We start from the raw sequence: 60948 nt of genomic DNA, 5'->3' as shown, positions 1-60948 counted from the left end.
GCGAGGCCTGCCCAGAGAGGAGTACATGAGTTCATGTCCACGGGCCATGAGCATTCCGACCTCCGTCCCAGCGAGGCCTGCCCAGAGAGGAGTACATGAGTTCTAAAGCAGCTGAGTTTAGGAGAGCAAAGATGGACTAGAGACATGGTGACATGGCCCGGGAGTAGATTAGTAGAAACCTCATTTTCAATGGAAAGGAGGAATGGAAATCCTGGCTGGAGCTGGTACAGAGAAATTCAAAATTGGCATTTGTAAAGAGCTAGCTCGATAAGTGTGGCAGAAGAGAGAAGGGAGAGGCAGATAGGGTTGGGAGAGATACAGCTGATAACAAAACAAACAGGATTGCACTTATGTTTGGAAAGAAAAAGAACTGGAGGAAGGGATAAGGAGACCCAAGAGGGAGTGTCTGAGAAGTAAGGACACAAGTGGATAATAAAATCCAGGTGGCATGTGGCTTCGGTGGGCATCCTGAACATTTAGCAGCACCACAGAAAGAATAAAATAAAATTAAAAAGTCAAGACTACACGGTATTAAAGCCTAGACTTCCTTTTCTCCATGATGTCCTGCTTGGCACACTCTGGCTGGTTGTGGCTTGAAAACATTGCTGCAGCCCTAAGTAACACTCACCTTTGCCCCATGTAAAAAAGCAAAACCAAAAATCAAACTCAGAAATTAAAGGATGATTTTTTTATTGCTACCAGAAGGCTTTCATCGGTACAATGGCTCTGAACACCAAACCTTCCTCAGAGCTGCTGAGAGAGCTAATGATCCAGGACAAATCATTGGGAGAAACAGAGGTAGTACACTTAAGAGACAAGCTTTTAAAGACTTTTTTTTTTTTTTAAACTTTAGGTTAAAAGTTACATCAACACAAAACTTGGGGAATTTGGTGGTATATAATTACACAAGTTCCAAAATTCAGAATCACAGAACTGTCCTAGCACCTAACTGAGCAGCAATGATATCATGTGAAAATTACAAACATAAGAATCAAAATCAATTGCAAATATACAGTTTGCATTTGACGCACACATTAATTAAATCTTTGTGAGCATCTACAAGAGATCCAACTGACTGCAAAATCCTTGTCTGGATGTGGAAAAAAAATAAGTAATTATATTGGCCTGGGCAGTCGACTGATTACTTTCACTTTTTCAAATTAAAAATCACAATGACTAATTATTAGTCTAAGACATTAAATACAGGCTCCATCCTACTACTTTAATGCATTTCTACAGCATGTTCGCCCTTTGCTGAATTTTTCAATGGGGGAGATGGACAGTTTGCAAAATGCAGGATTTTTTCCTCTAATCTTTTATTTAAAGCCAGTTTGAAATAGTCTCACATTAGAACACCAAAGTGTCTAATGAGATGAAGAAAGATTTTTGGTAATAAAGAAAAAAGTATCTGTGGCAAAGATCAGAGTGAAGGTGAAGAAAAAGAAAAAAAAAAAAATCAGACACAAGACATGTTAAAGGAAAGAGAGCGAGAGAGGGAGGATACATCAGAACAGAAAGATGTAGGATGGCTGGAAAACCTGGATTATTATACACTGTGCGCTCCTAGACATGAACGACAGATCACAATACACAGTAGCAGGAAAACAGTGGAACTAGTGACAGTAGAAAGAAAAAAAATTGCTACTTTTTTGTTTGTTTTTTTGGGGTCTTTATATATTTTTTATGCTTTTTGTGTTTAAGTGCTTAAATAATAGTTGAACTCTAAATCAGCCACACCAGGGAGGAAAAAAATCTTGCAAAAAAAGGTTCTTGGCTCTCTTCAGATCAGCCTGATCCAATACAACTTCTTACCCAGCCCTTCCCTCATACATCACAGCCTGACTTGGCGTGGTTTAAAAAGCAGCTCTCTTCCCGACGGCTCGTGCAGGCGGCAGCTACATTACAGAGACCGGCTGTAAAGGCGGGCAAGGGGAACTGTTGCCCTCTTGCCTCGACGCATCAGTGCCACAAGCAGACCCGCCGTTTTCTAGTGCCACCACTTCCAGAGCACTGTCTTCGTTGTAGAGTCGCTTGATTCCATCATAAAAGTCGTCCACTTCCATCTCTTCCACTTTGCGCTTGGCGGAGGCTGGCTTGCACCTGCGAGGCTGGCAGAACCCGGCTGCACCTTTGATTGGCACTTCTGGTCGGCTGTTATCCTGGGAGAATTCTGGGCCTGGGACAGAGGAGGGGTTGGATGGGAACGCTCCTCTGTTACAGGTCACCAGGGTGTGCTTGAGGGGACTGTAGACATATACAGAATTGGGCGGCAGAGCAGACTGCAGAGTGGAAAGGTGACGGGCCACCAGCTCCCGACAGTGGATCAGCTGGGCGCTGTCCATCTAGATTGAGGATACAGACAGGTGAGTCACAGCTGAAGATTGACAGGGTTACGAATCGCTGTAATTCTGGTCCCCTGCAAGTCACTTGGCCACATGCCCAGCCCAAGCTGCTGCTTGTTTATGTGTGGGATTCAGGGAGGAGGAATAAGGAGGAGGAGGAGGAGGAGGAATTATTCTAAGGTCAAGGTTTTTCAAAGCTGCCCAAGAGAAGTGGACACTTGGTTCCCATTATGATTGGCAAGAATTGGCTCTGCAGCTAACCTACATGGCTTTGCAAATGCCACGCCCTACCACTCACATGTCCTGTCTCTATGCACCAGAAAACACCCCAAACCCTTCCACAAAGCCCTCCTAGGTCAGGCACTCCATGTGTTTAAGTGTGCTGTACCCAGGGTCCTCTCCAGTGTGTCAAGGGAGTATTCAACCTTCCCCTGTTACACTGACGGGGGGAGGAAGAGCGTTCCAAAGCAACAACAATTGCAGCCCTTTGGGTGCTTGACCCAGGGATGGGCAACCCCAAAGAGCAGGTGGACCACATGAGTGGCCCTCCATCACCTCAAGGGCGGCAGCAGCTCATGGCCCGCTGGGGTTCCTCCCGTGGCCCTGCAGCTCTTGTCTGCCCCCCAACCCCATACTCCTCTAATGCACTGGGGCCCCACACTTACCTGCTCCTCCCCACCCACCCCACTTGTGCACTGCCTAGTTTGCACTCCGTCCTCCCGCTCCCTCCCAGAGCTGAAACGCACAAATAGCCAACTGGCAGCGTCCCAGCTCTGGTCAGGAGGGGGAGAAATGGGGACAGAGTGCGGGGCTCTCGTGCCCCACTGTGCAAGACGCGGGGGAGGCAGCCAGAGGTCCGTGGGCCACAACTGGTGCCCCATGCAGCCCACAAGCCACAGGCTACCCACTCCTGGCTTAACCCCTTGGGGCCCAGCCAGCTGGGAGTTCCCTGCTGTAGACAGTTTTGATTTGTACATGAGCTTGTGGATCACGCTCCCTGTATCCAGGGGAGCTCACTTTAAATCGCCCAACCACGCGAAGCATGCGCAGAGGTGGCTCAAAGGCTTGACCCTTCAGGCTGCAGGACAAGCAGCTGTGCCAAATGAAAGCACCTCCTTCTCTTCTCCCCCGCATCCCCTACCACAGCCCGAGAAAGAGAGAACTCCGAGGTTGAAATCAGAGCTTGGCCACACCTCTGGGCTCACAGGGAAAAAGCTGGTTTCTGTCCTCTTTCAGATTCAGGATCAGAGGGTAGCTTCAGTGATGCTGGAAGGTTTCCTACCAGCTGAAGACCTGTCCCATGCAGCCAGCTCAGCAGAAGTCTAGGCTTACTTCCACTTTCTAATCTGTGGGATCACTTCTATGATACCACCTGATACTAGTGAAATCCCCTGGATTTCAGTGGGGGGATCTCCCTTTAGTTTTACATGCATGAGCAAGGGAAGAATCAGTCCCACTCTTTGCCAGGCAGATATACTGTTAAAGGTACATGTTAAAGGTAACCTGACTCAGCTTTTATTTGGAGGAGTGCGTCACACTGACTGCAGCAACGACAACTTCCAGGGGCCTACGGACGCAAATTAACACGAACGAACGAGAAGTAGGTTTGCGTTTATCTTCAGTAAGATGGGGAGAGTTCGTGTGTGAGGGGCAAGGCAGGGGAGGAAAAACCACCTGTCCTGCTGCATTTCAAACTCTTCAGCTCTCTCCCCAATAGCTAGCCCACGGGTCAGCAACCTTTCCGAGGCGGAGTGCCGAAATGTGACCCTTTGACTTCTATGGACGGTGCGAGTGCCGGTGATACTTTTAAAAGTCACTAACAGTCTTTCTTACAACAGCTTCATTCACAAATCAATGAAGCTGGAGAGCTTTGCCGTTTAGGTGGTGGTTGGTAGCATTAGCTGGTCTTTTGTTAATCCACAGGCGGCCTGGCTTTGAGCAAGCTCCCAGCCACGCAGGGGAGAAGAGGGGTTGAGCTCCTGCCTTGTGCGCCAATAAAAATTGGCTCACGTGCCGCTCTTGGCGCCTGTGCTGGGGGTTGCTGATCCCTGAGCTAGACAATTCACTTCCTGGCCTATGGCTAACCCAAGTGGTTCTCTCTCGGTCATCTGCTGCCACTGTCATAGGTGCCAACCCTGGGGGTGCTGGAGCACCCAAAGAAAAAGTTAGATGGCGTATAGCGCTCACTGGCAGCCAGATCCCCATCTCCCTCCCAGTGCGTCCTGCTGTCGACTGTTGCCCAGCATCCAGGAGGCTCTGGAAGGCGGAGGGGGTGGTGGTGTGGGAGCGGAGACAGGACAGGGCACGTGTGGGGGCAGAGTACTGAGTGCTCCATGGAGGATGCTGGCACCTATGGCCAGAGTGACAGTCACAAGGGGAGAGAGGCTTCACAACCTCAGCTGGTTGTTTAGTGCAGACCATCAGCTTCTCCTTCTCCTCCTCCTCCTCCTCCTCTCAGGGTCTGCCCCAGACATCCGGGACCCTTCTCCCCCCCCACTGCATGCCAGTCAGATGGGATGTCCCGAAGCCTGGGCACTGCCCTCACCTGTGCTTTCTGGAGCAGTTCAATGACGAGTGCCAGCCAATCAGGAATCAGCTTCTCCAGCTCCAGACTGATGATGGCCAGGGCCAGCATGGAGCCCTTGAACTGCAGCAGCTGGTAGCAGGCCATACAGTGCAGTAACTGCTTGGTGAGAACAGCCACGTGCTGAGATGGGTTCATCCTGGGCAGGGCGGTCAGTAACTGAGGCCTGGTTGACACCGCAACGGCATGGAACTGAGGGGGAAATTAAGCAAAGCAGATGCTAGGAGACAGGTGGCATTTCACACACGGCTTCACGAGCACATGCAACAGCACGAGCTCCCAGAGCTCAACTCCACCAGGCCCAACCACCGACCCCTGTCGGGATGGCCCTGCCCTCTTCCTGAGCCGCAGGCCCCATGGTTCCAATGGCCAGGCACAAACAGGGCCTCCTGCCTCCTCCCATTGGGAGGAGGCCACAGATGAAAGAAATTCTGTGAAAGGGAAACTCAGTTTTCCTTGCCTTTTTCCCCCCGCCGTACGTTTCATGACATGAAACGGTTCCCTAGCCCTGGCTTTTAATAGGTAAGCCAAAGCCCGCATCAGTGAAGGACCAACTAAAGCACAGTTCATGTCCACCGGTTAGGTCTCACCCACCCCACCCCCTCACCTCCTTCCTAACTCCTTTGTGCTCCATTGTCTTGCTTTGATCCCGAGACAAAAACAGGCCAGCAAGTAACACGTAGGGCTGAGATTTTTAAGAAGGACTCATGATTTTGGGTGCTTTACATTTCAGGTGCTCTATGCAAGACACCTTCCACTGGGGGATAGAACTGGAAGGGACTCCCCCACCCCGACAAGTCTAGCCTTGTGATGCCACAGGCAAACCCATCCAACAACCCTGTTTTTACACTTATCAAGCTCCATCTTAAAACTAGGTGCAAGATATTGCCCCAACCCGTCACTCCTATTGGAAGGCTGTTCTCAGGACACACACTAATGCTTAGAAACCTTCTACTTTCCAGCCTGAGTTTACACATGGCCAGGTTATATCATAAGGGGGCCTAATTATCAAGGGGCAGGGAGCTCAGTGCAGTCTAAAAATCAGGGTCATGTAAAGTGTCTCAGTGGTCCCTGCAAAAAAAATGCAGGGGTGTCAATTCATGAGCACTGCCACCTGCAATTAATGCAGGGCAGAATTAATGGGTTAAAAAACAAACAGGCATTAATGCTTGTTAACTGACAGCCCTAATTTACACTTCCAGGGCACAAGGCTGTTGTAATCCAAAGCAGAGAAGGTGCTACATGACTGCTTGCTTTGTTTTGTACTGCAGCAGAGATTTTGCTTTGGATTCTCTTAGACCATAAAAAATGTTAATTTTACAGGCCCTGACTTGCAGCAGGTTTGCTAAACCTAGCTGTGCCCATAACAAAACGTTTGTGAGTTAATTGGAAAGTAGTTTAATAGGAGCTGGGGGGGAAGGGGGAGCAGAAGGGGAAAATGGTGGAGGTGCTAGACTTAACTCTTGGAAAACAGGTGGCTTGCAGAATGGTACCCATGTGAATACTTGGGTGAAGGTGCAATATATTGTCTAAGGAGCTAGAGAGCTCTCAAACTTAAAGGTCGCAATTAAATTTTTCTAAAGGCATGGGGCACACCAATATCCTTTGTATTGAAAGTTAATGGAATGTTGTGCTTCAGGTCACAGGCCGACAGCTCCCAGGTTTTAAGTAGGAATTACCTTTACTCCTGACCCCACAGGGACCAGGTTCATGCTGGCTGCTTTAATTTCCTGTGTCACAAACTGGCCACTACCAGAGGCACAATACCAAATAGAATCCTGGTCCTGCCATGAGAAAGGCACCCACAAGAGTCATTTTCCCATTCTAGGGCTCTGCATAGGTCTAAGTTAGCAGATCTCATTGTAGAATTAGTACTTATAGGAAACCCCGTCCACACTGGGCAAAATTGCATGCAGTACCTCCTACCTTACTGCTAACCCCAAGCATTCAAAAACTGGGAAATTTGATTTGCAGATCAGGAGATCTGTAGAAACATAAAACCTGGGTTCTATTTGCTTTCTGGGTTCTGGCCCCTTAGGGCTCCCATGTTCAAGTTTCTCTCTACAACCATAAAAGGCTTAAACTTTTTTTAGAAAAAGAAATTGTTTAACAGAGTGACTAACTGATTAATTTTCTTAATCACTCAATGCATGATGATTAATTTTTTAATTGCTTGACAGCCCTAAAAACATCTTTGATGAGATTTTTGTTTAGGTCAGGCCTCAGAACATATGGCCAAATGCTACAGTCCTTACCTATCCCAGCAGTAGAGATTTCTGCCTCATTAAAATCTGAGCAAGTCCCATAAGATTTGGTGCACACTCACACCAATACCGACAAAAGGACCATACAGACAGAGCCTTGGAATTAAGATAATTAGCAATATATTTACAATATGAAGGAAATCCAGTGGCGTAGCCATGTGAAGATCCCAGTGCAGTTTATCCAGAATAATCTTCTCCATTCTGCGAATTTCAGATGGGGAACAGCCACAAAAGCTGTCGCGGGCCAATACCTTCAGTACTGGAATCCTCTTCAGAAACAGATGTTTAAAAAAAAAAAAATAAATATCAATCAGCCATAAAAGCCAGGCTTTTACTGCCCTGGAAAGTGGTGACCCTCCCACTATTAAGCTGCTAGAGAATATGGGGAACATATAATTTAAAGCAGTTGCAGGGTTTTCAGAGAAAAATATTACCTCATCTTCCTCGATGGTCTTGGCAGCAAGGAAGAAGCAGCTGATTGCAATACAATTCAAGTACTTTGGACGGGCCTAGGAAACATTAAAAAGCCACAGGGTAAGTGCAACGCATGAACTGGATTTGAGATCGTTTGGCTCTCACTCCGGTACCCCATGATCTCAGGATGCCAAGAGAAAGAAGTCAGTGGCCTGACCCCCAGCCAAGCTACCACTGTTGTGAAGCACAGACGGTGAAAAATCCATACTCCATTATAGGAAGCAGGACAGAAGTCAGTCAGCCCCAGCATCCTTAACTGGCATCCAGTGATGTGCACCACTGGAGAGGAACAGGAGCTGGTTTTCGGTGGGAGCAGCAGCAGCACTTGGTAGGAGAAAAACAGAAGGTTGGATCGTCCACTGGCACAGCTGGGGTCAGGCCTGGAGAATAACATGAGGTAGGTGTGAAGCAAGGAAGACAGACCTGAGGGGACGACTTTGCATCTAGTCAGAAAATCAACACGAAGGGAGAACTAGGTTTTACAGCAGCAAATCTCAAACGACGACCGGGCAAAGGGCAGCGCAGCCCTTTCAGGTGAAAGGTTTTAAGGTATCAAGTGGTGGAGTGCTGAGGCACAGAGAGAAGCGATGACAGTAAGAGAAAACCTGGGATGACCAAATGGCAAGTGTGGAAAGAAATCAACTGGGGTGGAGAATGTGTGTGTCAACAGGTGCCTCTATAAGACAAAGCCTCTAATACTGGGACAGTCCCCAATAATACTGGGAGATCAAATCACCCAAAGAGAACCTCTAGCGAGAGCCAGGAGCCCTGGTTCTGAGCTCCGATTTGACAGAAGCACTTACGCATGTGATTAAGTCAGCTGAAACCCACAGGACTCAGGGCTATGACAGACATTACACATTTTGCTGAATTAGCATCTTAGTGGTTACACGTGTGGTTCGGGACTTTGTTTCCCCTACCAGCGAAGTGGGAGGGAGAGGGAGGAAGATGCACCCCTTTATTCTGTATGCACAGAGCGCAGCAGGGGTTCTCCAGACTCATTGCACCAGGAATACCTTCTGACTACAGAAATTACTACACAATGCCAAGGCGGTTGTTGGCAGGGGGGAAAGACACCTGAGCCAACCCAAGCCCCAGTACCATAGGTGGGAAGGCCAAAGCCCAAGCCCAAGCGTCCCAGGCAGGGAGTCCATAACTGAACCCTAAAGGCCACAGCCTCAGGTAGGAGGCCTGTATCTGAGCCCCCCCCCCCCCCCCCCCCCCCCCCCCCCCCCCCCCCCAGGGCTGAAGCCTGAAAGCAACAAATTTAGCTGTGGGAAGAGGGGGAAAATCAGGCTTCAGCTTTGGCCTTGGTTAAGTCTAACCCAGCCCTGGCAAGCCCTAAGGTCATGGCCCACTGTGGGGTCCCCTCCCACAATCTGAGAACAGCTGGAGTACAGTTCTCAGGCTGGTGACAAGCAGGAACCACATCTAACACCTAGGACAGCACTCTGTGCACAAACCGAGCAGCACCATTGTATCTCTATATCCCAGCCACCTCCACAGAGCAGACACTCTCTCGCACACTGGCTGTACTGAAAAGAGCAGAAAAAGGCCCTGGTGGGACGCGGAGCTGAAAGAAGCTGCAGGGCAAAAGAGAGAGAAGTACAAGCCCAGCAGAGAATGCAAAATCCATTTCTAATCTAGAGCGCGTGCATGATTAATTCCAGCAGACAGACTGGAGCTACAGAGCTGTTCCAAGGCCTGATCCTGCAATCCAAAGCCCCGCAGCTGGAAACAGTCAACACCTCTGCTCCGGTTCCACCAAAGGAATCTGTGACTCCTGGCACTTTGGCTCCTGACAGCGAGCTACCCCCAGGCTCGCGCTGAATGTCTGCGTAGCGCCTGCTCTTGTTTCAACACATCCCGGTACGGCCGACAGCAAGGAGAGTCATTTCCAGCGGGCGAATCCGCTGTTTGTTCCACACACCCACACAAGGAAATAAAGGCAGGGCAGGGCAGGGCAGTAGCCACACCACCGGTGACAGTGCAGCTTCCCTGGGCCCACAAGCAGGGAGAGTCTCAGCTTAGCCCCTCTCCCACCCAGCACAGCTGAGCCCACCCACAGGGGGAGGTAACCTGTACTAGGGAAAGGGCCAACACCAATTCTCTTCCATTTGTGGGGGTGGGGGGGAAGGTGGGCAACAGACCAAGACCCCCAGTGTTTGCTGGTCTGCTCTAGGGGAACTGGGGAACTTCCCCCTTTCAGTTAGCCAGGGCCCTGGGTAACTCCCTCCTCGTACCTCAAGGGGTCTCAATGAATAACCCCTAAATTCATACAATGTTTCCACACACTGTCACACCTACTGCCGCCTGACACGACTGGCGTCAGAGTAGTAAACACGGTGATAATCTATTCATCTCTACTACAGATCCAGGTGCCTGTCACAGTAGGTAGGCAAATTCTTTCCAGCTTATATCAGCTTACTACACGGAGAGTGGAATACAATGCCTTTGTCCACCATCAGCCAGTCAGTTCTGCATGAGACCAGCAACTAATCTGGAAGACCTGGTTAACAACTGACATCTTCAACAGAAAGCTGGGTTCTGCTCTTATCTTGCTTAGAGATTCACTGCAAGACTTTGGCCAAATCACTCAGGGCACTGAACTCGAAGGGCTTTGGATTGGGTTTACAGTTAACTTATGCCTCAATGCCTTCATCAGTATTTCATTGTGTTCTGGGATGCAGAGAGGCTTAGCTGAAGTTTTGAAGTGCTCTGACCGTGGATGGAAGAGGCTGGAGAAGGACATGGTGGAACAAGAGGAAAAGATTCTGGGATTTATGGGAAAAAAATCCAGTATGTTTTATTTATTAAATAAGCTTTCCCAAAAATTAAGAAGCTGCTGGAGTAGTACAGAGTATCACAGGACAGGACTAAAGAAAGATCACTGCACGTAAAGCATGGACAAAGAGCCTTTCCAAACAAACAAACAGTTTGTATGAGGCTTTAACTGTGTATTTAAAAATTCCTGCATTATTTTAACAGAAATTGTTGTGTCCCCCTCAGATATCACCTGGGCTCTAAACTAAAACAGATCAGAGTCTGTCACACTGCTCTGGCTTTCACACCAACCCCTCTGTGCTTCCTATTCATTGGCAACTGCCACACAGCTAAACTGAGACTGTAATTATGTTGAGGATTAATTATTTAGCACAGTGATCGACGGCAACAAGATCATGAGACCGAACAAGATCATGGCTGGGCAAGAGCAGGGCGGCACAGAACAGCTGGAACTATTTCAAGGCACATTCACATTTGAGAGAGGCTATTCCGCCTTAGAATAAAAATTCCAGTGTGGTCAAGGTTCTTCTCTCGGGCTGGTATAAGTCAGGAGCAACCCCCAAGTCAGTGAAGTTACTCTGTTGTAAATCTGGCTTATGTGCAAGGAGAGCAAAGGCCTGGTTTATTGGCCACAGGGAGGAGAAAAGCAGGTTAAAAATCAACATCGTATTAAATCGGGGGGCGGGGGGGGAATACGTGCACTGAAACGCATTCCCACACTGCTTTCTGTGTTTTCTATTTTCACCACTCCTTGAAGGACAGAATGGAGTTCTTTAGTCCTAGTCTGTTCCCCTTCATTTCACATTAGCTGCCTCGACAGAACAGCCAGAGCCTTTGAGTTACAGAAATACTGAAATCACAACCATTTCCAAGGGGCATTGGCTATTTAGAGGTTTCAGTAAAATATTTACCTATCCATTCAAGGTTTGGCCCAATCACTGAGGTGCCATAATGGGAAGGTTTTTTGTTTTGTTTTTTTTTAAAAACCACACCCCACCACAACACTTTTTCAATGTCTGGCAGTTTAAGCACTATCAATATTTCATCCTATCAAAGGCTTACTGAGATCTCATTTTGCTCTAGTGAGGCAAGCTAGGTTAATGATGTAACCAACAGGGTAAAAACGTACTCTCCATTCCATATACTGCATTACTATTTAAGCAATGTTTGTAACAGGATTAAACTGTCAAAAAGTGCAGCCGGCCCAAGAGAACCCAGCTTAAGGGAGCAAACAAAATTAAGTATTCTATTAGCCAAAGGCAAGACAGCCAGACCCTAGAACTCAAGGCCAGGCAGACATTCTCCACTGCCCTGCAACTCCTGCAGTCACCAGCTTCATCAGTATTGCCCACAAAAGCTTATGCTTCAAAATATCTATAAGTCTATAAGGTGCCACAGGACTTCTTGTTGTTTTTGAAGATACAGACTAACTCTGCTGCCTCTCTAGTACTTGTCACCATACAAGGTTAACAGAGACAGCACAAATGTTAACATGAAGCGATTCTCCTTTCTTTAGTCAAACTAATGACCTGCAGCAAGTCAATGAAATATGACAGAACAGGGAAGAGAGCAAATACTCCTGACGTTGATTGGCACTGGGACAGATCCTCAGCCAAGGATGTAGACCTGTCTCCACTGGAGTCAGTGGTTTTACTTAATAAACGTACAATGATAAAAGTTTAAGGATTTCTATAGGGTGAAAATCTGGCTCATGAAATAAAAAATGAAACTGGTCCAGAAAAGCCATCTTTGTATTGTAGCTCCTAAGCATCGCAGCCACAAACCAGACACATTCTCCAATGACAGTAGTGTGCTTCCATAGAGCCCGACGCAGCGTTCAGGCGTGATTAGGAAGGGACATAGTGAAGAAGTGAACCTCGGTTAGCATCTGAAATCTAAGGCACCATGCAGTGTGTAAACTGAAGTACACTCCTATGCTGAGCCTGCTTGGATTTGGCAAAGCAGCAAGGAGAATTACTTCCAAAGCCATGAGCTAGTGGCACATATCCACTGGAGAATACACAGCCATCCATTATTTACCTTTACTGCAGCTAAAAACCGGTCCAAGAGACTGACGGCCAAGGCAAGCGTTTCTGGATAAAGGTGGAACTGGTACTTGAGTTTGGCCAGCCACTGAATTACTTCATCCCGCTGTGCTGGAGAAACGGCTACATCCTGCCAGGGGGGCGGGGGTGGGGAGGAGGGGAGAGAAAACAAAAACAAACTTCACTTACATCTGGAACCTGATGTCTGAGTGAGGTGAGAGAAGGCAGAATATTAACATATACAAAAACAAGCCCAAGTTTGTTGTTCATGGAAAGGGGACTGAGGGATGCTTTTAACCACCACCACCACCAGCCATTCTCCATGTTTGCACCTGAATCCCTTATTGGTCGTATTGGCTTCTCACAACCTGATTTGTGGATTCACCCATTGACTTTGAAGTCAAGCAGGCTTAAGCCGCAGCAGGCTGTCAAAAATGCAGGATAGACTTCTAGGGTGCACCCCTAGAATGCTGTTATCTAAACGTGTATGAAACTTGAAGAGCTCCAACCAGACAGTGTTATGCCTGAAAAGGCTGGGTCAGGGATACCAGTCTCATGTTTAACAAAAATTATTACATACAAAATGCACCATCCAGGTAAAAACGATAAGTCCCGTGGGCACCTTACAGAACAACAGGTTTTTTTTTTGGAGCGTAAGTTTTCATGGGCAAAGACCCACTTTGTCAGACACATGTAGGGGAAATTCCCATGCATCTGACAAAATGTGTCTTTGCCCACGAAAGCTTATGTTCCAAAAAAAAATCTGTCCATAAAGGTGCCACAGGAAGTCTCGTTTTTGCAGATACAGACGAACAAGGCTACCCCCCTGATATTTAACCAGGTAAAGAAAGATGCAATTCAACAAATATTAAAACTTATTCTTTATGGTAACAGTGGACCACATCCGGTATTGTACTGAGTACCCTCTGCTTTTACTGAAGTCAATAGGACTCAAGGGTGTTCAGCAACTTGCATAATCAACCCCGGGACCTTATCCAAGCTCCTTAACTTCTAAGAGCATAGTTCTACCACCAGTCATCAGGTCTGTACCATCCTCCCTCTACAGCTTGTGGTTTTAATGTATCTAAGTAACAGTTTAATAAATAATAAATGAACAAATAACAAGTCATCTCCTAATAAGTTTTATTAGTCTTTAAAGTGCTACGACTGCTGTTTTGTTTTGGTAGAATACAGACTAAACACGGCTATGTCTGTTACTATTCATCTTTTCTGTGCCAATGAAGCATGATCTGGAAGTTCAAGAAAACCACAACACAGTTCCCACAGTGAAAGAGAAGACAAAATAATGCTCCCGTGAAAAGTACTGAAGTTCTGTCAACTGGGAGAGAAGGACTGTCAAGCCTGATTTTTTTTCAGAGATGTCCTGCATCTGAAACAGGAGGTGGTCATGCCTTCTGATACATACTCATTTTCCATTATCTGTCCAGCACTTGAACTCTTCCTTCCCAGGTGGATGACAAATTTGACCTTAACTAAAAACGAACCATTATTGTTCAGCCTCACTGGAAGTGTCCCAGGATAGCTTGAATAACCACGTAATTCATAGTTGGCTTGTTGGTGCAAGAATCATTCCTCGGTAACTTGTCCGGATATTCCCGGCCTGGTTTTAAGACACTCTCAAACGAATTGCCATCTCAAATCATAAAATTCACCCTCTTTCCAGCACAGGATGCAGCAGCACAGCCTTTTCCATCCTTAATTACTATGGTCCTGGTATTTTACATCCTAGAGTATGTAAGTGAGAGCAGGAATTGGTAAAATATCAGGTGTAGTTATCACACGGGGCGGGGGTAGAAGACTTCTATGGGCATTTTAAGGCTTAGCAAGTAAGTCTCCCCCTTTGAATGAAGTTGCTAATTACTGAGCTGAGTGCTTATAAATACTCTATTAACAGACGAATTCTTTGCCATTCCTGACCATGCGAATTCTGGAAAAACTGAAACAGTCCGTCTCCTAGCTGCCCAGGAGAAGCACCAACCCCTTGGCCATTAGCCATCTACAGTTTGTTATATTCACATTGCAAAATGAGATCTACCGCAGAGTTAACTGGTTGATCCCTGGTGTTTTCCAGACCCCAGCTAAACGAAGACACTGGGTAAATATATAACCACAAGACATAATAATCCACTCCTAATACACACTGCCCTAATCAACAGCTGGCAGAGAATCAGTGCAATTGTTTTTGCCCTATCCACAGCAGGTGTTGCAACAAATATGTATGCTGCACCCCCACCCCCAATCTAGTTCTCCATATTCAATGCAACAATAGTTAGGCCTGATTTTCAGAGGCACTGAACTGACACGGAGCCGGATTTGTCTGAGGCATTATGCCCCAGGTGAGGGGGGCAGCTGGACAGCCATTCATAGAACCATAGAACAGAGCTGGAAGAGACCCAAAAAGGCCAACAAGTCCAGCCCCCCGCCCTAGGCAGGGCCAAACCCATCAGATCAGCCCAGCCAGGGCTCTGTCGAGGCAAGACAAACACTTCCAGGGATGGAGACTCCACTACTTCCCTGGGTAGACCATTCCAATGCTTCACCACCCTCCTAGTGAAAAAGTTTTTCCTCACGTTCAACCTGGACCTTCCCAACCGCAACTTGAGACCACTATTCCATGTTCATACACCAGTTTGTCCAACAAATTACAAGCAACATCTGGCAAGGGAATCAGCAGAGCATGGCATCCTACCGCTGGACTGAGCTTCCCAGTCCACACTTACTTGACCGGAGGTGATCCAGGGATTGTGCTCAGACAAAAGAAATTCCCACCACGGGCAGTGGTTGAGAACAGGTTAGACAAATATCTGTTGGTTTACTTGGTTCTGCCTCAGCTGCTGCCCCCACCCCTTCTGCCCAAGCTACCATGTCTCTTCCAAAAAGGAAAAGCCCTGAAGGGTCCACTGGATTAGAGGAGACCCAGCCTGCCTGGCCCAGTGGAGATAACCAAACTACCTCACCCACCACTACGCAGCCTCTGCTCCACTGGCACCAGGTTGACCCAGTGGCTGGCTGAGCTGGAAGCCTCCCTGAGGCTGTGCTAGTCTGTTCACTGTCTGGCAGCAGGTCAGCCACAATTCTAGGGAAGACAATGCCCTTCCGGGTCTATTATACCTGCCGTCCACAGCCTCAACACCGGGGGATGACCTAGATTACTACCTGAGGTCCCTTCTAGCCCAGCATTTCCAGGATTCTGTAGTTCCAGTGCTCTGGACAACAGCTACCACATCACTGCTAGGCATGGAACCCTCTTTTCCAGTCTACTCAAGAAACCAAGCTTAGTTGGCAGTGGATCAAGAGTGAGCACTGCATTAAGCAAGGGATGCACGAGGCAGGATATGGGCACACCTGTGAGACAGGGAGGGAATCTCTCCAGAACGAGGGAGGTTGTACCACAGCTCCCGAGAGAGGAGCCTCATCCCCAATGCACTCTTGTTCCAGCACTACTGTAGGCATGTGAAACCTGGGCAAACGTACAAGCGTCATTTGAAGGCACCTGAACAATACCACCACCATTGTCTCAGGAGAATCCTATCTATCTCTTGGAAGGATAGGCGCACAAACACTACCATCCGGGAAGAGTCAAACACGACTAGCATTGAAAACATTATCATCCATCAACAAAAGTTGTTGGACTGATCATGTGGTTCAGATGTCTGATTAGCGTCTCTCAAAATGGATTCTGTTTCCAAGTTGGAGGAAGGACAGAGGGGCATTGGGGGCCAGCAGAAGAGATATAAGGATGTGCTGGAGGCACACATGAAAAAAAGTGCAGCATCAGTGTTGACACTTGGGAGAGCCTTCCCCAGGACCGTCCCTGGTGACCCATAAGTGGGTGGCACAATTTAAGAGGTCCCAGCATAATGCAGATGAGGAGAGGTAGAGAAGACGAAGAAGAGCAGCAAAGCTGTCCTGTGTCCTGCCAAGAGCTACCAACACCTGCCCCCTTCTACGATAAGATCTGCAGCTCTGGAATCAGGCTGGTCAGCCATCAACAGACTCCCAAATAGGAGGGTGACATGAAGACATTCTCCTCTCCCTCACCCACAAAGGCTCCTGCAACCAGCACTCCCATAAAGTCTCATCTTCCCATGTGGCAGGTCTTCTGCTCTTCCTGGATGGGCACTGAGTCCCAACGAAAGTCCGCCTTCAGAGAAATACAAGTTTGGATTGAGCTAAAGCACTCTGCAGTACTCCTGACTTAACTACCGCCCAACCAAAAGCTGCACGTCATGTGGACAGAAGGAAAAAAAAAAACCAAAAACTCAGCATTGATAATTTTTGAGGTACCAACCCAACTACCTTCAACTCGGTTCCAGTTTTTTAAAAAGATATCCCTAACACATACAAAAACAAGTCCAACATGCACAGAACGGAGGGAGGAAGTCACTGGAACTGGGCAGGCACACAATTTCTGTCAGCAGCACACAGGGGACAAGGTGTTTTTATTTTGTTTAAGCTCAACATACACTTATGGAACTCAAAAACTGCTCAAAGCACATTTCCCTGAAGATTTCAGCAACCAAATTACCTGTGACTCCTGCTCAAGAATGGAAAATTTCAGCCCCAAAAGAACTTGTTTGCTGAAGTCATAAGTAACTGAAAATGAAGGCTTATGGCTTACGTTACACTTCAACCTTAACTACCACAAACACTGGCGCTACCATTAAAACACTGTTCTGCTTACACGCAGAACCTCATTTTCTCTTCTGAAGCATTTACAGTTTATCTGCATAAAACATTTTGAGGCAATGGCTGTTTCCACTTTAACTCTGGTGACGGCAGCTTGCTGAGCTATGAGGTAAGCCTCTTCTACCATGAAGGTGTCCTTGAGAGCCCTTCAGCCCTCTGGCTGCTGTTAACATGGTTTCAAACTGTGGGATTAAATGCCGGCTGCCAAGGCGCTGTGGCAGAGAGCTAACAGCTTGCACAAACAAAATGCCATGCTACCCTGAGTTGTTGCAGGCTGCTTTCCCTTTCAGCAAAAGCACAAAGAAAAACCATTTGCCTCTACAGTAATAACTATTTCAGATTCTACTAGCCAATCAGACCTTCGAAATGGGTTAATGTAATCTCCAGCATGCTGCCCATACATCAGTTCCTTTTTGACAGGCAGAAAATTTATTTAATATAGCAGAGCTTGTACACAGGACCAACCTTATTATGCAGCCTCCTGCCTTAGGCTTGATCTGCACTGTTTCTGTACTGACCTAACTATTTTACTCACAGTGAGTTTTTTGTTTTTGTTCTTTTACTGAAATAGTTAAATCAATGCATCCCATAGAGTGCTGTAGTGTTTTATAGGAGTATAATTTATTAAATGTATGGACAAAAATCTATCGCAATATACTATATACCAATATACCACACGTAAACAATGCTCATGTGGCATGTTTCATGCAGCATTCTATCGTCTGGAACTCTCAAATAACCAGGCTTTTAAATGGGCACATCAGACGTCACTATTCGTAACATTATCTACCAGCATTAACACAAGAGTTTAAAGTTAAAGTAAATTTAATCACGTTTCATAGAACCACAGTAAACATCTACAGTGAAAGTTAAAATACAGTATTGTTTAAGTTGAAGATCAAGTAAATTTTAGTTACATTTTCCAGAAGTTCAGTTCAAAGTAAATACAAATAAATACAGCCAATACTGTATAAATTTACAGTGTACAATACTGCTGTTGCTGATGAATAAAGTACTCTGCATACAATTTTGTTTCTTAGTAGCTAATATTGTTTTTCTTTTGTGTTATGCATTGATAGGGATCCCTCTCTCTTACCCAGAATATTTGAATATCTGGCAACATCCCAGTCCCAGAACTGCCAGATATGAAAGAGTTTACCGCAATAAGGTTGGGCACCGTAAACCTCTTTCAAATCCCCCCCATCTATAGTGCCCACAATTGCCAACAATGCAGGACCCATAATATAAGCCAAGTTTTTAATAGAACTCAACTCAAATTCAAATCACAGGTAACCCACTCAGCCGAACAGCTGGCATGGTCAGAATACAACCAGCCACCAAAAAACAGAACCATGTCTCAAGATTCATTTGCAGAAGCAGCTGCAGTGCTAACAAAACTAATGCAACTTATTTTTTAAAAACTCATGTTAACTTCTCAAAAACTGCTTTAAATGGCTGTGAATGAATCTTTAGATTTCAAGAATGCCTGTTTCAAAACACTGCGGATTACACCAATCATCAGCTTTGAGAGACATTTCCTAATTATTACCAAGGTTTAAGAAAACAGCCAGAAGCATGATGGTGCGGTTAAGGCAACGGAATGGGTTGAATGCTTGGTTCAGTCACAGTCGGGAGGTGAAGTCACTGAAATCAAGTAACTTCTCATTCTCCTCAACGTATGTGAAGTTACACACATGCTCAAGTGTTTTGCTGAATACTTCATTTCTCCCACAGTCTGGTATATTTAAGCCCGATTTTTTTTGGGGGGGGCGGGGGGAAGAACGTAATGAGCTTAACTTTACAATGAAGTCACTGGGCATAAAGATAAAACACTGAGTTTTTGCTAGATCTTGAGGCTGGAAATATTTCAACTATTGTGTAGGTAAGATATCTAGTACAAAAGGTTGAGACCTCTCTGCACTACTGTAATACAAATAAAATATAACAGTATTTTTAAAATAAATCATATCATCTTTTGGAGATATGATTTTTTTCCCCTATAATATTATATAATTTTAGCAAGTGACCTTAGGCTGGGTGGGTGAAATCCTGGACACACCGAAATCCCCAGACTTCAGGTGGGGTCAGAATTTTGATTACTCTGGAAATACCAGGTGTCATGTATTATATATTAGTAAGGAACAGAAAGTTTAGCTGTGGAGAGAAATGGAACAACAGCAGGATGATATGATAAGGAACATGTAACACACTGTTAATGTAACAGAGATAAGATTGTACACCAAGTAAAAATATAAAAGTCAGCCTACTTTGAAACAATATCCAAAAGGTGAAAAGCAACAAAGTTCTCAACAGAATGAACGCCATTAGCCTTTATCTAGGGCTAGTTTTTATTACAACTAGGCAAATAAACAAAGGGAAACATAACTGCAACCAGGTTTTGACCTTACTGTCAACATAAAGGGCTGCAAGCTATGTAAAGTCTTACGTTGAAAATTCAGTACCTGGTGAATCCCGAAATTAAGCTCGTTGTATGGAAATACTCAGGCAAACCAAAACATGCATTTAAAAACCCGATTCCCAATTGCTGCTACAATACTAGCCTGGTCCGGTAAGTAGGGTTTTGCCAGTGGCTCCAACAGCAACAGGCATTGGCCCTTAATGGGCAGAAGGAAGATTAAAAATAACCACTGTTGACAGTAAGGCAGTGTCACTTGCTGCCACATTTCCTCTTGCCGGGTACATCTGCGTAGAAAGGGGGAGGAAGCGGAGGCGCTCATGCTGGTCACTGACAGAACAGCGCACCTTGGCAGGTTGCCAGGAACTGCTCAGAAGGTGGCATGTTCCCTGCTGACCTCCAACTCCCACACTATACAGCTGGACAGGGTCTCATCCGCTCCCTCACCTTCCCCAGCTGCACAATTCAGTAGTCTCCTTCCTGCTAGGTCCTTAAAGAAGCAGGTCGTGAAAGTCACTTGCCTATATAGTAGCTTGGAGTGTACATGTCTGTCTCTACAGCTTTGCGACATGTACCCAAACCGTCCCCTCAGCTCTAGTCTCTGGCCACATCCCTCCCAACAGCTCTGTCTCTACTTGACATGGTGGGGGAAAGAGGACACCGCCCCAGGCTGGGATTCTGCCTAAGAGTGACAGGCCTAGGCCCAGTCTTCAACTGAACAAGACCCTGGCAAGTCATAAATTGAGTCTTAAAATAATAGGGAGTAGGAGAGCTGTGCTTTGTGGATTCCATTTCTCGTTAAACAGCAGGAATGGGGAGATGTTATTAGCACTGACGTTGTTCATTTGGGGACTCTAGGGCGGGGGGGGGGCAGGGTGGAGAGGAGGTCAGAAAAAGGTGAGCTCAGTATGGGAAGGCTGTCATGGGAGAAATGTTTAGGCTCTCCAAGTTACCTATCCCAAAACTGGAAGAAGTAGGTTTTATTTCCTACATACAAATCCCCATTTCTCACCTCACCCCCATTCAAAGGTAAAATATGGAGAGGAAAACAAGTTGAGTTTGGGCTCTCTTCCCCCTCCCCCACCCCCACGCCGGCTTTATGATGGGCACAGAACGCGATTTGCCTTGCTTTATCTTTTTCCCCCACCTTCTGTTTGACTTTTTATGTTTGAAATTCAAGTCAGATCTCGTTTTACACTGGAGACATCGGACATCAAGAGCACAACAATCACAGGCCCTTAAGAAATTAAACCCAAGCAACAAAGAGAAGTGATTTGTAGTCAAAATATTTACAGCTCTTTGGCTTTCACTGGGAGGTTAATTTCAAACACATAAGGTGAGGGAGCGAATCTCCTTTTTAGAGGCTCAGAACTTTCTCCCCTTCAAGTAAAAGCAAAGAAAGTACCTCAGCACTCAGGGTCTCCAACAGAGAGAAGAGGCAAGAGTGGGTCGTCTTTGTATTTCTAAGAGAAGGAAAGACTTTTGCTTTATTTAAATTCTTTTCACCCCTATCAGCCAACTTTTCTAGTCCTCTTGAGATAGAGTAGAAAGATTATCTAGCACCTCTGGCTGTTCCTCTGGGATTTGGGAGATTCACGTGCAATACGCGGCTCTGCAGGCTTCCTGTGTGATGTTGGACAAGTCCTGTTGTCTTTCCATGCCTCAGTTTCCCAGTTATAGCTTGGGAATGACGGCACTTCCCTACCTCACAACAGGGGATTTAAGGATGATACACTGTGAAGTGCTCAGATATTAGCAGAGGTATGCATGGACCGAAATTAGAGACAGAAAGAGCCAACAAGTCTAAACTTCTTCCCCCAAGCCAGGTCACCTTTAATTGAACTTGGGGCCTGAAATTTGAATTTTGGAATAAACAGAAGGACTCGGTTTTAATACACAAGCCCACACATTAAGGAACAGCATTGCCCTACACTGACCACGATGACCTTGCTCCTCATGAGCAACAGTGGTATCTAATCTCTTCTCTCACAGAGCTACAAACTAGTATCCCCAGGCAATGTGGAAAAGCACACTCAAGTTACTTCTTTAACATCAAGCTGCAACTGTTGGGGGAGCAAAATGTTTTTAGACACATGCAGAAAACACGGTATCGCTTCAAAGAAAAATCCAGCATCAGAAAAGCCGTCTGTGGAAGTGATTAAACAGTCTCTGAATAGCGCCCAATAAGCTTCTCTAGGTTAGTTTTGAAATTACAGTTACAGAAGCATTCCAAAAAGCGATCAAGCTAGCAATTCACGCCTCCTCGCACTGGGGGAAGGAGGGGAGGATTCATTCTTTTCACACAGCAAAAAATCGGACTGTCCAAGCAACGTTTCCATCACCACTCTCAAACAGGCAGGGACCCACCAGCAGAGAGGCCAGAACGCTGCAGGTCTTGTGTCTGAAATGCTCACGGAGATGTGTATTTTGTATAATCCAAAGGGCACAAGACTAAGAAGAAAGCTCTAAAACTAAACAAACAGCAGGGCCATTATAGCCTGTGTCAAAGTAAAAGCAAAACAAGGTACTTTTGTTCCTGAGACTAAAAATCTCCTTTCGGTTGCAATGAGAGACGTTTGCTACATACCAATCAATCACTGACGCTCCCCCATCTTGGGAAAGTGTAACAGCCCCAATTCCCCTCTTTCCATGCCAGGAAAAAAAGAAATCAGAGAATGCAGGGCACTCACAGGATTCATTTTAAATTTTCTACGCAGCAACAGCAAACCGAAGCAGTCCCGCAGCACTCCACTCTCAGGCAACGCCAGCAAGATCAGGGGACCGTTAGCCTTGCTCAGTGATTTCCCAAAGGACACTTTTAATGTTAAAAAGGAGTCCCTGGGCCAGATTCCGAGCAGGGCAATGACTGAGGGTTGATGGTGGAACAGGCTCTCTCTCTCTCCAGGCCTTCTCTAGATGAAACCTGCAAAACTGAAGTCAATGAGAGCTGGGGGCGCTCTCTCTCTCTGGCACACACTAGCAGGATCATGCACTTGATCTAGTAAACGCCAAATCTTACCAGCCCAGTTACTGCTGGCTCGTTTTGATCCATACCTCCAGGCAGTATTCCTCCCAACAGCAGCCCCTGCACACCCATGCATAGCCTTGCGCACGACCTGAGGGACTCGCACAGCACCAGCATCCACTCCCCATCTTTGTGCCACAATGCCAGCGGGGCATAAGGCTGCTCACAGCGTCACCCTGCAAAGTGGCCTGGACACTCAAGGCACTTCAATCTCTGCTTTAGGCAGGCAAGTGCTGGATTCACTGGGATTACTCACATGCTGAAGTCATGAATGTGCCCTAGTGCTGCACTGCCTCGGGGCAGGAGCACTCAGCACCCCACATCAGAAGTGCTTTTCTGGATCAGGGCCAAGGCAGACGTTGGCACAGGATGCAAGAAGCCAGAAGGCCTCCAGGAAGAGTTTGAGACGCCTCCAAAAAGAGTTTGCTCTGCAGAAAGTGCCCAGCAGGCAGAAATGCTCTGACTGATGCCAGAGAGATGCAGTTCAACTGTTTTTACATTCTCTGACAAAGAGCTGTTAGGGCTTTTTCCCCCCCCAAACAGCCCACGGAGACCCCCCCGCCGTTAGCAACATGGCTCAGGGCAGCAGGAGAACCCACAAAGAAAACAATTGTCCAGTCACCAATTTCCCGTGTCGGGACCCAGCAGCAACGGCACATGCACCCAAACTCTGGACCAACGCCATACCCAACAGCTTGCCAACGGTTGGGCTCCTGATGTGCCAAGACCACTGCCTCAGAGGATGAGGTGGAGTGGCTGTCCCAGCCATCCTATGGATAGAATGGGGGGAGGGGAGCAGCTGGGGCCAAGCTGGGGGATGACCTGGGGTTGAGGGCTGTGCGTGTGGCAGTAGCAACTGCAGGGAGTCACCTCCCCTCTCCTGGCTCTTGCCATGTGGGCAGCAGGAGCCTGCGACCGCCCCACAGAAATCCCTGCCCCAGGTGATCCCTTGGCCCTGCTGCTGTGCAGGAGGGGCAAGTGTAAGACTGGAAATAACAGAGAGCCCCACCAAGAGAGTAAACCCCTTGGGACCAGGCGGCCTTCTTGTCCTTTTTCGGTATGGTGTCAAACACAATGGGGTCTGTCCATGACTGGGGCTCTGGAGGTGCCACCGTAACAAAAACAACCACCACCACCAAAACAAGAACAACAACAACAAGAAGAATAAAATCCCACTGACCACTCCTTGGAGGCCTTTGAAAACCCAGCTCATAACATTCCTGGCAAACTAGGTGCTACTAAATTTTTATGCCTCAACAATTTTAGTGGGTGAAATTTTTAAGAAGTGTCACTGAATTCCTGGGTTTTGTTCTTAGTTCTCTTTCCAGGCTATTCTGCGAACAACAGAAATCTATCAGCACTTGTCAGAGACTTTTAAAGGGGCAGCTTTTGCACTGAGGTAATAGGACCGATCTCAGATACACTGATTTTAATGGCGTTGTCTCTCTATTACACCAGCATAAAAATGGATGCAGGCACCTCTCTTGAACAGTTCTAATATATAGTCTTGAGATCCCATTTAATGATAGCTGCAAAATTCATAAAACAGGACAATCTCCTTCATGTGCACGGTAACATTTTTAAATAGACATATGGGCTATGTCTACACGTGCACGCGACATCGAAATAGTCTATTTCGATAAATAACGTCTACACGTCCTCCAGGGCTGGCAACGTTGACGTTCAACTTCGACGTTGGGCAGCACCATATTGAAATAAGCGCTGCAAGGGAACGTCTACACGCCAAAGTAGCACACATCGAAATAAGGGTGCCAGGAACAGCTGCAGACAGGGTCACAGGGCGGACTCAACAGCAAGCCGCTCCCTTAAAGGGCCCCTCCCAGACACAGTTGCACTAAACAACACAAGATCCACAGAGCCAACAACTGGTTGCAGACCCTGTGCATGCAGCATGGATCTCCAGCTGCCGCGGCAGCAGCCAGAAGCCCTGGGCTAAGGGCTGCTGCACACGGTGACCATAGAGCCCCGCAGGGGCTGGAGAGAAAGCGTGTCTCAACCCCTCAGCTGATGGCCGCCATGGCGGACCCCGCTATTTCGATGTTGCGGGACACGGAACGTCTACACGTGCCCTACTTCTATGTTCAACTTCGAAGTAGGGCGCTATTCCCATCCCCTCATGGGGTTAGCGACTTCGACGTCTCGCCGCCTAACGTCGATTTCAACTTCAAAATAGCGCCCAACACATGTAGCCGTGACGGGCGCTATTTCGAAGTTGGCGCCGCTACTTCGAAGTAGCGTGCACATGTAGACACGGCCACGGAGATGCAAAATACATGATGTTACACTTACAGCAAATACCATGAGCTCCATTTTGCAGATAGGGCAGCAAAAGGATAGAGGTTAAAATGTCACACAGCAAGGCAACAGGAAAATGATGATGAACTGAAGTCTCCCAATTCCTATTAGCATAAGTTATGGAGAAAATAATTAAAAAAAAGGAAAAGAACAAGCAGGGAGAGGAAAAAGAAAGATGAAATGGCAGCAAGTTTTTAATTTTTTTTCCCAGCCCACAAACATAAGTGTCATAAAGGGTTATTTGTCAATGAAAAAGCTAACCTCTGACCAGACTCTCCAGCTTTATATCTCTGATCCTATCTACATGCTAGTCACCTGTCTCAGCTAATCATCATATATAATAGACATAAAATAATTTAGTTAGTGTGTGTGAGAGAGAGAAAGAAAGAAACAACTTAATGGTGCTAACAAAAGTGCAGAGCATCATTAAACTCTTCTAGATTGTAAAACCTCATCAGCTGTAAACCAGAAGTTATCAAAACACAGGTGGAGTGAGTATGTCAGAAGTCAGAGGAAAACTGAAAGAGAAAGTATTGCCAGGGACAGAAATCCCCACCAGACTGCAATACAAATACGCACACGTCTTTATCCTTTTTCCAAGGATAAAAACCTAGCACAACAAGGTCTGGAAACTGTGTCTCCTCTCCCTCCTATTACAAATTTAAAACCCAGCCAAGAGCCTAGTTGAATTTTCATTAGTAGAAAAAAGGAAGTATTTTCACTCCTGATCATCAGATTGTCCTTGCCTGTGTCTTCATTTGGAAGCCAGACTACCACATTGATACAGATTTCACACATGAACAGGCAATAAAAAAAAAAAAACACAATTGTGTTCCCACAGTCCCAGGATTGTCTATCCAATGCCATCAATATTCTGTCAAGGGAGACTTGCAATTCTATGTTTGAGGTTTTTGATGAGAGGGTTTAGGGAAAAAATGTAGGTTGAGCTTTATGACTGAAACAGTGTCAAATGAGCACTGATAAAATGAAATGATCTGTGACAGCCTCAAGTCCACTGTCTCATGAACAATAAGAAGTAGAAAGGAATATTTTATGTTGCTACAAAGCTTCAATTATCAGATTCCCAGTACCTATAAAAAAAACTGCACACTTTCACGTCAGCTTGTGCTCTCCCTTTTTATTCACCTAAATCTAATTACCATGTGGTTTTTTACCCCCACACGCTTAAGTTTAGCTGGAACTAGTGATCATATTTTCTGGGGCCACTTATGCTAGAGAACATTTCATACTGTGTCAAAGCAGTCCTGTCATTCCAGCTGATAGAATCCTGTCTGAGTTAAAGTATGGAAAGATGCAAGATAAGACTGGAAGCACTTGGGAGGACCACAAAGATTTTTTTCCCATTTTTATTGCTAAGTTACTGACCTTGAAAAAGTTCTCTATGTTTAATGGCATCATGACATACTAGAACTGTAAACTTGAATCAGTAAATGCAGTAACTGGAAGTCCTATTGGAAAGGAACGCTGCAGGGATTTTGTAGGCATCACAAGTATTAACAAAGACTGTTTCCACAGCTTTATAAAGATAAAGTTGTTTGTATACTGCACAGTGGTTATTCCAACGCTACTGTATGCTTGTGAAAATTGGACAACATGTAAGTGTCACTGGAAGGCACTTAAACAATATCACCACCACTGTCTCAGGAGAATCTTAACTATCTCTTGGGAGGAGAGGTGTACAAACACTACTGTCCCGGAAGAATTGAACATAACCAGCATTGAAGCCATTATCAGTCACCAACAACTTTGTTGGACTGATCGTGTGGTTGGGATGTCTGCTCAGTGCCTCCCAAAATGGATTCTGTTTTCCCCAAGTTGGAGGAAGGACAGAAGGGCGTTGGGGGCCAGCGGAAGCGATATCAGGACATACTGAAGGCACGCATGAAAAAGCGCAGCGCTTGGAAGAACCTTGCCCAGGACTGTCCTCAGTGGAGAACCGTAATCCGAGGAGGTGGTGCAATTTGAGAGGTCCTACCACAGTGCAGATGGAGAGACAGAGAAGACAACAGTGGCAAAAACTGCCCTGTGCCCCCTCTGAAAGCTACCAACACCTGCTCGTTCTAAGTTAAGACCTGCGGCTCCAGACTCTGGCTGATCAGCCATTAACAGTCATAAATAGAAGGGTTGACATGAAGGATGTCCCACTCATTACTGAGTGACTGCAGAGAAGAGAATATTCTGCTGTTTAACAGTCTGATAACCCAGCCTCCCCATTTTCGTATCTGCAGACACCCAGAAACATTACAAAAAACAAAAAAACAAAAATCAAATCAATGTCCCTGACTCCATACCTATTCAGTGGGTTGTCAGCTGCTCAGCTACCTACAAAAGTCAACCTCACATGATAAGGTTCTGAAATACTAACATAGCAGGTGAGGTTCCAAAGAGGACTGCAGGACTATCACCATGCAACTACAGGAAAGAGTAAAGACTGAATTCAAACAAAAACAACCAACCAACCAATACTTACACGTACCATGACTGTGGAACCTGTACGTCAGTCACTACTAAACCAAATTTTACGAAGTAATAGTTGTCACAAAGATCAACTGATGCCTTGAATGCAAATAACCCATTCTTGGCACATATAATTAGTGTCCTGGATATTGTCCACATAGAGGTGTTGATGTGTGGATAGATACTGGTTTCTGGTAAATCCCTGAAGTCAAAAGAGGATACTGGGTACCCTGAACTGATAAGTTTTCTGCGTACCAAGCTAAGCACGGATGGAACTTTGCCATTCTAGACTCTTGCGCTCATCAATCCCTCTCCGTGTGTGCATGTGTGTGCGCGCGCATGTGTGTCCACCACAAAGAATCCCAAGAATATGACTTTATGCTCCCAGCCTTCAGGAGTAAAGAATGGGAAACTCCAATCCCTCACAGTATCACCAGTTTTTAAATCAAAACAACCAAATGTGTAGCACACAAGCCACTCAAAACAAATATGCTACACAGAGCTTCCAGCTATGCAGAACACACGTAAAAACTCACCGTTTACTGACGGCAATTCTGTGCCTTTTACTTCCACGAAATAGTGCACTACTCTGAAATCAGCCTGAGAGACTACTCAGAAGTAGGGCTGGGGTTCCCCAACTTCACTGCACCCTAGCCCCCTTCTGACACCTTAAGTTACTTTATGACCCCCACAAGGGGTAGGGGGGCTGAAAGCTGGGGCGACCCAAGCCCCACTGCCCCAGGTGGGAGGGCCAAAGCAGGAGGCCCACCGCTCAGGACAGCCCCAAGCAGGAGCCCTACTACACGAACCCAGCTGCCCGGGGCGAAAGCCTCAAGGTTTGAGCAGTGGGGCTCAAGCTCCAGCCCCCACAAATCTAATCCAGCTCTGACGACTCCACTCAAAGGGAGCCCCAAACCACTTTGGGGTCCTGACCCACAGTTTGAGAACTGCTGAAGTAAGGTATTCTTCACCATACCAGCTCATCCGGTAAGGTAAACCAGAGTAACACCATTGAAATCAATGGAGTAACACCAACCTATGCTATCTAAAGATGTGGCCCAAGTTCAGTAAGGGTGGCAGAATCGGGATCTCTGTTTCAGCAGGAAAATTCAAGAGGAAGTGACTGCACGACAAGCTAATGCCAGCAGTACCCAGAAAGCAGCGATAGGACACTCTATGCAGAAAATTGCCTCGAGTTTCAACAACACCGCTGCAAGTCGAACTTAAACACAGTTGAGATGCTCTTCAAATCAACTGAACAGCAGCAAACATGTTAATTATCAGAGCAATTCACAAGCGTCTCTTTAGTGAGACCAAAATGTGTGTATACTTCTAGAAGAGAACAGTATTAAATCACTGCTATTTCTATAGCATGTTCTGTACCTTAGTGAGTTGGTTCCTGAAACAAAGCATTAGTCATTACATTGAATTAAAGGTTAACCTTCCTCCAAGCAGCAGGATCACTTCTCCTGGTAATGAGTTCAGTTATTCCCTGAAAAATATGCCCAGAAATATCCCCATAGAGTAAAAGATGTAGAGACATTACCTGATTGGGTTGAATTTTGGGCATATGTACTTTCCACATCTGAGCTTCCCTAGAGATTGCCGTCTCCAGGAGGAGAGACAATCTCTGGCTCTCCAGGGATCCTGAAAACTTCATGGTAATCCTTGGATCTGCCTATCACCCAACTGGATACAGCTACCTGCAAAAGCAAACACAAACCAGTGATAAAGCTGAGCCAGGCCTACATATTTAAAAACAAGAATAAAGATCTCTGCAGCTCAACAACTGCATGGGGGCAGAACTACCTACACATCACAGATAAAGAGAAGAGCCATTTACTATCCTGTTCCTGGCAAATATTGGAAATTAATGTTTTATAAAAGGAACCGATATGGAGTAATCAATTTTCTATAATGTGGTCCTTACAGGATAAAGAAAAGGAGTGAAAATGGAATCACCCGAAGTGTTTTGGAATAAAATTAGCTACATCAGAGTGGATTAAAGTTCTGATGCTATTGCAGAGTGCTACGCCCAGGATCTTTCTTCTAAAGTGGTTATGATAACGATGAATCTGCATAACCCATTAGTAGTCCCACCAAGTGCTAATATTTACGAAAAAAATCACATCTACCTGCAATGCGTTTCCATGAATGCTTGCTGCTTACACATTGGTCCATAAACGTGTTGGCTACATCTACACTCCAGGGCTCTTTCAAAAAAAAAAATCCCACGGAGCATCTACACAGAAAATGCATTCTTTCAATACTAAATTGGAAGAATGCAACACTTTTTCCAGCGGCCCTCTTCCTCTCCCAGAAGAGGAAGAGCGCCTTTTTCCAAAAGTGTCTTCTGGAAAAAAGGTGCGTAGACACCCTGGGGCTGCTTTTTTCAGAAGAGCAATCCCCATGGCACCGGATTTTTCGAGCCCTGGCCCATTCTTTGAATGAGTGGGGGTTGTGTGGACACTATCAACTCGATCAGTCATCCTCCCCACCCCACCCCCCAAAAAAAATTTTTTTTCAGAAGAGATCTTCCGGAAGGACTTTTCAAAGGATCACGGTAGTGTTGACGTACCCATTGAATGTATTCTGTAAACAACAACATCCTACTGCATCTAGACACAGCTCCTAAAAGCTGACCCACAAAGGGCAAAAGCACCCAGTCAGTTGGATTCTTAAGTTACTTCAGCATTTTTGAATGTTTTGCCCTTAAATGTGATTTATAATTCTTTATGGCCCACACAAACTTCAACTGTCTTCACATACCCCTGCAATTATACCTATGAACACAAGAAAGCTACCAGTGGATGTAATTAAAATAGGTTAGATTCAACAACTGTGTGTGGAAGGCAACCTGGCTGCACATGTCAATCTTGAATGCCATGTCTACACTAGAAAATATCTTTAAAATGCAAAAAAAATCCCGCCGGTGTTATCTAAAAGCAGGTGAACCAGTGCTAACTCTACTCCTGACAAAGCTTAGGTAACATAAAGCCATCCACTACTAAACGCTAACCCAGCTGGAACACTTGTTGGAATCTACAGAAAATTCTTTAGCAAAGAAAAGGTATAAATGCCGTGCCATCTAGGATATTGAGGAGGAAATTTTTGACAAAAGCGTATAGAATTTAGGAACACTAAGTCCCTTTGCTTGTAAAACCTTCCAAGATATGCACAAAACAAATGAGGGTGGGGAAGCATGCCCTCTCCTTCAACAGCTTTCAGAACTAACACTTGGAGGTTATTTGGCTAAAATTTTAGCCAAAAAAAGTTTTTAAAATGGATCCTTTAATATAGCTGAATCAGAGAAAAGAGGTATTATTCAAGAAGAAAAAAAAAGGTTCAAGTCAGCTAAATATGGCCTGCCACTTTATATGAGCACAGATTTCTCGATTGTACTAAGTCATTTAGGCAAAACCAATTCAGGCTGCAAATATAAATCCATGGGAAAGTATTTAAACCTTGAACTAGTGGTGTGCTCTGTTGTGAAATCTGAAACATAATACGGAGGAGACTGGCCAATTTCTGGCCAGGCTATTTACAAAGACTGCAGCTCTTAGGGTTTATGAATACAACACAGATGCTTCTTTCACATTTTACAGCAAATAAGATAACCCACTACTATTTCTGGCAAATGTAAGGGAATAGGCAGAAATCACAAGAGAAAACTAATGCCCTCAGAGCAAAAGCACTGTTTGTTTTAAAAGGCAGATTCAACATACTAGACCATAAATTTAAGGGAGACTGACTAAACCAAGTTGTTTGTCTGTTGCAAGAGTTCTGCAATTCTTCATAGGTGTTATTCACCGCCAGGAGAAGTGGGAGGAGAGGGGGTGCCATGCACAAGGCCTTAACACCACTTCAATTCCACTTACATCTTCACACACAGTTTAAGTGATGTATATGCCTTATGTGATCCTCGTGCAGGGCCTGAATTTCATCTTTTCTGATATTCTGCCAGATGAAGCACTTGAAAAATGAAGTAAAAAACCCCGCAAGCTTGTTAGCCAGCCTTATACTACAATAGTGAACCAAAGTAACAAAATCAGTGGGGAGATTTTTGTAAGAAACATTTCAGATTCCATTTCCCAGTGAATTATTCTAAACAGGTTAAAATACTTTACAAATACTGAAAAATACCTTCTAATGGGTCAGATGTGGATTTACACAGAATAAAGTACAATACCCATTTCACATGAGAAAGTTTGCTTTTAAAGCCAGAAGTGAATTTGCCCTGTTACATGCCCTGGCATTCTTCCAGGTGGGTACTCACTGTACCTTTCATTATGGTTTTTCCACAAGCACCTCTTCTCAAGGAGGTGGAGGAGACTCAATTTACACCACAGTAAATCAGGAGCAATTCCACTGGAGCTGTACATCCAGCTGTAAAACCGGTGCAAGAGCAGAATCTGGCCTGCAAGCTTGATTCACAGCAAGAGGATACAATCCCACACCCACTGGCAAAAGTTCCAATGACTTAAACCTGTGCAGCATTAGAACTGTGGTTTTCAAAAAAAAAAACAAAACACAGATCTGGGGCCTGATCTACCCTGGCCTTGCAGAGTCATTCACACCTGCAGAGTGGTTGTAATACACCAGCAAATCAGAATAACGGCCTTCCACACTGTGCATGGATGTGCGTGACAATGCAAGGGTCCAGGCCAGGCAGAATCTAGCCCTCCTATATTGGCAGTTACGAAGGTGACCTGTAAGAGGCATGCCACCATAAATAATTTAGGACCTGCTCCAACTGCAGTAAGAATAAGTCAATGGAAATACTTTCTTTGATTTCAACAGGAGTTGGGTTCATTCCTTACAAACAGATTCAGATAAAACACTTACTTCCACATCACAAAAATCAGTCTTCCCCATCAGCTAAATAAAGACCTCAAAATGGATTTTTTTCCAGGGACTTCACAGCAAAGAAGCCGTCCATAAAACATATTTTCAAATTTAATTAGACCTTTAGAAATTCAGTTGCTATGTAACTAAGTAACGAAACATTCCTAATTCGGGTAATCCTAGCTGGGTAACATCCAACAGGATATCAACTGCAGCCTGTCAGACTGCACTGTAGGGTACATAATTGGAAAACACTATAATTAAAAGGCTTATGTGAACACAACTTTACAGTAGATAAAATATGTACACATAAGGGGAGAAGAGGCAGCAAGAAAAATATGCAGTGGCAGGGGATGGGACAAAGTGCTTTTAAGGTCTTATCCAAAGCCCATTAAAGTCGATGGAAAGACATCACTGTCCTCCATGGGTTTTTGATGAGTCCTAAAGCACAGTCTTAAGTTCTGCTCTCATACCTCAGAACAGCAGCACTTAAGGTGTAACCCCAGTGAACAAAACTCAGGTTACCAGGGCTGCTTTGGAGACACAGGGATCCTCTCTCCTCATGCTTTACAATAAACCTGAGGTGACCTTTACCCTAAGAAAGCAAGAATGGCCACACTGGCTCAGACCTCGGCCCATCTTGTCCAGTATCCAATCTTCTAGCCGTGGCCAATGCCAGATGCATCAGAGAGAACAAACAGAACAGGGAATTATCAAGTGATCCATCCTGTCACTCATTCGCAACTTCTGACAGAGGCTAAGGGAACCATCCCTGACCAGCCCACCTAATAGCCATTGACAGACATATCCTCCATGAATTTGTGTACTACTTATTTTGAACACAGTTATAGTCTTGGTCTGCACAACAGCCTCTGGCAAGGAGTTCCACAGTTTGAGCACACACTGTGTGAAGAGGCGCTGCCTTTTGTTTGTTTAAAACCCGCTACCTATTAATTTCATGTGGTGACCCCCTAGGTCTTGCATGATGCGAAGCAGTAAATAACTCTTCCTTATTCACTTTCTCCACACCCGTCATGATTTCAGAGACCTGTATCACATTCCCCCTTAGTCATCTCTTTTCCCAAGATGAATAATCCCCATTTTATTAATCTCTTCTCAAATGGCAGCCACGCCAAACCCCTCCTCATTTTTGTTGCCCTTTTCTGAACTGTTTCCAATGACAAGATTTTTTAAGATGAAGCAATCACATCAACATGCAGCACACAGTAAGAGAGTGTATCTGCCTTATTCTCTATCAATTTCTTAATGAATTCCACCGCTCTGTTTGCTTTTGGGACTGCTGCTGCAGGGAGTGGATCATTTCACAGAACTATCCACAATGATTCTAAGACCTCGCTCGAGTGGTAAGAGCTAATTTAGTCCCCATCGTGGTATACGTATAGTTGGAATTACATTGTTAAATACACACTGCGCTTATAAACATCAAAATTCATCTGCCATTTTGTTGCCCACTCACTTTTGAAGCTCGTCAAGGCCAAAGCAGACCAAAAAGGCTGATCAGCATTGCACAATTTACCAGTGATGCAATCTCACTCCTTACCTCTTCCTCCAGATGATTTAATGAACACTGAATAGGGCTGGTCCCAGTATGGACCCTCAGTGGACACCACTATTTACCTCTGTCCATTCTGTAAATGGTCTATTTATTCCTACCCTTTTTGTTTCCTGTCTTTTAATCAGTCATCAATCCACGAGGAGGACCTTCCCTCTTCTCCCCAAGATAGCCTACCGTGGTTACAGTGAGGGACTCAAAGGCTTTCTAGAAATCTAAGTAGGCTATATCCACTGGACCCCTTCCCCCTACCCACAGGCTTATTGAGCATCTCAAAGAATACTAGTAGACTGGTGAGGCATGATTTCCCTTGATAGAAACCATGCCAACCTCTTCCCTAACAAGCTATGGTCATTTGAGTGTCAGACAATTCTATTCTTTACAATAGTTTCAACCAATTTACATGATACAGATTGCACCTGTCTGGTCCAGCACGGTTGGGACCTGAGCGATCCCAAATGAGAGAATTTGCCAGACAAGCAGAGGTCTCCTGCCACTGACCCCAAACACCTGTTTCAGCTCCCCCAATACCAAATCTCTGTCTACCTGCTACGTCCTGGGTGGCCCAAGCACTGGCGCCCGCTGAGGACTCCAGCTAGGACCACAGCTCTGTGCTACTGCCACATGGCTTTGCCCCGACCCTTGTTCCTCAGGTATGTCACATGGCTCCAGCCTCTTGCTGCTTTGGGCTGCCGCCCCTTGCTGCCCACTGCATTGAGGCCGGAAGCCTGTCCTTCACTCCCATGCTCCCTGGTTGAAGAGCATCTGTGGTTCAGTGCTGCCAATTTTCTGAGGTGCAACCTGTACTGATGTTAGGCTTCCTGATATGCAATTGCTGGTATTACCTCTGGAGCCCTTTTTAAAATTGGTGCCATATTGGCTCTCGTCTAATAATTTGGTACAGAAGACGATTTAAAGGATAGGTTACTAACCAGTTAGTAGTTTGGCAATTTCTCATTTGAGTTCCTTCAGAGCTCTTAGGTGAATGCCATCTGGCACTGGTGACTTATTAGTTTATCAAATTTGTTCCAAAATCTCTTCTAATGACACCTCAGTCTCAGACAGCTCCTCTGACTTGTAACCTAAAGAGAATGGCTTGTGCTTTGGTATCTCCCTCACAGCCTCAGGCATGAAGACCGATACAAAGAATTCCTTTAGTTTCTCCCCAAGGAAACTATTATCCTCATCTCCAATTATTTTATTTGCTTAATATAGACAATTCAGGCCCTAGCAATCAGCTTTGATGACACAGGATTCAGTTCTGTTTCCATCAAAGTTAATGGCAAATCTCCCCTTGATTCTAATGGGAGACAAAAGGGCCCGTAAAGATTTTTTGTACTTAGAGCGTTCCATCCTTCAGAAGAAAAGCACACCCTGGCAGATTTCTAGATTCTAAGGAGAGCAGAAGCTACACTCTTCTTTGAGGTTAATCAATCAGTCTATAAGAGCAGCTGTAAGTTGTTTTGCTCTATCACAACAAAACCATTCCAACAACATTTACAGCACAATTTCACCACACTCTAGTCCAGTCACTCGCTCTTGCCTAATCTCTTCTTCCATGGGTCATGCTTTCAAGCATGATTCCAAATCTTCTAGACAAAGAAACCCAAACCTAGTGTCTCCTACCTAGCAACTGTTCCTCTCATGAGGCCTTCGACAGTGGGATTCTTCTAAGACAGCTTGTGCTCCCACTGGTCTTTCCACTCCTGCCCAGAGGCGTTTCTTTGACTGTATGGGGACTAGAGCTACAAGACCAGGAAACAGCTGATGCAAGAAAAGAAAGCAATGGACTCACAAAAGAACATTTCTTTCCTTCAGCCCCCTCTCCTCTCATCAGCAGTGCCTGGATGGTGAAAAAAGGTCCAGCTCTTGCAACAGGAAGGAAGCAGTCAGTAAGTGGGTGTATCAAAGGCTTTAATCATCTGTCCACAGAAGAGATCAACTGATGCAATGGAACAGTAAGACTGTAGCACAGACAAACAGACGTCCTATCCACATCTTTAATAAATGCAGCAGACAATGTTAGTGGTAGGCTTATTTCACCAGGAGAAACAACCCAAAAAAGCTTTCTTCAGCTGAACCTGGAAAGCCTTAACTTGGCAAACACATGTTATTGTATGACCACATGTGCCTTCATTTCTCTTTGATTATATAGTCAGTAGGGAACTGCAGGAAGACCAGGTATAATTTTTAGAGATATATTTACACACAGTTATACAAAGGGCATTAATATATATTGTATGCTATTCTACACCCACTTCATCATGATCCATTTTTGTACTGTTCTTCACTGTATTACACAAGAACACAACAAAGTGTATGAAGACTTTTCGTAATTTTATTGTGAGCTTGTAATGTGGGGATATTTGGATGACTCATTAGAATAATTAATATCCAATACCTTAGAGATGAACATACTACATAAGTGAACATGATGAATTTATACACCCGACTTCAAGAGAGTCAAACTCATGCAAGAAGGTTGAGTCAGCCCTAAAAACATAGATTAAATGCAATCTGTATCTCTTCTCCCAGCTGCAGAGTGGCCTATGTGAGAGACACGGAAAGCTGACCAATTTTTTTTTTTTTTAAATATTTTATATTCACACTACCTAACTCCTATGCGTTAAGCACAATAATCAACATAACATTACATTTTGTGTATATTTACAGCTGTTACGTGGCCTGAACTGCCCTATGCCTTTCTAAAATCCTATTCACTTACACTAAAATATCCAACAATTTGCAAAACTGGAGTCAGGTTTGGCATTAGAAAAAAAGGTAACAAAAGCCAAGTATGTTAATTCCCTACCCTGGTACAAGCTATGGAGGTACATTCACAGCCCCCAGAACCTGAAATGCTAGTACAGGTTCAATCTCCTTCATCCAGCACCCTTGGAACCTGAGCTGTCCCGGTCCAGGGATTTTGCTGGATGATGAGTGGTCACTTCTGCCTCTTGCTGGCCTTAGCGCCTGCTCCTGGGCTCCCTGCCCATGGCTTCCCAATCACTCCTCACCAGCCACAGCGATGAGCTGCTGCCTTACCAGCCCAGGCCACTGATTCCTCCTGCTGCTAGCCCCCACTTGCAGCCAGACCAGCTGTAACTGCCCTGCCCTGGGCTCCTGCCGCTGGTTTTGCTGCCTGCCCCCTCCCCAGCCCCAGGACTCTCTGGTCCTGCAAGATGACGGATATTGCCGTACAACAGAATGCTAAATTTGGGAGTTTCAACCTGTAGTGCAAAACAAGATAAGAAAGACAGAGAACAAGTTAAGGAGGTGGTATGAATTGGTAGGGTGGATCTGAGTGATGTGTTACAAGTTTTGTTAAAAAAAAAAAAAAAAAAGTTGCCCTGCCAATAGTATCAGCTGCCATGTGCCACTCCAGAAGCAAAACAAGCTTTGTGAGGTGAATTCAACAAGACTACCCAAAGACAGCTTCTTGGAAACTAGCATCACCCGGAACATTTATTTCTATACTACAGGTCAAACCCCTCTAGTCCAGCATCCCGGGGACCTGACTCGTGCCGACCAAGAAAGTTGGCCGGACAATGGGACATCAATATTGTCTAGCAGCATTACCAGCACTTCCACTGCTTACTGGGCTCTTAGAAGACATGGAGGGATAAATTACAGCACAGAACACCGAGAGCCAGGAATGATGGCTGCAAACAAACTTTACAGGACCAGAGAATTGGTCATTCAGCTCACTAAAACCAGGTCAATTACAGATGTTGCCAGACCAGAGAGTTCTCGATTAGAGAGATTCAACCTGTAAGAAGTCAATAATACAATAAACTTGACTGATAAATTATTTATTTGGCCTCTTGAGAATATTTCAAAGTGAACCAAAGTGTGGCCAAGCGCTTGACTTTGCAATTTACCATCAGAAGTGGGAGGAGCCAGGGGTTAGCCCTCAGGGGTTAAGGAATTACACAGAGGGAGCTGTGCCACAGAAGCAGCAGGAGTTCAGAGAGCTTGTGTACCTTGTGAATAGCCTGCAGCCATAGCAGAGGACTGAGGATCACCTTCTAAAGCTCCCCAGAGTAACAAGTCCAGGTGCAGCTAAGGAAGGCAATAGACCTATGAGAATGTCGAATCTAGAGCCACAACTGTGAGTAAGAGACGGTGTGTGGGGAGAGGTATCAACATTTGCCCAAGGGAAGAGACATTTTGTTTCCAACCCAAAAAGGTAAATAAGCTGGAAATGGGGAAAAATAAATTCAGCGCTTGAAAGTGTCCCTGTAAGGCATAAGCAAAAGCGGCAAGTAACCTCTGTAGCACTGAAACATCACGGGCCACTTGCCAAGGAGCCCTAAGGGGACACCAGTTTGCATTTAAATGTACAGGTTTAAATCACGTACATTCTCGTTATGAAGCACCGCCAGCTTTATGACGTGCACAAACCTAATGCACGCTGAAGTACCACACAGGGATTGTTTTCATGCTGAGATTCAAACAGACAAGCTCCTTCCACAAAAGCCACGTCCAAGGCCTCACCAGTGGGGAAAAATACTTGTATCACATCCATGTAAATGTGGGTGTGTTCCTGAGGTACTATTGTGGCAAGGGGGTGGGTGGGAGTGAACAGGAAGACGCTTGCCCAAAGTCAGCCTTCACGCAGAACTGGGTACACATCAGCACACACCGTCACCACAGAAAATCAATACACCTGGATCAGGGTGGATTGAACCACTGTTAAAATAATTAAATCCATCTGAATGGTGGTCTCCGCTTTCCGGGGTTAGTTTAAAAAGCCCTCTCCCCCAAACCCCCAGCAACTAAGCTGATCCCTCCCCTTCCTCCTTCTCCTCTCCCCCACCCTCATCTCAGAAATTCACAAAAATCACTGCTTAAACATCTCAACTTCTTAAATTCATTTGTAACCCCCAGTTCCTCAGCCTCTCCTCTTAACCCACGTGCCCCAGCCCCCTAACCATTTTCACTGTCCTCTGCCGGACTCCCTCCAATTTGTCCACATCCTCTCTGTAGTGGGGCCCCCAAAATGGGATGCAATACTCCAGATGTGGCCTCACCAGTACCCAACAGGGGGAATAATCACTTCCCTCAGTCTCCTGGGAATGCTCCAATTAATGCACCCCTATACGCCCTTAGCCTTCTTGGCAACAAGGGCAGAATGCTGACTCATACCCACCTTCTCATCTACTGTAATCCCAGTCTCCAGCCTGTACCAATGCCTGGGATTCTTCCATTCTAATTTCAGGACTCTGCACTTGTCCTTGCTGAACCTCATCAGATTTCTTTTGGGCCAATCCTCTAATTTGTCTAGGTCACTCTGGACCCTGCCCAAACTGAGCCGTTTCACCCGGGTAATCAACTGAAAAGCTCTTTAGGAATGTAACTAGACAGTGCAGGGAGGTCATGTTTTGTGCTAAGGTCAGGACAAATCAGTTTCAAAAAGATTAATAATTGATCAAGAAGAGTGGCCAGAATGTGATGCGTTTGGGAGGAGAAGGATAGCTCAGTGGTTTGAGCTTAAATGCAGGGTTGGGAGTTCAATCCTTGATGGGGACATTCAGGAATCAGGGGCAAAAAGGTTAATTTTTAAAAAAAGAGGGATGGGCTGGTGCTTAGCTCTGCCAAGAGGGCAGGGGACTGGACTCAATGACCTCCCCAGGGCTCCTTCCAGCTCTGAGATGTTCATCGCCATTTACTTCATAACAGAGGACAGTCATGGTTGGCGGGAGCCCTAGCTTTCTGGCAACAAAGAATGTTGAATCCCACATCCACTGACAGATACTCAAGGCCTGACTGATGAGGACAGTCAGAAACAGCTGCCTTTGCTCAGCCCTCTGTGCAGGTCAGCCTGCAGCCAGGAGGAAACTTGTTTCCTCCTGCTATAAACCAGTGGCAGATTTTAGTCATAATTCCAAGAGAATGAAAACATCCCTATGGGCAACACGAGAACTCACAGACTATCCCCCACATGCAATCAGCTGCTGTTGCAAAATTTATGCCTTTGATATTCATTTTTGATGAGTGATGTGTGGAGATTTTGGCTATCTTGAACCCACTCTCAAAACAGAATTTAGTTTTTTGTTGTTGCCTTTTTTTTTTTTTTTTTTTTTCCTTTAAAGCAGTTTTGTATGAATCTCTTCGAGCCAAAACACTGGTGAACTTTATATTATACATTGCACATCCCTGGCCTGGCACCCCTGGGACCTAAACGGTCCCGAACGAGGGATTTTGCCTGATCAGGGAGATCAATGATCCAACTCCCCTCCACACCATTGGCCACCAGCCCAGGCCACTGAGCTCCACTTTAGCTCCAGCACAGCTCCCTGCACCCAGCTAGAGCTTCCCAAATGTGGCTTCCCATCCACGGCTCCCCAAACGCACACAGCAGATCACTGGCCACAGCCACTGTCTTCCTCCCCAGCCACCGCCCTCCCACACTTGGCTGCAGCTCCCCAGTCCTGGCCCTGACTGCTGGCTTCCTGACCTCTGCCCCTAGCCCAGCTGCAGCAATGCCCACTTCCCAGCTCTTGCTAGCCTGTTGCAGCTGTCTGGCTGTGGCCAGACCTGCTAGTTGCCAGGCTCATAGCTGGCACCAACTCTTAGCCACAAAGACTCTCAGGATCACAGATGTTGCTGGGCCAGAGTGCCCTGGATTTTAGAGGTTCAACCTGCCTGCTCTCGAGCCTTATGCTGCTCTCAAAGTCTCCCTACTTTTCATTTGTCCAGATCCGGTTACTTTTACATCATCACCCATTTACTGGGCCCAATCCTGCAATTTCTAGGCTCTCAACTCTGGCACTGTGGTCACGCTGACTTGTGCGCGCGCCAGTACTGCCGAATAGGATTGTGCACATTTATTATTGTGCTAGCACCTATAGAGCAGGGCTGTAAAAAAATTGTGGTCTCTGCTTCAATAATTTTACAATTTAAACCACAGGACTAGAGAGAAAAATGGGGATACAAACAGACAGGAAACCCCAGGAAACAAAGTTGTTTGATATATGAAAGCTACATTTTATTCCAGTTCTAGTCAAAATGAAAGCCAAAGAAGAGGTGGCAATCAATCACACAGTACTGACAAAAACTGCATACACCCTTGCACCAATGCACCCATGTCTCTTGAGTTTTGAGACAACAGCTGCACTGGTTTAGCTTCATGGGGCTCATTAGAATTAGAGACAGAACACACCTTCTGTATATACTAAAAGGCCAGAGCGCCTAAGCTAAAAAACCACCACCACCTCCCACAGCACTATGAAACAGCTCTTTACCCCCCACATTACTAACGTGTTAATGCAGCCCATACAAAATCCAAGTCACCTCTTAGAAACACCCATCTAACTCACTTGACATCACTTAAGTTACTTCTGATACACGGGGATGCAGCTGTAAGGAGAATCGAAACAACCAAGATTTAATTTTTTTTTTGATCATTGGCTTTCCCAGTCACAAAATACTAGTTTTTGATGTTAGCTTGTCACACATTCAAAAACAAAAACACAGCGCACTGCTTTACAAGTAACGCACTCCTCTGGTCTGGATGATTATGATATCTCTGCAACCACATACACAGGAAACAGATTGAGCAACAGCTTGATTGGCTAGTGCTGCAAATCAGGCGTTCACATAACTGAATAGCAACAAAAAATTGATGTAAAAAATTAACATGGTTCTTAAGTCTGACTAATTACATGTTTCTCTCACATGTGCGCGCACACCCCCCCCCCCCCCAAATCATTTGGCTCCCCTTCACAACTGGAAAGAGGACATTAAGTGAAAGCAATCACAATACACTTATTTAAAAAACAAAACAAACCTCAGACTGAGTCCAACATTTTGCTCTGCAAACTCAAATTTACTTCAGAGAAAAAACTCTTACTGATTGCTGCTCATGTGAGGGTGCAATTTAAGGCACCAGAAGGAGACAATAAGCCATCTTTGGAACAATGCAGAACACCACTCTTGAGCTCTGAGGGTACCATGCCCTCCTCCTCCTCAACTAAAGACAATCCAATATTACAAAGCCCAATTGTCCTCAAGGATCACATGTTCTGTCTTGCCAAGATACCAATTAGAGAACATAAATGATCCAATTCTCCCTGAACAAAAGCACTGGTCTGGCTGTTCTCTGTGAATACCTGCTGCCAAGTGAGTGTAAAAATCAGAGTGCTAAGTTGGCCCTCCTATGCTGGTTCTTTGTGTAACATCTGTAGAGGTTATTCATGTCAGAAGCATAAGTCACTCAAGCTGGAAGGCCACCAATGGAACAAGGTAACTATTAAAACCCATGGACTACTCTCCTTCTCCACCCTGCCAAGCCCACCAGGGTGTTTTTTTGCTGGTGAGCCATAAGCGTTTGCGAATGCCCACAGGCAGGGCCCCATGTAACTTAAAGGAACTGCAGTTTGCTGGTCCCATCTGCCAAGGCATGGGAACATGCTGGCCACTGTTTCATGCAGCTCCTGTTGGCCAGGAACAGCAAACCTCGGCCCCTGGGAGCTGCAGAAGGCTGTGTCTATGGACGCTCAACATGAACAAACTGTTTCAGAGTCTGCTGGTGGATAACCTTGGCAAGTCACATGCACTCTGTGGGCTGCCCACCACTTCTCTAGTCCATTCAGGGCTGGTTACATAGTTACAGCCCTCATGGCTCTCACACCTCTGGCCTCAGAGAGCCCTGAAAGTCCCGAGGGAGGGCCTTAAAAAACCCTCCAAACCCTGTGGTCAGGCAGGTAATAATCCAGACACACATTTTGCCTTCAAGGAGGTACAAGGATTAGTTCAAGAGGGCTTTTAGGACAGCTGATGATCTTTCATCCAACAGGACTGCATTTGGAAATCCTAGAACAGTGGTTCCCAACCTGGTGTCTGTGGACCCATGGTGATCTGCCAGCATACCGGGGAGGAGGGGTTTCCATGGGGGAAGACAAAAATAATCATAGAAAATAAGTTTTAAATAAATTGCAAGGTTATAATAAATTATTTTTAAAATTAAATCTTCCCACAATATTAACTGACACCCCCCCCAAAAAAAACACACAACGATGTTGTGGTTTCCTTTTTCATTTAAAATGAAGGGTACATAGAGGCTAGAAGAGTGGCTTTTATGGGGATCCACAAACAGTTTGGTGGAGGGGGGGCAATGGGGTCTACACTAGTGAAAAGGTTGGGAACCAACCACTGTCCTTGAACATAAATTACTGGTATTCTGAAATATGAATGGTGGCACAGGGTCACAGAATTTAGTCCTTTTGAATACTACAATGAAAACCTCCCTCCCCCAAACCCAATAGTACCTATAAGTTTTGTTGACTGCAGCAGGCTTTACAATTCTGTTGCATTCTGTATTTTACTGGGATGTGTAAGTGCTCAGGAATGGCTTTTAGGATTCAGACATCAGTATGGAAGTTCTCTGGGCAGCACAGTTTAAAGCTGGTATGAAATTATTTTTGTCACTGGAAAATGCATTTTGCAGATCTCCATCTATGGGAATTATTCTGTGACATACAAATGTTTTGTGAACCTGACATTCCCATTTCCATGTATTTATAAAAAAAAGTCACATGTATATTTACAAACCCCAAATCACACTGAAATGTCTTCCTCCATAGAATATTGAGCAATTGGCTGAACACTAGTGGAAATGTCAGGATTTTGGATGTGGTGGTGGTCTCCCAAGAAATGGAAAAATGCATCCCATCTCCACAAAACTGTCCTTGCACTGGACTAACTGCAGTTTAAGAACAGAACAAGCACCTCAAAAAATCACTAACTTGAATAACGATTATTCTAGGCCTGAAAACTCTCTTCGCCGCTGACAGTAGCAGCAACAGAAGAGACCCGACTCGGTGCCCCACTTTAGATATCTAAATACCTTTGAGGATCGGCTCCTCAGCCCTTCATTGTTGAATTTTGTTGAGAACGGGGAGGAAGAACAGGGCTGCCCACCACAGTTCAATCCCCACATCTGCTCTTTCCTTTGGAGAGCCTCAGTGACATTTACAAGCACATGGTCAGTTCTGCTGCCTGGCAGAATTTGGCAAAGAACAGACGGGACGGCATAATCCGGCACCTGAGCATGGAGCTATGAATCAGGAATGCCTGAGGGCTAATCCCAACTCCGCCAGGTACTGTGCATGACCTTGGGAAAATCATTAAAGCCTTCTGCTTGCTCTTTAGTACAGTAAGGTTAACAATACCAAAATTAGCAACTATCTGCCTCTCTTTATTTTTGCGGGGGGGGGGTGGTCCAAGTAGAAGCATCACTAAAAGGTGAATAAACTACTCAACTTTCTTCAATTTACCACTTCTTGTGTAAAATCCAGCTGGCAGGGAAGCGGTCAATGAACTTTTTGGAAACTTCAAAATAATTGCAGATTTGATGTAAAAATTTTTAGTTGTTTTACATTTAAGTGAAACATGGAGTTGAAATACCTTCCACACAAGCAGTCACTGAAGCTTCAGAGAAAGTAGGGGACAAACTGAAATTTTCACTTCGAGAATCAAAAAAAAAAATCAGAGGCAAAAGAAAATATATGAAATACATTGGCCCAGTTCCCATCTGATCAGATGAATGCCTCAGTTACACATGTACATGCAAGGTAATTCGGGGCACATCTTTTTAATAAGTCAGAATAATAATAATTAGGGATGAAACAGGGCAGGGGCCAGCAACCCTGAACACAGGTGCCAAGAGTGGCAACTAAGCTGATCTTCATCAGCATGCAAGGTGAGAGTTTAGACCTCACTCTCCTGCCTCATGCTGCCAGGAGCTTGCTCAAAAGCTAGGCCAGGCCGCCTGTGGATTCGCAAAGGACCAACCATCACCTCAAAAGGTAAAGCTCTGCATCTTTTATTTATTAATTAAAAGTAGCTGTTGTAAGTAGCACGGTCAGTGACTTTAAAGAGTCTCACCTGCACTTGGACAGTACATAGAGGTCAAAAGGTCAAATTTCCACACTCTGCCTGGGAAAGGTTGCTGACCCCTATAACAGAATATTCAGTTACATCCTGTGCATGTAAAAGGCTGAGCCAGCATGCAGGCTGGGTCAACAATGCAGAGCAGCAGGAGAGGTGGGAAGGGAGAGAGCCTGGTCCCCACAGTGGGGGACAGAAGCCGATCCAGCTTGTGTGCCAGCTCAGCCTTTTAAATGGAGAGCAGCAGTGGGGCGTGGGGGAGAGCGCAATAAGAAATTTTGGCAGTTTCTCAGTTACCAGCTGACTCACTCTAGCATCCCTAATAAGAACACGTTCCCCCATAAGTGCTCCTTCATCAGGAGACCTCAACATGCTTTTCAAACATGATACAACACTGAGGCAGGCAAAGGTGAGGTGACTTGCCCAAAGTCATACAAGAGACCAGTGTCAGAGCTGGTAATAGAATGCTGGTCTTCCAAATCCTGCTCCAGTGCTGCATCCAACTGAATATTCTGCTTCAAAAAGTAGCAGAAAAAGAATCAGAAGTAATAAACCTGTAATGACACATTGTTTTAAGGACTTTAGTTTAGTACCAGGTCAAGATTACTAACCAGAGCCACAGCAGCAGCTGCAAACATGCAAAGAGAAGAAAACTCCCAGGGGAGTTCCCAGCTGCTGGGTTCGTTGAACTAGCATTTCCATGTTGTGGGAGTAAATATATTTTGTGTTTCCCATCAAGCCCAGGGTACACTAGAAACAAGGTGGGGCAGGGGAAGAGGAAAAATAAAATCAAGGGACACCAGAACAATCAGCCTTCAAGAACAGGAGGATAAAAATGAGAGAAGACAATTTTACAGCAGATTTTCAAAGGCAAAAAGGACAATTATGTGCCCAGTTGCTATTAGTGTCTTTGAAAGTTTATCCTGTAATTAAAACAAACACCACCCTCACCCCCAAGCAAAATTAGTGGAATTGAAATTCAAAACCAAGTTTACAGTTCTGGAACTTATTTTAAAGCATATCTTTTAAAAATATCTGTACAGCTTGAGTTCTTAGTATCCAAGAAAAATATTTCTAAAATGGGAAGGTAAATAGCATTGCAATGCTAGTTAAAGATGCCAAATTGTCAGTTCTGGAGACTAAAGCCAGTTACTTGCTCACAGAACAAATACAGCAAATTTAAATGTACGGTTTCTTCTACGGCCTCAACCAAGACCCAGATAGACAATGAACCCTGTGAAGTGAGAGATATTTGGATCTTTATGGTTCACTAATCCAATCCACAGTTCTGAGTACAGGTGCAAAAATATATCAGTAAGAACTATGCAATTCCAAATTTAAATACCCACCAAGATGATCCTCCTCTAACCTAAGACATTCCCCCCAACACCAAAGGCTAGAGAAACAGAACTTAAGGAAAATAAATTTGGACTTTGTGAATTCCAGAGTCACAGCCCCTCTTGTAAATAGAGTGGATTAAAAAGATTTTTTTAATTTAAATGGACTTTATGGATTTTTTAAGATACATATTTAATATCTTTTAAAAAAACCCACAGTAACTAATCTCCTCACAAACATGTTAAAGCTGCAGGTATTCTCATAAAAATGAATTAATGACTCTAGTCTGTCCAGCTTAACTACCAGCTCTTGCTTCTGGAAAGTTCTGGAGCTGTTGGTTTCTGTTTCAACTAAAGTTAAATGTGCAAAGACAAATAGATACAGGCTGGATAAGACTGTTGTTCTGTTCTTGTGTGGCGAGTTAGTTAAACCACTGTCTTAAAGACAAAGAGAGAATACATAAGAAAGGACACAGGCAGAACTGAAAGGAAGAGCAGACACGACTGGAAAGAAAAAGGAAAGACAAGACATTACAGTAAATCCCTGAGATACGTGTATCTCCTGTTAATGCACCTCTGAGTGGTGGGGAGCTGGTGCCCACTCCCCGCCACTCAGAGGAGCAGGCAAACTCAGCAGCACTTCTGTGCTGATCAGTTTCCCGGCTCCTGTCAGGAATGGCAGCCTGACTTTCCCCACTCCTGTCAGTGCCCAGAGTCTGGTTCTGCCATTGACAGGAGTGGGAAAACTGACCAGGGCAGCAGCCCTGGTCGCCTTCCTGGCTCCCCCGAGTTGCCTGAAATTTGACTTACGCAGTGGTTTGCAAGAACACAACCCCCGCATAAGTCAGGGGTCTACTGTATTCAGTAAATACACAGCTTCCCACATTTTTGCCACAGAAAAAAACTGTCATGGCTTCTGGGTGTAAGATACCTTTATCTGGGTATATTTTGACGACACTCCTTCCCTGTGTAAAACAGGGAAAAACGTGCCAAATGTAAGTAGTGCAAGAAGGAGAGGCAGGACCTAGTTCCAAGAAAGAAACATCATAAGGAAAACTGCTCATGGGTAGAAAATGTGCTTATAGCCGATGAACAGCATGGATCAACTGGTTAGTACCTCAAGTAATTCACTTTGCAATGCCTCATTCTTCAAGACTCTATGCCTTTTAGTAGTATAAGAGTGATTTACCATTAAATTCCCTCGCTGGTATACTGGATGTTGCTAGAAAAAAATTTAGCATAGCTAATCCTTAAGGCTTATTTAGTTAGTTAACTAGGTTCAGAATCTATCACCCAAGTATGCAATACAGAAAGTGGCAGTAAGAGAAGTCTGGAATTTGCCGTTTGCCACTGGGTGTCATTTTCTTATATTACATAATACATGCCTCTTATGTTGGAAGATCATGGCCACAGACCATGAGGTGATGCCCAGTGCTCCCTTTAATTCTTTCTGCCCATGGACAGAATAAATTTTGTTATGTGCACAGAGGCACGTGCAGATGTCTACCACCAACAGAAACACATGATGGCACTGTGGGTGCTCTGCTAACCACCTGGGTAGCCCCTGAATCTCTCGAGTGGTCATGCAAGCACTCAGCTTGCCGATAACACTGGTGATAGCATAAGTCTATTCACTATTTTACTTCAGCACAACTGCCCTTTCCCAAGGGACCCCATCCGACCATGGTTCTCTCAAAAAAACCTCATACACAAATGCCTATGAGTTCAATGGGGCTTACTCCAAAATTAAGTGCGGTCAGTCTTAGATTTTTTCGGTCATTTGGAATCAGAGCTGCACTCTTGCTGGAAAACAAAAAAGTAAATGGTTAAGAGAACAACAGAATGAGAAAAATGACTATTCAGAATATTGTTTTAATTTTGTTTTGGAATCCCATTTAAGCGTAAGAGACTGACTGTCTAATGGCAACAACTTCAGAGCATCTGATGACATTTAATTGCAGCACTGCTGCTAAAAGTATGGTCAGACCACAAAAGTATCAGTAGCAAGCAAAAAGTTATTTCAATCATCCTGTAAAATCACCACCACAGGTGGGTTTAAAGTAATGAGCAGCAAACACGGACGAGACACCAAGCCAGGATGCAGTTAAAAATAAACATTTCATTGATATAGCTGAGGTCTTACAACCAGGCTACAATCCACCTGGTAGAGCAGGCATTGGTGGGAGGTTGCTAAGTACAAAGCGTAAGAAGGAACTTGAACAGTGGCAAGAAATACTGAGGAGAAATTTGTCAGTTTAAGCTTTGATGGGTGGAGCAACATACACAATGATCCAATAACGTGTGCCTCTGTGACCAGAGAAGAAGATGGGATAGTTCAAGATTCTAGGGCAGGTTAGTTTTTTTGTTTTGTTTTGTTTTGTTTTAAAAAGTCAATGATGGTGATAGGTCCTGTGGTCAGGGCAGGGGACTGGACTTGATGACCTCTCAAGGTCCCTTCCAGCTCTGTGAGATATACATATCTCCCTGTTTCCATTAGGTACTTTGGGAAACACCCACACAACATTCAAATGATGTGGCAGTGAAAGCTGAAATAAAAACTGTTGTATGCAGTTTCAGAAACTATAAAAAGATACTTCAAAAGAAGAAAGGGCAAGGATGCTCATTTCTAGCAGATGTCTGCAGTGCCCATTTAATGCATCTTTTAGCCAAAGACTTCTGTATGTCTTCTCCAGGAATAGAAGAAAATGTTGACCCCCACCCCCCCAAAAAAAAAAAAAAAAAGCCACACACACACACACACACACAAAAAATACTCCCCTAACAATAATTTTGCTTCAGTTTCCTCCAAGACGGTCCATGGAATTCTGTGGTTGATTGTTTTGAACAATTTATGAAGAAATGTCCTATTCTCTTACAACTTTGTGAAGAAAATTGGAATTAGATACAGTGGATGAGATGCTTCCATCTATTTAACACTGGATTAAAGAGGACTTTAGAGGATCTGTTCAGTATACTGAAGCTTATATCCATAGCCTTAAAACAAACTTCAGAGAAATTGCTGCTGCACTGCTGATGGTGTTGAAATTTGGAAGGCATAGCAAGAGACACTGATGAGAGAAATACCTCAGACAGTTGAGCTGCTGGCAATAAAGAAGAGATGGCTCAAGCACCTCAGCCATCTCTTTTTCTTGCAAACATTCTTGACCCCAGAGAGAAAGGTAGGTGCCTAACTAAGAAGAAAATGCTGCTGCCAGGCCATGGGCATCTCAAAATGACTCCTTGATTATGCCAGTCATAATAACTGGCAGGGCTGGGGGGAAATCATTTAATCAGCACATGCTTACTGATGATGTTGTGAACAAACTCACGCCTCTCAACTGGTGGAAATCTTAACCAGCCACCTTGAAAACAGGGTTCCTTCAGTTATTAAAGCCAACTTTTCACAGCAGGAGTTTCTTCTACAGACACAGAATATTTTCATCCTGTGGCATTACTCACTCAACGCGAGGAAAATCAACAGCGAGCTGAAAAGAGGGAGCACTCGCATTTCTGTCTGTGAATATAAATGACAGTCCAAGTGGGGAAATCTGGAGCTAGTTGTAGAACATCTCAAGACACCCCACATTTAGTCTTGTGATGATTTGCCTGACAGAAGTAATACAATATGAAAATTTAAGCACAGACATCAGCCAGCAAGTCAGGAGACTGCTGCAATTGCAAACGTGAAACACGTATGTAACATCTGAAGTTTAGATAAGCAAAAGAGCACTTACAAGTTCTTAATTTAGTTCTTACTGGGCCTAATGTACTGCTGCAACATCTGCAACGTGACACAGGTAAGTAGTATGTACTACATTAGAACCTCCCTCATCTAGGAATCCCGATGCAGGAACACCCATAGTTTGGACCCTGGCAGGGGAAGGAGAAAGTGGCTCTGCACACGTCACACCAACAGCACAATGATGCTCTTCCTTGCCATTCCCATAGCAGTGGGGGAGGAGGGCGGTGGCAGAAGCAGCAGGCGGCGTGGAGCCATGTGTCCCCTTAAGAGTGCAGTGATAGGCAAGTGCCTGTCCCCCCTCATGTTCAGACCCTGCAGCACCTTCCATGGCCTGGAAAAGTTTAACTCAGAATACCCGCTTTCCCAGGGCTGAGGGATTAAAAAAGCTCTAGTGTATTTCCCAGATTAATTATCTGTGAGGCCAGGGCTTTGCAAACCCTGCTAGATAGCGACCAGGGAGCTTGTGAACAGGTGACTGCAAACAGAAGGGAGTTTTGAGGGGGGAGGTTTGAGGGTGTCATTTCCTTCTGGCATGTAACACATCCCAAGCCTTTAAATAAAAGGCCCATTTATATTCAGATTATTCAATAGAGAAAATGCAGGCAGAAGCCCAGCAGCAGAGTATAGGCTATCCTGTTTATTGCCTAGAATGTAACAGGTACAACTACCTGCCCTGTGGGCGGGTGGCGTATGTGTGTGCTCGTTGCAAGGAGCTCCTGACCCTCAGAGACCGAGTTTGGGCTTTGGAGGCCAGGGTGGCTGAAGTGGAGGAGCTCAGGGAGGCAGAGAGGTATGTGAACGAGGCTTTCCGGGACACTGTAGTACTGTCCCACGTCCAGTCCAAGAGCCCCAGTGCTCTTAAGGAGGATGAAAGGCTCAGGGGGAAGACAGCAGCTATTGGAAGCTCAGGGAAACCACCCCATAGTCGGGACCCTCCTTCCAAAGGATGTTACGGTATCCTCTCGCGCCGAGGGTACCTCTCCAGGAAAGGGAATGCCAGTTGTTAGGATAAGGCAGGTGTTAGCAGTGGGTGACTCGATTGTTAGAAACCTAGATAGCTGGGTTTGTGATGACCGGGAGAACCGTATGGTGACTTGCCTGCCTGCTGCGAAGGCTGCGGATCTCTCAAGGCATCTAGATAGACTAATGTGTAGTGCTGGGAAGGAGCCAGTGGTCATGGTACAAGTTGGTACCAACGACATAGGAAAGGGTAGGAGACACCTCCTGGAGGCCAAATTTAGGTTGCTAGGAAAGAGACTGAAATCCAGGACTGCTAAAGGTGGCATTTTCAGAAATTCTTCCTGTTCCAGGTGCAGGGCCAGGTAGGCAAGCAGAACTTCAGAGTCTCAATGCGTGGATGAGACGATGGTGTAGGGAAGAGGGGCTTAGATTTGTTAGGAACCGGGGACACTTTTGGAGAGGGGAAGCCTAAACAGGAAGGATGGTCTCCACCTAAATCAAAGGGGATCCAGACTGCTGGCGCTAAATGTTACAAAAAGTAGTAGAGCAGGTTTTTAAACTAAGATGGGAGAAAGCTGATTGGTGCAGAGGAGCACGTGGATCGGACAGAAACTCCTCTTAGAGGAGAATCCATTGACAGAGAGACTCTAGACTTTAGAAAAAAAAGAGAGGAGGGGAGATAGCAAACAATGGGCTAGCTCAGACAATCACGTATAAAAGAATCTAATACACCTGGGATGGGAAGACAAATAAGCAGAGGCAAATCTTTAAAATGCTTCTACACACATGCTACAAGTCTGACTAATAAGATGGGTGAACTAGAGTACCTTGTATTAAAGGAGGAAGTTGACTTAATAGGCATCAGGGAAGCCTGGTGGAATGAAGACAAATATATCGGACACAATCATTCCAGGATATAAAATATACCGGAAGGATAGAATGGGCTGTGTGGGTGGCGGAGTGGCACTGTATGTGCAAGATAACTTAGAATCAAATGAAATAAGAACTTTAAATGAACCAAGATGTTCCCTAGAATCACTATGGATAGTAATTCCAATCTCTACTAAGATGATAGTAGTAGGGATATATTATTGACTGCCTGATCAGGACAGTGATAGTGATGTTGAAACGCTAAAGGGAGATTGGAGAGGCTTCCAAAACAAAAATGCTCAGTAGTAATGGGGGATTTCAATTATCCCCATATTGACTGGGTACATGTCACATCAGGACGAGATGAAGATTTCTTGATGCCGTTCATGACTGCTTCTTGGAGCAGCTGGTATGGGAAGGGCAATTCTCAAGGGGAGGGGCAATTCTCAATTTAGTACTGAGTGGAGCGCAGGATCTGGTCCACAAGGTCACTGTTAGAGGACCACTTGGGAATAGTTATCCTAATGTAATAACATTTAATATTCCTGTGGTGGGAAGAACACCTCAGCAGTCCAACATTCCAGCGTTTAATTTCAAAAGGGGGAATTATGAAAAAACAAGGAGGTTAGTTAAACAGAAATTAAACAGAAATTAAAAGGCAGAGTGACTAGAACAAAAATGAGAATCTTCCATGAGAATCTTCCATGTAGCCTGCAAAGATGCTACAATAGAAGCCCAACTTAAATGTATATCCCAACTTAAAAATCATACTAAGAGCCACTATGGGCCACATCCACGTAAAACAAGCAGTGAGGGATAAAACGGCATCTTTCAAAAGGTGGAAGGCAAATCCTAGTGATAGTAATAGAAAGGAACATAAACACTACCAAATTAAGAGTAAAACTGTAATGAGGAAAGCCAAAGAAGATTGAGGAACAGCTAGCCAAAGGCTGAGAAAGTAATAAGATGTTTTTTAAATACATTAGAAGCAGGAAGCCTGCTAAAAAACCAGTGGGTCCCCCAGATGATTCAAATACAAAAGGAGCAATCAAGGATAATAAAGCCATTGTGGAGAGACTAAATGATTTCTTTGCTTCAGTATTCCTGGCTGAGGATGTTGGGGAAATTCCCAAACCTGCACCGTTTTTTGTGGGAAATGAAACTGAGTAATTGTCCCAGATTGAAGTGTCATTAGAGGAGGTTTTGGAACAAACAGATAAACTTAATGTTAAATCACTGGAAGAATGTCATCCAGTCCCACGGGCTCTGAAAGAACTCAAATGGGAAATTGCAGGAGCTATTAACACTAGTTTGTAACCTGTCCTTTGGATCAGCTTCCATGCCTAATGACTGGAAGATAGCTAATGTGACACCAATATTTAAAAAGGGCTCTAGAGGTGACCTGGGCAATTACAGACCGGTAAGTTTAGTGTCAGTTCCAGGCAAACGAGTTGATACAATAGTAAAGAATAAAATTGTCAGGCACGTAGAAGATCGTAATTTGATGGGCAAAAGTCAACATGGTTTCTGCAGAGGGAAATCATGTCTTACTAAACCGTTAGAGTTCTTTGCAGCGGTTAACAAACATGCAGATGGGAGATCGAGTGGATATGGTATACTTAGATTGCCAGAAAGCCTCTCACAAGGTACCTCAAAGGCTCTTATGTAAATTAAGTTGTCATGGGATAAGAGGGAAGGTCCTTTCATGGATTGAGAACTGGTTAAAAGACAGGAAACACAGGGTGGGCGTAAATGGTAAATTTTCCAAATGGAGAGGGGTAACCAGTGGTGTCCTCCAAGGGTCAGTCATAGGACAAATCCTGTTCAATTTATTCATAAGTGATCTGGAGAAGGGGGTGAGCAGTGAGGTGGCAAAGTTTGCAGATGACACTAAACTGTTCAAGACAGTCAAGACAAAGACAGACTGCAAAGAGCTTCAAAAAGATCTTATCAATCGGAGTGACTGGGCAACAAAATGGCAAATGAAATTTCATGTGGATAAGTGTAAGGTAACGCACATTGGAAAAAATAACCCCAGCTACACTTACAATATGATGGGGGCTAATTTAGCTACAAATAATCAGGAAAGAGATCTTGGAGTTATCGTGGATAGTTCCTTGAAAACATCCACGCAGTGTGCAGAGGCAGTCAAAAAGGCAAACAAGATGTTAGGTATTATTAAAAAAAGGGATAAAAAATAAGACAAGGAGTCTCTTACTGCTCCTATATAAATCTATAGTACGCCCACATCTTGAATACTGTGTACAGATATGGTCGTCTCACCTAAAAAAAAAAGGACATCCTGGCACTGGAAAAGGTTCAGAAAAGGGCAACTAGAATGATGAGGTGCTTGGAACTTGTCCCATATGATGAGAGGCTAAAATGTGGACTGGGACTTTTCCGTTTAGAAAAGAGGAGGCTGAGGGGGAACATGAAAGAGATCTATAAAATTAATGACAGGTGTGGAGAGGGTGAATAAGGAGAAGTCATTTACTTGTGCCCGTAATACAAGAACTGGAGGACATCAAATGAAATTAATGAGTAGCAGGTTTAAAACTAATAAAAGAAAGTTCTTCTTCACTCAGCACATAGTTAACCTGTGGAACTCCTTGCCAGAGGAGACTATGAAGGCTAGCACTGTAACAGAATTTAAGGAAGAGCTAGATAAATTCACGGAGGTCAGGTCCATAAAAGGCTATTAGCCAAGGGTAGGTAACGGTGTCCCTGCCCTCTGATCATCAGAGGCTGGAGATGGATGGCAGGAGACAAATCGCTTGATTATTGTCTTTGGTCATCCTCCCCCCATCCCCCCCACAGCACCTGGCACTGGCCACTGTCAGCAGATAGGCTACTGGGCTGCACAGACCTTTGGTCTGACCCAGTATGGCCATTCTTATGTTCTAATAAAAATCAAGTTACCTAAAAAGTTACATCAATATACCTTCCTCGATGCTGTCACAGGGGTGGGGAAACCTATGCCCTGTGAGGCTCTGTGTTTGCCCCTCCTTCCCACACTGCCATGGCTGGACTATTAGCACCAACTCTGAAGGTGGGGGGGGAGCAGAGATGTGGCCAGCTTCATGGGCAGATCAAAGCAAGCCATGGGCTCTGCCTGGCAGGGGGTAGACGTGGCTTTGCAAACAGCGGGGAAGTACTCCCCGCAGGCACCGCTTCCTCCCGCATCACATCCATTGGCCGGGAATCTCTTCCACACCCTGCACCCCCACCCTGCTCCAGCAACCCACCACCAGCCGTACATCCCTCCCACCCTGACCCTGCACGCCCAACCTCAGCCTGCTCCTGTGCCCTCCCTCCTTTCCTGATCTTGCACCCTCCCTCCTGCAGATTGAGCCCTACATTTTTGTGCCCACCCTAGAGGCTGGGGGGGGGGGCGCTCCAAAAAAATACTAGCTCCAGGCTCCCAGAAGAGTTAATCAGGCCCTGGAGGAAAGCCCCGAGCCTTGGGGCCTCTCCCACATGTCTGTGGGGCTGGATATTGAAGAAAATGAGGGGAGTGTGTTTTTGTACTGCTTCTCAATTGAGGGCCACATTGGGGAGGGTCTCCCCCCCTCACTTGGGGTCCAGCCAATGGCAGGCTCTCTTTTGGGGGGAGGGAGGTTCTCATGTGTGGCTCCCAACTGGTCTTCTTTATGGAGGATAGGCTGAGGGATTTGGGCTTGTTTAGCTTACAGAAGAGAATACTGAGGGTGATTTAACAGCAGCCTTCAACTTCCTGAAGAGGAGCTCTAAAGAGGAAGATGAGAAACTGTTCTCAGTGGTGTCAGATGGCAGAACAAGGAGCAATGGTCTGAAGTTACAGAGGGAGAGGTGTAGGTTAGATATTAGGAAACACTACTTCACCACGAGGGTAGTGGAGCACTGGAATATGCTGTTTAGCGAGGTGGTAGATTCTCCATCCCTCGATGTTTTTAAGTCCCAGCTTGACAAGGTCGTGGCTGGGATGACTTAGTGGGGGTTGATCCTGCTTGAAGCAGGGGGCTGGACTATAAGACCTCCTGAGGTTCCTTCCAGCCCTAGGATTCTATGATTCCTGTGGAACAGTGGTCCCCAACCCAAAAAAGGTTCCTGACCTTGAAAAATGCTGCATTGAGCTGGAAATTAACATGTTTCAGTGACCAGATCTGCACCACTAATTAAGCAAAATGCGAAGATATAGTGGGAAGTCTGACTTCTATAGTAAATTTCTCTTGGTGAGTTAAGTCAATCCACCCTGTAAGTAATACCTTTCAGTCCCTTCCAACCTGGGCTGGATTCTTATGAGTTATACGGCATCAGTCAGCTGTTACAGCAACATGACCCAAACCAACCCATCCATGCACTTTAAGCCTCTCCCATCCCACAAAAAGCACTTCTGTAAAACGAAGGCCAGATACTAAACTTCCACTGCAAATGTCAGTGTTAGTAACTGTGAATAGCAGTAGCACTAGATGCTCCAGTCTCAGACGAGGATCCCATTGTACCAGGCACTGTGCAAACCCCAAACAAAAGGCCATTTGCTACCCCCAAAGTTACACAATATTAAACCTCTAGCTGCCAGCAAGACCTCATAGGAATTCACACAACCCCCCTCAAAATGGGGAAGTGTTATTTCAACCACCCCCTCCCCTTTTCATGGTTCCCAACCCCACCACTGGACAGGAGCTGGATATTGCTTTAATCTGTAATGCCCATCCCAAACTCCATCAGCAGGAACTGCTGCTGGCAGCCACTAATCTCCTTGACCTGCAACCATCCTGGCTAGGCCCCATCCCAGACAAGTAGGAAGCCAGCACAAACAGCACCCTGATACAAAGGAACTCCTGGTTGTGTCATAGTGCCACATGGTGCTATTTCCTCTTCCACAGATTTTCACTGTGAAGGCCTTCACCAGGATGTACTCCAGCAGTAGCTGGAGCAGAGCTCCAAATACACAGCAGAGCAAATCTATACTTCTTCAAATAGCTACAGGGCAATACATTCTTGGAAAGAGCATTTAACTGACCCATCAGATTTATACTAACAGAGGAAAATTCCACACAAATGTATCAGAAAGCAAGAGTCTATAAGGTTTAGATTAAGAAGGGTCCCCTTCAAACCCAGTGAAGAGAAAGTTCCAAATTTGGGGCAAAAGGCAATTAGAGACACACACCCACACCCAAAATGTTTCAACACCTGTTGGGAAAGCCAGTAGCTTTGCAATGCTCTAACTGGAGGGTTCCTCAGAATGGAGAAAGGCACAGGACTGCGTGCTACCTCTGCAAAGCATCTGAACAATTTTAAAAGCAAATATAATGGTTAAGGTAAGATTCACCCAAGCCTGGAGTAAGGTACTGCGGTTGCTTTTTAAGAGCTTCACTTCTACTAGTTGTATGTTGCAAAATCTAGTGCCACAGATTCATCCCTGAGGCGACTATAAACAAAGCACTGCAATCAATTAAAATTGCAAAAGCCCTATAGACAGGCTCATATGACAGCAAAAACATTAACCAAGCTTGAGAGAGAAGACTAAACCAGATAGCTCGAGAGATTTTGTATAATTTACCTATTATGAAGGGGTTTTAAAAAATTAGAACACTGTGCCTTTGTCAGACATACAGAAAAAGGTACATGATCAGATAAACTGCTGAAGAGCAATTGTTCAAATTGGCCTTCCCAAAATTCTGCCTGCCTAAGGCAAGTAATTATTTTTAAAGCAGACAAATAACACATCATGTTTTCATCATTAAGGGTAAAAAGGGAGGTAATGGATTTTTTGCCTATGGTGACAAGTTTTCATGAGAATTTTTGCAAATGCTTCTTTAAACCAGTGGTACTAATGTTACCTTAGGTTCCTTATCTGTTTCTCATCCCTTCCAGGACAGTTTTACATGAAACAATACCAGTAATTCAGTCTTCTTAAAACTCTGGGGGGGGGGGGCATCTATTTTCTCTCTCTCTCTCCGCAACTCATGTAACAGCAAAACCAAAACCAAAACAACAGAGACACCAGCCTGCACAAGTTTAGCAGTCAAATCAGGAATCCAAAATAAAGCACAATTGCAATATTTTTAAAAGCATACTTTTGCGAGAGAGTAATCAATAATCTAAAGCAACAAAGTTAGGGACAACTGATGTAAAGCAAGAGATAACTGATAATACACTATTTGCAGAAAAATTACACGACTGGGAACAAATATACAAACATCCCTTGGACAACAATATTTAGAATATCTAAGCCCCCAAACCTGAGATGAATTCTATTTGGGCAGCTCCCTGAGCCCCAGTGGGGCTCTGATGACTTCAATGGGACATCATGCAGGTGTAGTATTCCAAAAAGATTTTCTTCTAGGACTGAAGACCTAGAAAAAGTCCATACAGGGTGCGGAGTTTGCCCCAGGCAATGAGGATGTTAAGCACCTTGCAGAAGTGGCCTGGTGTCTTGCAGGACTGGGCAAACATAGAATTTAGAAATATTACTCACAAGAAGAGGATAATTGCGTGAACCTTTGTAGGCAAACTGAAATTCATCCAGTTAGCTTTTTTATTGTATTCAACATGCAGTAAAAATCAGAGTAGTATATATATGATTACCGGGAAAAAAAACACACATATGCAAACTGTGACATAGAAGTGACTGCAAATTTTGCACACAGAAATAAAAACATACACATACACACACATAACGCAAAGACAGACACTGCTGGTTTCTATCTGCAAACAATATTTGCATTCTGCAAGATGGAAGCGTATACAAGTACACCAGCATGCACGCCATACCCGACCACGTACACTCTGCGTGCATGTAAACAATAACAGAGGCCAGCGGGGCTCTGAAGCGCGCTTCGCCCCTCTCTCAAGGCTGACCCCAGGACATTTGCAGCACACGGCACGGAGAAGGCTACCGCCTGTACCAACGCGTGCACTAGAACGCACGGATCTTGCGTGCACGCTGCAGGATTTGCATAGCCAGCTACGTTTCTTGCAGATTTCTGGAGGCAAACACGCGCCCCTAACAACCAACACGTCCGTATGTAGCTCGGCGGGACATGCAGCAGGGGCTTGCGTTATATAAGCAGCAGTATCAGCCTGTGCACGCGCACCAGCTGCACAACCCAACCCCCTCCCCCGCCCCCTTTGTTACTGGCGCCGCCGGAGGCAGCCGGACAAAAGCGGGTCCCGGGCCGGGCCGCGCCGCGCCGCGAGTCGCTCACCTCCCCGCAGAGCCGTGGGGGTCCCAGGCGGGGCCCATCAGAAGCCCATGCTGCGCCGGAGCGCGAGGCGCTTGTCGGGCCACGCCGCTAGCGCCCTGCCCGGGCCATGTCCGCGCCGGCGGCGGCTGCTGCTGCTGCTGCTGCCCGCGGGGCTCACGGCTCCATCGCCCGCTGTCCGGCTCGGCAGGGGGGCCCGGCCCTGCCGCCGTCCCCGGGCTGAGACGCGCTGCGGCCTGGGGAAGGAGAGCGAGGCGGCCCCGGCGCTGGGCGGGGAAAGAAGGGCCGGCAGCCCCCTCCGCCCCGCGATCTGGGGGCGGTGAGCACGCACCGGGGGGGGGGGGGACGCGGCCTGCAGCGCCGCCCCTGGACACGCGCGCTATGGCGGGAGGGGTGGGGCGCTGTCCGTCGTGCCCCGCGGCTGGGCACGCACTGGGGCTAGACAGCTGGGCTCGGGTATCCTACGGGCGCCCCAACACCGAGTGCCCCATAGGCCCTGGGGCGAGAGAGCTGGGCCTGGGGTACCCTAGAGGCACCCCCCAGTAGAGTGCCCCATGGACTCTGGGGCCAGAGAGCTGGGCCTGGGGTACCCTAGAGGCACCCCCCACGGAGTGCCCCATGGGCCCTGGGGTGAGAGAGCTGGGCCCAGGGTACCCTAAGGGCTCCCCCCAATACTGTGTCCCATGGACTCTGGGGCCAGAGAGCTGGGCCTGGGGTACTGTAGAGGCACCCCCCACGGAGTGCCCCATGGGCTCTGGGGCCAGAGGTGCCCTACACTGGGGTGAGCAAATATTTTTAACTCTGGTCCCACGTTTCCTCACTGCAATCATCAGAGAGCCCCTGCAACCTACCAAATGTAATCCAAACTGACAGAAATTTTGGTTATGTTCATATGGAAAAAACCCTTTCAGCAAGTGTTTAAGAAAATAAGCACATAGAATGTAAAATCTTTATTAATCGGTATATAAATGTGACTACACATACATAAAAACAGTGACATTTCAGCATTTTAATAAGGTGGATGAGCCTGAGACAGCAGCTGATCATGCTGTGCCCTGCTCTTGTGAAATTGCATGTCCATCCAAGGCCTCACGTCCCCCACTATGCCCACCTCTGCCCTGCACAGCCCATACCTGCACACACACACATCCCTGCAGAGCAGCCCTTCTGCCATGGGTTTGTGGGGCAGCAGGCAGGGTGCCTACTGTCCCAGATCAAATGCCATCTGCCAGCAGGAGAAAAGGGGAGTTTTGAAGTTGAAACCGATGCTTCTCTCCAGGTGCTGGCAATGCTACTGTCTCCTGCTCCTCCAGAGTCCTCTGGCCCATGCTGTTTGCCACCTGGGGATGAGGGGTTGGGTGCAACCTGCAGGGGCCGGTGGGCAGCCAGGGGAGGGGGCTGCAGACCATATGCAGCACACAGCCATGCAATAGACAGATAGATATTTATAAACATATAAAACCCCTTTTCTCTCCTCCTTGGGTTACTCCAAAGCAGGCAGAACGCAGTTGTGTGTCTAAGCACCTGATAGGATCTCCTTTAATACTAAACCTGAGTGTCCCAGTGGTGATATTAGATAGCTGGGAATCCCCTTTCCACCTCTGCTTTCTAAAGCTCTGTAAAATGGCAGTGCCTCCACCTGAGTGGCCCCTGTTCACACTTAACGGTGTCCCTTTGGAAACCTCCAGGAATCTTATTTCAGTTACAATCTGGATTTAACTCCCCGACAGTATAAATAGTATACATCTAATAGACCACGTAAGAATCAACACACACCTTTATTTAACAACTTAAGGAGACAGGGTTATAGATTAAACATGAATGAAACAAACTATCAATGTACACAAAAGTAAATGAAATATAACTGGCAGGTGCATTGCCATCAGTTATCCCACCCCAGAGTGTACACTCTTTAATTATCAACGTTCCAGTTACAGGCTTGTGTTGGCATGCAGCTGTTGTTCGCTGGATTGCAGATACCTTGGTGAGGGTTCTGTGTCAGTCCAGGCAAAGCAACAAGCAGATCAGGCCTCTGACCTGGAGCTGGCCTCTGCAGCACTCTAACACACACAGATCAAGTTCCTTCCCTGCATGGTCTCTCAT

General features: G+C 45.5%; 1 protein-coding gene across 1 annotated transcript; it reads right to left on the bottom strand.

The window, feature by feature from the left end:
* Nucleotides 1-673: 673 nt before the first annotated feature.
* CCNI (cyclin I) lies at nt 674-59136 on the bottom strand. Its single transcript, XM_074993770.1, has 7 exons — nt 58849-59136; nt 28985-29141; nt 12489-12623; nt 7625-7699; nt 7319-7459; nt 4888-5118; nt 674-2342 (listed from the first exon to the last, which is right to left on the bottom strand). The coding sequence occupies exons 2-7, from the start codon at nt 29096-29098 to the stop codon at nt 1896-1898; spliced, it is 1143 nt and encodes a 380-aa protein (XP_074849871.1). The 5' UTR covers nt 29099-29141; nt 58849-59136; the 3' UTR covers nt 674-1895.
* Nucleotides 59137-60948: the final 1812 nt, after the last annotated feature.

Source organism: Carettochelys insculpta, chromosome 4 (genome assembly GCF_033958435.1).
Source record: "Carettochelys insculpta isolate YL-2023 chromosome 4, ASM3395843v1, whole genome shotgun sequence".
Lineage (NCBI taxonomy): Eukaryota > Metazoa > Chordata > Testudines > Carettochelyidae > Carettochelys > Carettochelys insculpta.
The sequence above is the reverse complement of the archived record's forward strand: the minus strand, read 5'-3'. Positions and strand labels throughout refer to the sequence as shown.

Coding starts and splice junctions, on each gene's coding strand:
- CCNI (XM_074993770.1), bottom strand. CDS start 29,098: ATGAAGTTTTCAGGATCCCTGGAGAGCCAGAGATTGTCTCTCCTCCTG. Junction 7,700..12,488: donor GGTTTTTAGCTGCAGTAAAG/GTAAATAATGGA, acceptor AATGTTTCCTAG/GCCCGTCCAAAGTACTTGAA. Junction 5,119..7,318: donor CACTGGATTTCCTTCATATT/GTAAATATATTG, acceptor TTTCCCCCTCAG/TTCCATGCCGTTGCGGTGTC.